Below are 72,089 nucleotides of genomic sequence, written 5' to 3'. Positions count from 1 at the left end.
GGCTTTAAATACAAAAGAGGTAGAGCGAAGACATCCTTCAGCGGAACGCAAGAGTCGGGATGGTGTATAGCGAGAAATTAGGACTGAGATGTAGGGAGGGATATAACAGTGTCTAGCTTTAAAAGTGAGGATGTGTTCATTAATCTGACAAGTTTACATCTCACGTTCTACACTCTGACTCATAGAATATCAAGATCTCCAGCAGCATGCCAAAGGTTTATCAGTCAGGGTATACATAAATAACAGGATGTGTACCATTCATGTGTTGCATGGATTTGTGTTGCTAACGTGTTGCCTTTTTGCATATGCGTCACTCCTTACCTCAATGTTGAGACGCATAATACAGGGAGATTGACCAGAGAGAATGAAAATGAAGTACTAGGTGTCTATATTCTTTGATTATTCACTATGTATGATAAGTAACCAAGCTACTGTACTGCGATCAAAGTAACAATCAGAACTACAAAGGCATTGTTTATTAACTTAATTAACATCACCTGAAAATGTTGTTGTAATTTGTTGTGATCAAAAATAAAATGTTATTGTGAGATAATTTCCATATGCACATGTGCAGCTGGAAAGAAACTGTGATTTTTGTAAGTACCAAAGCAAGCACTTCTCCCTCCCCCCCCCCCCCCGGATTCATTGTGCGCACATCCCACACAACGTTACCATTCATAACATCTGTGTTACAAACCCTTCCCACTCAGTAGCAGCCAATTCCTGAAGCTGTTGAGTGCAGCAGGTTTACAATGAACTTTTCCATAGTTCTTCTAGATACCTTTTCAGTTTATTAGGATACGGTGTCATGCAGTGTAGTTTACATACTATTGCAGCCATTTAGGGCTTTCAAGCTATAGCCCTAGCTGCATCTTTTGGTAACATTTTCTTTTTACAAGTGACTTTCCTTTGCTCATTCTAAACATCACAAAATCTTCCAGCAGTTTCCATTCCAATGTTTAAAAAATAAAAATAAATATGTGTGAGACTCTTCTTATAGACACAGAAGCAAAAATAGAAACCAGTAAGGATACGTTATGCCATTGCAGTATTTTACCTCTGTCTTACTGTACCTAACCTCTTAGGTTTTCCCTATGCCAAGATATCGGACCCTACCACTTCTGCTGCAAGACTGTTTCATGCAACCAGCACTCTCTGGGCTGTTAAAATATACATACATAGTTGGTGCTATATACATACAAATATACATTGAATATACACACACATGCTGCTAACATTTGTTTAATTATTTAGCCTCTTATGTAATAGTCCTTAAGGATGTTAGCAGCATATGTGAGTATATTCAATGTATATTTGTATGTATATAGCACCAACAATGTATGCATCTTTTAACAGCCCAAACATTTAAATCCAAGGAGTTATGATAAATAAGTGCCCAAAAAATACAAAGACACATTATGGTGTCACGCTGGCAAGCGCTTTCACTTTATTCCAGCCCTAATATACCTTCCAAAGTGGAACGGCAACGTGCAGATAAACCATACTGCATATTAAGTGTCTCTCACTTGCTATTCCATTATAAACCAGTCATTCAGTGGATTACAAATCCAAATTCAGCATCATTATAATAATGTGTTGGAACACAATTAAACATACAGTACATGCCTACAGAGAACAGATGTTCACAAATAAGATGAGGAATTCAGTTCACACAATTGTTCTGGCCAGTTGCTTTCCTCCGTAGTCTTTTCCTGTCGGATATATTAGCATACAGACGTGTATTAGTTATACTCATCTATGGGATAAGCACAGTGCATCAGTCAAAGATGGCTAACAGCCTTCCTTTTCCTGTGCAGCTGTTGTTTGCCAAAATGATGATTTAAGTTGATTTGTGTTTTTTTTTTTTTTTATCAATGAGCATCAGACATGGTTATAGTTGCATACTACTTGAAACAATGAGTATGGCACACTTGCTTGAAAATCTGAATAGAAAACATCCTTTTAAAGCAGGTGGAAATTTGAGACGTGTAATCTGGATAAGTGTTGAAATAACAAATTAGCAGAATATTTGTGAAATGTACCCATAAGAAGCAAGAGCTACTTTATGAAATAATAGTTTAAAAAGAATAGAACTATTTTTGGCATATTCATTAAACATGGAATTTGTGTTTTCCCTGTCTCGCAATATGTAGCATTTGGGGAAATGTGCTGTATACTGTAGTGCCGACGAGTATTCTAAAACAAATCTGGGGCAATCACCAACAAGACCCAGGTACATGCTGGGTACATGCTGCAACATTTCAGTGACATTTCTGCAGACAGACTAATGGCCCATCGGATTAACAGAGGGGGTCCCTGGCAGTCACATTCAAACTGAATGGGACTGCCAGGAACCCCTGCTGTGTTACTCCGATGGGTCATTAGTCTCTGCAGAAATGTCACTGAAATGTTGCAGCATGTACCTGGGTCTTGTTGGTGATAGCCCCAGATTTTCCAAGGCAATTTTTAGAATACTCGTCGGCGCACCTGTAGGTCGAAACAGCAGTCTGTGAGTAGGTTTACTGGCTATTCACTTCTTTAAACCAGGCTGTGCTGAGAAGCTGTGTAATGCGGCAGCAATAAGCTTATGGTGGTCCATGTTAAAATTGATTTGAAGCAAAAAGGTGATACTGTGTGCTCATTTGCATGTCATTTCCCAGAATCCTTAGCTGCAACAAATACATCCATTTACACAATAACAAAAGAAAAAATATATATAATATTATTTTTATATAGCAGGTATGTCATCTGTGCCTGTACTTCCCTGCTCTGTCTGTAAGTCCTAATTGCTGCAGGCATGACAGAGTTAATCTGTGGGCTATTGACCCCCCTTGTGCTTCTCCTGGGAGTAACTAGAGGAGGGTTGTGACTCATGGCAAGAGAGAGAGAGATCCTATCGTGATAGGTCTGATGTCATGAGCCGGCCCCTTCTAGAAAGATCTTAGCAGAATGCAACAAAACATACAGACAAGACCACGACTATTCTAAAGCTTGTCTTAAACTAGCCCGGTTACATTCTGGGTATGTGCTGGGTGTAACCTGTCTAGTTTAAGGCAAGTTTAAGGCATTTCTGCATAATGACCCATAGGATTAACACAGCAGGGGTCCCTGGCAGTCCCATTCAGTTTTAATGGGACTGCCAGGGACCCCCGCTGTTAATCTGATGGGCAATTAATCAATGCAGAAATGCTGGGGCTAGTTTAAGGCATTTATGCAGCATGTACCTGGGTGTACCTGGGTCTTTTTGGCGATTGCCACTGGTTTGTGTTAGAATAGTCGCAGTCTCTGCTGTACTGTGTCTTTGGAGCCCTGTTTTCCAGCTAGCAGGACCAGCTCCAGACCTGTAAGTTCCTCCCCATTGCGAGGGCAGGCATGCTCAGCTCAGGTAGCCCTGAGTAACATCATGGACCCGCACCCCAGAATACCAGGGGGTGTGTACCACCGAGAAGCTGTGATCTGCTGCTGTACTGTGTCGCTGTGTGATGAGATGTAGTGGATACAATAAAGAATACCCTTTGACATATACCTGCCTGGATGTCTTCAGTGTGAAAGAAAGGAGGTATGTGTGTGTGTGTGTGTTCCATAGGGAGTCCCCTAATTCTATTCAGGACCCATGGGACTGGAGGCACTGACACCAGTTCTGAGACCATCCTAAAGCCTGTCCTGTCTCCATAACACTGCAGACCGACCTCAGAGCTCCTGTGAACCTAAAAGGTATAGCACCATACACCTAGTAATAGCATATCTCCCCAGAAGGGTCCCTAAATGAGATCGGGTAGGGGAATACATGTGCTACATTTAGATGGTATTTTACTCCCCAAATGTTAAGACAGATCTTCCCAGGGATCACAAATCTCTGTTGGAGAGGATGTGGAGGTGTGGGGGATATGGTGGTTCTGTCTGAAAATACAGAGATTTGGAGTAATGGTGCAGAACCTGATAAGAGAAATTATTAAGATAAGGATCCCTCTGAACCCACTTACACTAGTTCTAGGAAACCTCTGGAAAACTTAAATCGAAATACAAGTAAACTATTGTGGCATATTCTGACCGCGGCAAGACGCTCAAACACATGGGCATGGAGGAAAATCCAACCCCCATCCAGAAGAGAGATTATCCAGGGATTAAATGAGGTTCAAACAATGTAGAGATTAACAGCATTTTTAAGACATACTGTACATTTAGAAACTTACACAAAGTCTGGTAGTCATGGTCCTCAGGGGGAAACCTACGATTAGGACTGGGTAGAGGGTCGAAATCATAATTAGAGATCCAGTTGTTGTATGTTGTGGGTTGATGTGGTTGTTAATGCCTGACTTTTATTCTATAATGCTAATGTTCTATTTTGTGGTACTCCCCTCCCCCCTTTTTAAAATATAAATAAAAAATAAGTTACAAAAAAATATGTAACCGGTTTTATATAGGAAATATAGATACTTTAGGAACCTTGTGACCCTTAACAAAGGATCATCACTATATTCATATTATACAGTAACACATCAACATAACATTCCCCATAAACGCTGCTGCACATATGTATGGCAGTGTCTTGAGGATGAGGCCACCCAATCCTGGGTATCTAGGCCTACAGTATGTGATGGTGCCGGCAAACCGTTTGCTTGTACTCCGCAAATTACTTTGGTACCACTTTTAGGTGCAGCCGTTTAGGGTCCCCTCCGATGGTGCTCGCTCCTCCATGCGGCTTTCTGGTGATGATCTGCTGGGCGCCTGTAAGAGATGTGTGCAGAGGTATGCAATGGAGACCGTTTTTAAGGTGAAATTAAAGTAAGGCTTTAATGCGCCTGTCCCTTTTAACACAGCAAAGCATATGAAAACAACAAATGCCTATCCCTGTTTAAGGGCTAACTTACTTCCCCAGTCCCTTTCTCCAGGGCTGGAGGGATAATCCCATTACCACCCTATTCCACAAAGTCTCAAGAGATACCTTAAAGCAGGTGGCCCTTCATGTCAGTCCTTGGTAGGTTCCTGGGTCCCCTATGTCCAGGAATATAGGTATTTGGGTGTCTTGATCTCAGCAGAGCCTTTCTGCTCAAGACATCTTTCCTCTTGTCAGCACCCTTGTGTACTGAGGAAAAAATCTCCTTCCTGTTTCTGGGAACACGCTTTTTCACAGAGCTGTGATTAGGCAGGTGGAGTGGTTGATTGCACACCTGCAATCAACCAGCACACTGCTGGATTAGAGGCAAGATTCTTAACAGGGATAAGTCCCTGTTACATACCTCCCCTGTTTGTGGGAAGCTCGGGCTTACCACGGACGAAGCCCATCCTTCCACTCTCATCCAAGATATCTCTGTGACTTGAATGAGAGTGGATGGAGGAAGAGAACCCTCAGTCCCGCTGGGATTGGAGCCCTTTCTCCAGTTTATTCGTGTCTCCTCCCGAAGGTGCTTGAGATCATCACTCCTCAGTCGCTCGAGGAGGACTTTTTCCAAGAATAGTCTTTTTACTGTGTGCGCGGTCATGAGATTTCCCTTGCGTCGGGTGCTCCTCTTATTGTAGGCAGACTGTATGGCAACAGTTGCAGAGCGTTTAAAAACAGCCCTTTGAGTTTTCCGCCCTTGAAGCTGTCTTTCTGCACTTTTTCCACTCAATGGAGTTGCTAGTTCAGCTTCTTTGGATTGAGTTGCAATTCCACATCCACTTCCAGAGAATGTCCCATCTTTTCAGCTTCATCAGCTAAGGAATCTTCTGGTTTTGATTCTGCTATATACCTTTTTTTGTTGCCTGTTTGGTGGCTGAAGGTTTAGCTAGTGCTTGTTTAGGTGGTTCAGACTTTGCAACCTTGTTTTTTAGGCGAGCGGTGCTCCCAGCTCTCACTGAACCCTTTTTCCTTCGGGTTTTTGTGGCTGTGGGATACTGATGCTTGGTCAGGGTCAATACTTGTCCTTGTAGTACTGTAATCTCATCCGCGAGAGATCCCTATTTTTTGAGTGCGTCTTGCAAGTCTCTTCTCAGGGAATTTATCTGCACACTTTGCTTTCTCTGAGTTTGTATCAGTGTCTCCTTCATATTCTGGAGCTCTGTAATTAGTGTTGTCAAGGTTGCCGCTGCGTCTGTCTCAAGGGGATGGAACAGACTCTCTGTCTTTCCAACTATTGCTCCAGTTTCTGGGCCTTCTCCCGCTCCCGCTCATACTGTCACCTGATCTCTAAGCTGCGCCTTTAGCGAGGCTCTGGTGACATGCAGCGTGGCCTTTAGCTCCTCATACTGCTCTGTGGGGACGCACAGGGTATTCAGACGTTCCTGCAGCGCTTGTACCTCTTAAGCAGCCTGCAGATTTTCTTCCTGCAGAGTTCGCTGCTTCTCCTCGGTATTCTGGAGGTGTGTATCCAGACCTTGTAGTTGGTTCTGCAGTCGGTGCTCTGCTTCAACCTTTTCACCTTCCAGAAATTTCTTTATTTTTTCCAACTCGTGGAGCTTTTCATTCTTTCCATTGATGTGGTCTGTCAACTCAGAATTTTCTTTTTTTAGTCTTAATTTTTCTCTTTTTTCAGTCTGTAATATTCAGGGCCTCCTTGTAGTCCGCCTTCCATTTTCGCACATCTGCTTGGAGACTGAATGTCTCCTGGCGTGAGACTTCCGTCTCTAGGTTGAGGGTCTGAAGCTCCTTCTGAGAGACTTTGAGATCTATATTAAGATTGACAATAGTTTTTTTTAGAATTGTCCAGCTCCTCAGCGAGACTGTGAAGTTCCTTTTTGGAGACTTACAGTTTTGTGTGGCAGCTGCCGATCTCGTGGTGTGAGGCATGCAGTGCTGTGCGGAGTGTATGAACCTCCTTCTGTCCGGACACTGTTGACCTCTTGTTGTGAGGCATTCAGTTCTAGGCGAAGACTGTGAACCTCTTGCTGAAAGACTGTAATCTCCTTCAGTGCCTCTTCATACTTCCGCTTCAGCTTAGCCATCATTTTATTGGATTGTCTCTGCTTCTCCACCATGGTGGCATTAGTAATGTTTGCAGCATCTAGCTCAGACTTGAGATCGTACAATTCTGTTCCAGATTCAGAGTACATTGCGAGAACAGTCTTCTGTAGCTCAGCATTATCTTCCCTCTCAAGTTTCAATTGTTCCCGGAGGGGATCACAGTCACGCCTGGCAATTTTAAGGGCATTTGCAGGGCTGGTCAAGGTATCGCCACTCATTGGTTCTGGCTCCACTTCCCTGGTATGGTTGGTTGAGGGTTTCTCACTATTAGCACCGGACAGGCACTTCTTTGGGGTACACGACTTCTGCCTTGGGCCCTCTGGATATTCGGTCATCCACGGGACGAATTCCCCATTTTCTCTAGGCTGCAGGGCATCTCTGACCCCCTTTCTCTCCGCGGGATCTGCGGATGTGTCTGTTCCTTCCACGGTAAGTGAAGAACCGCTCTTCTTTTTCCATCTTTTTGTTTTGGATGACTCTGTCCCTTCAGGAATACTGGGGTCTCTGTCTTTATTTGAAACTTCAGCAGCTTCATTGTATACGCCTGGCTTTTCTTGCAGTTGCATTAGCTGACAGAAATATTCGGTGATCTGCTGATCCCGCTCTTTCTCCTGCCGATCATATTCGTCGTCATAGAAAGAGATCTTTTCAGTTCGTACCGAGTTCAGGCACCCCCACCATTCTTGGGGTGTTTTGTGGGTGTGACTCAGTTTGAGTTCCCCATAAGAGATGTCTTCCTCCTCATCGGACTGGAAGGGCCACTCTTCTGTGGGGTAGGGTTCATTACAGGAACGCTGCATCTTGTCCTCCATTTTGGGGCTACCAGGTGTATTTTTCTTCCTGACCTCAGGAGGCGCTATTGCAGCTGTTGCCACTGTTTTTGCTAGAACCCAAAATTGTGGTAGTCCTACAGGTGGGCATATTTTTCTTGTAGAGGTCGTAGCTCTCACAGGCATCTCTGTAGACTTTTTCTTTTTCTTTCCTTTGGTAAGTTTTAAAACATCAGCAGGTACTGTGCATGCATTCACTCATTGTCTGAATAAGGCCTGAAGGGACACTGCTTTGTGTGGTGGGGTTCTTTACACCAGGAACACATTTTCTTCCCTAGTTTTGCAGAGTCTGTATTTGTCTTCAGCTGGCTGGCCATTTTAAATTCCCAGAATCAGTACCTTGAGTCGGTCACCATCTGTAAAAGTTTCCCTGCTTCAGCACAGTCTTGCATTAATATTCATACTTTTCTGCATATACTCCATTCACAGCTGGTTGTCCTATGCGGTGTGGCAGCCTTTACTTCCAGAATCAGTATCGCTCGTGGGTCACTGTATTCACTGCTTCAGCGCAATTTTTTTTAAAAAGAGAACAATAAACAAAGCCTAGCTCCTCTGGAGCGCTAACTCACTTCTTGAACCCTGACTACGGCTGGAAGGCAAAGCCCCTTTTTCAACAACCATATTACACATTATTGTGATAGGCAAGTAAGGTTTACCTGCTTCAGCAATCTCTCTCTCTCTCCCCTCTTGGGATTGGAGAAAAGAGTCCATCTGTGGTCTTGTGGCTTTCTTCAGTGCAGTGTAGATTTCCTGCCTGGATGGGTATCCCTTTAATTCTGGTCTCTGCTGCATGTGATTCTTTGCTTTGTTGCTCAGGCTGTTTGCAGGAACTATGCAGGCAAAAGCACAAAAAAATTCACAGGCAGTCCTCGGGGCCCCTTTGAACTTCAAGGGCCACCTCTCATCCCACTTCTGATACTATATGTAAGAGATGTGTGCAGAGGTATGCAATTGAGACCATTTTTAAGATGAAATTAAAATAAGGTTTTTTTGCGCCTGTCTCTTTTAACACATCAAAACATATGAAAACAACAAACGCCTATCCCTGTTTAAGGGCTAACTTACTTCCCCAGTCCCTTTCTCCAGGGCTGGAGGGATAATCCCATTACCACCCTATTCCCCAAAGTCTCAAGAGATACCTTAAAGCAGGTGGCCCTTCATGTCAGTCTCTGGTAGGTTCCTGGGTCCCCTGTGTCCAGGAATATAGGACTTGGGTGTCTTGATCTCAGCAGAGCCTTTCTGCTCAAGACATCTTTCCTCTTGTCAGCACCCTTGTGTACTGAGGAAAAAATCTCCTTCTTGTTTCTGGGAACACGCTTTTTCACAGAGCTGTGATTAGGCAGGTGGAGTGGTTGATTGCACACCTGCAATCAACCAGCACACTGCTGGATTAGAGGCAAGATTCTTAACAGGGATTAGTCCCTGTTACAGCGCCCCTGAACAATCTGCTGCTCTCCCTTCAGTCAATGCCAGACTGGCCTTGGGTTACACTCAATGAAGCCTGAAGTCATTCAGGGTTGTGCAGATCTCCCTCTTGTAGTTCTGCCCCTGCGTGTCCTGCCAGAGACTCTGAGAGAGTTCCTTCCTTAGTCCTGCCTCTCTGGTGTCTAATCTCATTGGCTGGGGCCCTGTCTATCACGCCACATCCTCTTATACTGGAAGTGGTTTCCTGCAGCAGAACAGCAAGCTGGGAATTTTAGTTTCCTATTGCATCCAAGGGGCAGTGTATGTGTGTCAGCTGCCTGCACTTACTACGGGGATACATGGAGATTTGTCCATTTTAGATATTTTTATTCTCCCTTTAAGTATGATGTGGAATCCCGTTGGATTCAATACTAACCAGGGACTGGAAATGTGGACCAGGGACAGATCAGCTCAGTCACAAAGGTAAGAGCTCATAGGGATGAGAACTTTATTGATAAGTATCTCAAGTCTACACAGTAGTCTAGAGATGACAGGAAGTCCAACAGGGGTTCACTGTCCCAGATGGAAGTGTATTTGGGTGTAATAGGTATAAGCCACCAAACCCTCTTGAAATTTATGTGTTAGGAAATCTAAAACCATTTTGGCAGTAAGCTCTAGCGGGGTTTTTGGTTTATTGGAGCTATGCCAAGACCTGCACTACTGAATAATGCCCAACCATAAAAATTAAAACCAATAAACAATCCCAGTCCAATGACCAATAAAAATAAAAACACTAAAACCTTACACAATAATCTCTGCCCGATGGCACAAACATAAACAAAATAAAAAGCAATCAGAAATGATAAATCCCATGCCCGATGGCACAAAAGAAAAAAAAAAATCAGGTAAAATAGATCCAGTCCCAATGGCCTTCTTCCAATCAGATGGCATCCTGGGGGAAGGTTGATGGATTCTCAACTTGACCCAAAGCAATGGATCCTCTATTGAATGAAGAGCAGTCTCTGGAGAGTAGTACTGTACATCTTTCTTCTTTCTTTTCTTCTTCCAGATGTTTATGCTTGGTCATGTTCCTGTTCAATGAAATGTTCCATGTAATTAATTAACCCCCCTCGCACTCATTAACCCTTCCTGACCTCCTCACACTAACTCCCCCACTCAAAATCATTAACACTCTCTGCACCTCCTCACACTCATTAACCTCCCTCGCTCACACTCATTAACCCTCCCTCACACTCATTAATCCCCCTGCCCCTACTTATAAGGCAGAAGGAATCCAATAGGAAAACCAGAGCACAGCCATCCAAAAATGAACTGGTAAAAACAGATACCAACTACTGTTTTATTAGATTAAAAACAAAAACAAAAAATAACTACATGAAAAAGGTCCTGGCAGATCCTCTAACGCGTTTCACCCACAGGGCGCTTTGTCAAAGAGTGTCACTATTTTTTGTTTTTGTTTTTAATCTAATAGATCAGTAGTTGGTATCTGTTTCTACCAGTTCATTTTTGGATGGCTGTGCTCCGGTTTTCCTATTGGATTCCTTCTTCTTTGAGCATGCGCTTGGATGCACGCTGAATTGGAGTTCTTCACGATCTAATTTTATCCTCCCTACTCCTACCCCTCATACTTTGCTTGCAGCATAGAGGGCTCATACAGACAGAGCTACGTGTTCTCCAGGTGTCTCCACCGGCGGTTCCAGTCACCACGACGACGCTCACATCATAGTGAGGCGGACGCAGACGGAACTACAGCCAGGGGCATTCTGGGATATCCTACAGCCCAGTGAAGAGGTTTACAACGCTGAGACGGCTTCTTCTCAACAGCTGCGGTTACGGTCCGGAGCTGCGTGGCGGATTCTGCCTCTCCCTCCTCTTCCCCCTTAGCGGTTTCTAACGGGCAACAGTGAGTATAACATCTGCAACACGCTGGTGCTAAACGGGTTTAGCTAGTTGCCTCCTTGTTACTATTCACGTTATTCTACACGCTATGATTCCATAGGGGATATGAGGAGTGGCTACTTAAAGAAACATTATTAACATTGTTCTCAGACTATTTTCAAAGACCTCCAAACAACCAAATATGCCTACACATATGTTGTTTCATTGAGCACCGATTTTGTCTAAGGGCTGTGTTAAGTCCTGGAATCTCTTCAATTCTCCTTATAAGGCATACCCCGCATTAACGTACGCAATGAGACCAGAGCATGTATGTAAAGCAAAAATGTACTTAAAGTGAAGCACTACCTTTTTCCCACTTATCGATGCATGTACTGTACTGCAATCGTCATATACGTGCATAACTGATGTAAATAACGCATTTGTAACAGGCTCTATAGTCTCCCCGCTTGCGCACAGCTTCGTTACAGGTAGGGAGCCGGTATTTCTGTTCATGACGTGCTGACAGGTGCATGAGTGAGCTGCTGTTTGCCTATTGGGCGATATGGCCTTACTTGTGAGTGTACTTAAAGTGAGTGTCCTTAAACCGGGGTATGCCTGTACTCACTAATCCCCTCAAAATCCTTCTCCTCCTCACTCATTAAGCCCCCTTTCCCTCACACTCATTAACCCCCCGCCCCATTGCATACTCATTAACCCCCCTCAAACTCATTATCCACCCTGCCCCCTCACACCAACCCACCTTCAAACTCATTAAAACTGCCCCTACTCACACTCATTAACCCCCTTACACTCATTAACCCCTTACCCCTTCTCACACTCATTAACCTCGCTCTCACATTTATTAACCCCCCTAACAATCATTAACCTCCCTTTACACTCATTAACCTCCCTAACCGTTCTCATAACCCTCCTCATACTCATGAAACCCCTCACACTCATTACCCCCCTCACACTCATTATGCCCCTTCACGATCATTAAGCCCCCTGTCCCTCATACTCATTAACCCCCCTCAGACTTTAACCGGCCCTACCCCTCCTTGAACTGAATAACCCCCTCCCCTTCATACACTGAATAACCCCCTCCCCTTCACACATGGAATAACTTTCTATGAATTCATTTTTATCACACAATCTATCTGTATTGTGAAGGGTTATTTCACAATTCACTTATTTATTGACCTTGGAAAATAAACACTGTTCACAATTTTTTTTAATTTTTGTCCTTTGATGAGAGTTTTATATGTAGCCATTTCTGTGCCTCCTTCTGTATTTCTGTATGTGAGATTATATAAGCCCTACTGTGCATGTCGGTTTGTGTCTCCCTGTCTATCAAAATGTATTGTGTGTGTATGGATGTGCCTTTGTGCCTTTTATCTCGGTGATTTGCCTGTCTCTGTATTGTGTGAGGGAACTACTGTACGTTTAGTACACTGATAATTATTTTTATTGTAATATGTGTTTTTTCTTCTCGTCTGCACTGTCTCTAAAAACATAAATTTGACGCGAGGACTTAAAACATCAAGAACGTTAACAACTTAATCTATCACTTTCACAACTCGCCTTATCTCATAGACCCATATCCTTGCTGAATTCATGCATAATTTGGTAATGTTATACCTTTTCCTGTTTGTAACTGTCAAATATCAACTGCAGTACTGCACAAGTATAAATAAAAGCATCCTAAACCAACTTAAATTAGCTTAAGTCCATAGCAATGCACTGTATACAGAACTTACCTATATTAACAGCTATGGAAAATCATTAAAGGAACAATTAATTTAGAATTACATAAATAAATGAGTAAGCTATGCAATTTACTGTAATTGTGGTGCAAACATGTTGTTTACTTACACTATTACTAAAAAAGAGGTTGACCTTAATGTTAGCAGGTTCAAATAGTATTTACTCTCATATTATGTGTCACCTATTAAAGTGAGAAGCAATTGGGTGTGGGAAAAACACCCAAGAAGAAATTATTCATGGAAAACTTTAAAGAGCAATAGGAAATGTAATGGAAATACAACTAGCCTCACATGTGATCAACTCCCTGCTGAGGGCACTTTAGTTTGCTTCCAGTGACAGAAAGGATTTATGCACCTGAAAATGGCATTAAATAGGGGTTGTGTATATCTCATTGAAAACACATAAAGATTGGAGTTCATCAAAGGAATGAAAGGTGGCAAAAGGTATTTCAAATGGGGGGTGTCCAGCTTGGTGGTATTTTTCCTGTTGTTATTCACCAAAGGTTTTACATTCAATTAAGGTTCATTTTCCAATGTGAATTCAGACCAGTTACAACTAGGGATGCCAGGTGTCCGGTTTTTAACTGGACTGTCCTGTATTTGGATACTCTGTCCAGTAAAAAATGAGAGGTACTGTAATACTGGACATGTACTGTATGTGTCCAGTATTTTCCTCCCTGGACATAGTGACCTGACACACCTTTCACTACTAAGTCCAGTATTTTTGGAGAAGCCACCTGGCAACCCTAGTTACAACAGTGCATTCAGCATGCCACGCCATTTACTGACTTACAAGCTTTTTGTTTAGATCTAAAACCAACATTTATGAAATAATAATGGCTATGGGGGGTGCTGGAACAGGAATTGCTGTTGTATTGACCAAACATAAACTTTTAGATTTACATAATGAACAGCAAATAAAATGATTGCACATACTAACCTTGTTCCATTCCAGAAGTTCTGGGTCATTCTAGCATTGAGAATTTGAGGGGGGGGGAAACAAGGGGAATCTAGGCAGCTATCAAGTAAAAATGTTGTGTATGTTAGATGAATATATATATATCTCCACCATAACTTAACTAAGTATGGTAAAACCTATCCCTGCTTCATTTTTGCATAGCCAGTATAACCAACCCCACACTGATGAGACCCATTAAGGTCGAAACGGCTGTCTGTGGGTGGGTTTACTGAGAGAGCTGGGTTTACTCTTTATTGAGAGAGCTAGCAGCCTGATGAGTAGAGCTGATAGATATATAGGTGGATCAAGTACCTCTCATCCTGCTTAAGGGGCCCGCTTTATATATGGAACGTGTTGCAGCATTATCCACTTGCCCTGGACATCTGTTAGGACTGTGGCTTATCCCATTCGTGATCGGAGGTTCCGAAGAACGAAGCACAGCTACTGGATGGTGGTGATTATTCTCACGAAATGCTTTTTTATTCTGTACTTTTGTGAGTGCATTTTTTACCCCCCCTCCTCCCCTTCCCCTCAATAACTTTACGGTTTTACACTATGGGGCGTGCGCTCTCTCCTCTCTCTTTTCTATATATATATATATATATATAAATATATATATATATATATATATATATATATATATATATATATATATATATACAGTGGTTGACAAATCACCAAAAAATCTACTCGCCACACAAAAAAATCTACTCGCCACCTAGTACCAAACGTGTGCTGCTTGGGCCAATATTTACTCGACCAGGGGGTTAAATCCACTCGCCCGGGGCGAGCAAATGTATAGGTTTGTCGAACACTGTATATATATATATTCATATAGCCAGTATAACCAACCCCACACTGATGAGACCCATTAAGGTCGAAACGGCTGTCTGTGGGGGGGGTTTACTGGCTATGCATCTTAACCCTGGCTGTGCTCAAAGCTGTGACCATGCAGCAAGCTTAAGCCTATAGGGAACCATGTTAATGGTTTTGAAGCAAAAGGTGGCATTGTGTGCTCATTTGCATGTCATTTTCCAGAATCCCTTGCTGCAGTGGAAGTGCTGTGTGCTGGGTGATAATGGTGAAAGGTGGGGTTACAGACCTGTCTAAGACATGCAAATGAGCATACAGTAATATTTCCAGTTGCTATATGCTTTGCTGTGGAGGTTTTTTTTTAACTTTTTTTACTCACCATAACGTAAGTATATATATATATATATATATATATATATATATATATATATATATATATATATATATATATTAGTGAATAGATGAGAACAAGGCACTCCGCCAGGTAGATAAAGGTGGGTGCAAATAGGTGATACGATACCGTTTGAGCGAATATCAGAGGCAGCACTCCACGAGGTTGTCAAAAAAGTTTTGTATTTAGTGAGACATAATAATATGAATTTTTGACAACCTTGTGGAGTGCTGCCTCTGATATTCGCTCAAACGGTATTGTATCACATATATATATATATATATATATATATATGTATGTATGTATGTAGCAGGGTTCTCCTGGTGCCTCCTTACCTGCACTACCAAGCGGGGACCCCCGTACCGAGTCAGGGAGCTGCAGGGGCGAGCGTGTCGCCCGGGGGCTCCCGGCGGCATTTGCAACTCGGCGCCGCCATGTTTAATGCGCCCGCGCATGCGTGGGAGCTAGCGCATGTGCAGTATAGCCCCAGGTCTTACGGCAGCCATATTGGTGTTGATCCAAGTGTTTGTGCATGCGCAGGAGCATGCACAGGAGTTAGCGCGACTCTGCAGCCATTACATGTTCATAGGAAAAAAAGAATAAGTGCGCAACCCAAAAAACAACTTAAATGTGTGAAACAACAATATTGTCAACCCCTATATCATATTGGACTGTGCACACAATAATATACACAACCCTAGTTTGTGAAGAAGAAATATAAAGAAAATTATATATTAAACCATACAAAACCGTAGGTAAATTGGCGTATGCTGCTATAATTAAAGAATGGCTCTGCACTCTCACGAACTAGAGATAAGACAAGAAAAACAGCGCAAAACGCAAATGGTGAAGTATATCAAAACGTGTTTAGTATAAAAAGGAGGTAAGTATTCTGCGTACATCAATATAAAAGAACATTCGCGTATACGTGTACAATACACAATTTTACCACACAGCTGGAATCAGGGTGGGCAATAGATGGAGGTCCCTCTAGTAGATAGTCCTCTGCAGTTTCCAGATAACGTCTGGATCTCTCACGAAGACATCAGCTTATGACAAGCATCCAAATCATCTGGAGATCATGTGTAGAGGCACTTAGTTGTCATCTGAGTTCGGACATCACATGCGGCACTGATGTAAAGAGTACTCGGTTGCGTTGAACACACTATGTGTTTAATGAAGGAAAGTCTCTATAGTAATATGCCAGTGCGTAAATAACAAGGCAAACACAGGGAGGTGTTCGCGTCTCAGCCAAGATGGCCGCGACTGGCAGTGACGATTCACCTCTCAGTGTCCGCGCATCCGTGTGACGTCACACGGAAGGCGTAGCTATAGCAGTGAACACCCGAGCGGTGTAGCGTTGGGATAAAGTACACAAAATAGTGCTGGCCAGATAACTACCTTATTGGGCTGTTAAGGAGGCATAAAAGGTACCATAAAATCATAGAATAATCCTACGCGTTTCGTAGCTATGAAATGCTACTTCTTCAGGGATAAAGTTTAGCTACGCCTTCCGTGTGACGTCACACGGATGCGCGGACACTGAGAGGTGAATCGTCACTGCCAGTCGCAGTCATTGTTAGGATGTCATTGTTAGGATGGCTTTTTATATCATTACTAACTGATATACCCGGCGTTGCCCGTGATGTAATGTTCTGTCTCCCCCATCCTCCCTCTCAACTCCCTTCTCCCCCTCTTCACAGCTGTTCAGAGCTGCGACCCCTCCCCCCACTGTTCACAGCTCCGATTTCCCCCCCCCCCCCCATTCAATGCTTTGTTTCCCCTCTCCCCCCCCCCATTCACAGCTCTGTCCCCCCCCCCCCCCCTGTTCACAGCTCCGTGCCCCCTGTGTGTTTGGCAGCTGAGCTGACTGAGGGGGGAAGTGAGTGTGTCAGTCAGTGAGTGTGTGTCAGTCAGTGAGTGTGTGTCAGTCAGTGAGTGTGTGTCAGTCAGTGAGTTTGTGTCAGTCAGGGAGTTTGTGTCAGTCAGTGAGTGTGTCAGTCAGTCAGTCAGTGAGTGTGTCAGTCAGTCAGTGAGTGTGTCAGTCAGTCAGTCAGTGAGTGTGTGTCAGTCAGTCAGTGAGTGTGTGTCAGTCAGTGAGTGTGTGTCAGTCAGTGAGTGTGTGTCAGTCAGTCAGTGAGTGTGTGTGTCAGTCAGTCAGTGAGTGTGTGTGTCAGTCAGTCAGTGAGTGTGTGTGTCAGTCAGTGAGTGTGTGTGTCAGTCAGGGTGTGTCAGTTAGTCAGTGTGTGTCAGTCAGTATGTATTTATGTGTGGGCTTCCCCCCCTTCTCTCCTGACTCCCTCTCTCCCCCCTCTCTCCTGACTCCCTCCCCCCCCTCTCTCCTGACTCCTCCCCCCCCCCCCTGCTGACTGGCGGTGGCGCGCTAGTGTCGGCGGCGAGTGAACAGGTGAGGCGCTGCTGAGAAGGGGGGGTGGGCTCAGAGGCGGCTGCAGTGGTGTTGTCCTTCCCCCTCCCCCCCGCGCGCATCTGTGTCGTCATCGGGTGGGGAGGAGGTGAGGCGCTGCTGAGAGAGGGTGGGGGGTGGTGGGGCAGAGGCGGGTGTCGTCGTCGGCGGTGGTTCCCCCTCCCCTGTGCGGAGCTGTGTCGACGGCGGGTGGGGAGGTGAGGCACTGCTGAGAAACAGTGTGGTGGGGGAGCGGCGGCTGGAGGTGGCGGCGGAGGTTCCCCCCCACCCACCACGCGGAGCTGTGTCGGCGGCGACACTACCCGCATGCTGCTGCTGGCCCGGGGCTCGGGTGAGCCTGGTGGATTCCCTGGGGGGAGGTGAGATGGGTGGGGGGAGCCGGCGGTGAGGTGAGCTGGGTAAAGAGGAGTGTGTGTGTGTGTGTTTCAGTTGGGTGAGGCCGAGGGGGAAGGTGAGCTGCGGGTGAGGAGAAGAAGAGAGTGGCAGTTGGGTGACGTCATAGAGCCACCAATCTGATTGGCCAGAGGCTGAGGACCAATCAGATTCACCACATCTAGCACCAACTTCACAAATTTCAATTTTATATATTAAGATGACATTAAACAAATACTTATCACCAGTTTACAAACCGTTGTTCCAAAAATGTAACAATTTTTTTTTTTACCCCATGTAATATTTAAGGAACACACAGTTGATAAGGGAGGCGTGGTATTACCAAGAACAAGATGTAGATCGCGTCAAGATTATACGATTATAGTTTTTGCAAAAAAATATTATTCTTGAATAATACAAAAATTTAAACAGGAACTGTTTTGGTTTATTTTGTATGTTTTAATTATATCAATTAATAATATCCTTTTTTTTATTACTTTAAAGAGGGCTTATAAAAAAATAAGATGAACATTTTCTAAGCATATTTTATCATTTGATAATACTAAGCCCTTTTTTGGTGTAATGTCTCAAACACAAATATTAACCTTTTACTGTTACACCTACCTGATATAGCAGAGCTAGTTGTTCCCTGAGTAGAATAGTTGTGGGCAAATTATGAAGTTGTAATACTGTAAATCGCCCCAGAACTGCCCCACAGCGTTCAATTTTTTTTTCTATTACCCCCAAAGTTACACCATTTTTGTGTAACGTCCGTTTGGAAATAAGGACTTTGTGTAGTTGTGACTGCTTATGGAGCCCTTATTGGAGAGTTACAGTATACAGTGTTAAAGTCGTGTTATGTTTGGGCTTGAGTTACGGTTGGGCTTATGTTACTGTACTCTTTGTGGGGCAAAATAATAATGAGTTATTTGAATATAAATAAATAGTATAAATAATGGTCTTACAAGTTATTGAATTGAACCAACTAACTGCTTTATATAAATCATTATTTAAATATTAATTAATTTTTTTAACAAAAGTAAATGCAAATACATGTGTTAAAGGATACATTGTTTTGCCCCTAGTGGAGCCTTTAATTTACTAAAAGTACAATAGCTCAAAGTTATAGTTTGTACATGAATTCTCAATAACTGGTCGTTAGTGAAGAAGAATTTTGCTAAGACGAAAGTGCTCCAGACCACTTTTCAAGGGCTTTCATGTTTTAATAAGAGGTATTACTACAGTATCATCAAAATAAATAGGGGTTTTCCAGAACTCCATTCTCAGAAGAGTTCATTTACTCCAATGAACCAATTGTTTTCTAAAAGGGTCTAGTGAGATTTATAATTTAACTGTGATATAAAACTGGAAATACCTCTACAATTGGTTACACCAAATCACACCCTTCTAAGGCTGAGTCCCCGGTGATGGCTGCTGCACGCGCGCCTGGCGTCCTGGCTGTGCGTGCACAGCTTAAAACCGCTATCTGCGGTCTGTAGGGAGTGATGGGAGACATGGGGGGGGGCGTGTCCAAAACAGAGGGGGGGCGCAGCCCAAAGCACTGCGCTCCCATTGGTCCAGCTATCTGCCCCCGTATTGGCTCCCAGCGCACCACGTGACCACATCGCTGCACGGGAACACAATCGTGTTGTCTCCCCTGCTGGCTGACGCGTCACTGCACTGTGTGAGCCAACACGCAAGAGAACACTGGGGCCTGCCTGATTGAAGTTAGTGACTGATGTGCGGCACGCACGCAGCCACGCGCGCCACCGTCACCACCGGGGACCTAGCCTATGAAGGCTAGCGGTAAATAATTACCATTTCTATGGGTTGGTAAAGATGACTTTTTTTTTTTAAGATGAAATTTCTTAAGAATAGATAAAAGAAGAGATGTCACTATATTAGCTATAATGGATAACAATAAGACAAATATAATCTTATTTAACAACAAGTGATAATTATCACTTAGTAGGCTCTAAAAATGCAGTTAATTTAATAATTATTTTAACCAACTTTGTGATGGGAAACAGCTCATTATACATAATCTCACATGGAAAAATAATAAAGCGTTAATAGACTCAACGCAGAATAAGGAATTTCTAATAAAACAGACGAACAAAAGGGGTAGTCTTACAAAATAAGGCTGATTATCTGAAGGAAGCAAGTAGATTACAAGATGAAAAGATTTCCTACACTACACTCCGCTTTGATCCCACTAAAATATTTTTGGATGAATTGAAAATTCTGTTGGATATTGTTCTGCGAAATTAAACTCTGAATCGAAATGAATACAAATGTATTTTCCCCAAGATACATAAACGCCTAATTGATCAACCAGGAAGGAATATACTTTCAGGGATTAAATTGTTGACGTCTAATTTGTCACAATACTATATAATGACTGACTGTTTTTTTAACAGAAATATGTTGTCAAATTGCACTCTTATGTCAAAGCCCCTACATCCATTTAAAAAATATATATTAAGTGGGAAGATGGTTTTAGATGAGTTACGTGACATACAATCATTGCACACCCTTTCAACGCTAGACATGTACAATCTATTGAAATGTTTTTAAACACAAGATTATTGTTTAAAACATTTTACATCATACATATTAGACAGTATTCCTTTTATCACTTTTAACTTCATCCACAATGACATATTTTACCTACAAATATGTGGTGCCATAAGGGGTACTAAATACTCCCCCCCCCCAACTATAAGCATCTTTGCATTTGTATCCATGGCTATCTGAAATAAAAGTTTTATTTGGCAGAACACCTCCTTTTCTTTATAATCTGTGTCCTATTTAAGCGGTACATAGATAATATTTTAATTGTTAATTTTTATTAAGCATAATTATTATTATTATTATTATTAAAAGTATTTTTTATATATTGTTTGTATTTATTTGGTATATGTCACATTGTAAAGTTAGGTTTTATGCTCTCCTTCTCAAGCTTTTCATACCAATATTTCGAACCCTACATTTGTATTCTTATTTAATAACATTTATTTGATAGTGATATATAAGGGCTTGTAGTAGGAGCGATCACCTGCGGAATTGGCCACTATTAGCCACAGATGTGTTTCAGTTTGCAGCTAGCAGCAGAGCAGTAAAACTTGAGCGTTGCGAGATAAGGACGGAACATTTCTTCTGAATGACGAGTCATTTTATACGTGCACTATGACTTATCCTTTTTACAAAGTGCCTTTCCCACAATGATCACATATTTATTTCCTTTCGTAACAATCCAGTTTATCTGATTTTGACCTTTATCTGATTTTAATACACTTTTTTAAAAAAAAAATTACTTTTAAACATTTTACCTTGGAAATTAAAATAAAACATGTTTTACTTTTAGTACAGCTATTTGGGGATTGCTGCAGAATTTTCTTCTCGGTTTTCTGTCAACATGCGGTTCTTTAAATCTGTTGTCCCTGCAATTCTAATCCTCCCGCCTAAAGTTCCAATCCCCACCCCCTGATTGGTCCATGTATCCCCACCCCTGATTTGTCACGGTGCCTCCCCCCCCCCTGGGGTTCAGCGGCAACTCCTCAGTCTTACCGCTGGGCCTTCTGGCAGTCACTGCCCACCCCCCCTCCAGCAGTCACCGCCCAACCCACCCCTCGAGGCAGTCAACCCCCACCCACAGAAATCACCGGCCCCCTTGGCAATCACAATGCCCCCCCCTGCAATCACCTGCACCCCCAACAATCACCTGCCCTCCTTTGCAATCACCTGCCCCCTTTGCAATCACCTGTCCCCTGCTGCAATCACCTGCCCCCTTGCAATCACCTTCCCCCCTGCCACCCCACAATCACCGCCCCCTCCCCTTCTTATATGTATTTGTTTTTTTATATGTATTGTGGTCTTTTTTATATGTATTTTTTCTTATATATGTATTTTTTTTTTTAAATATGTATTGTTTTTTTTTTTATATGCATTGGGGTTTTTTTTAGATGCATTGCTGTCTTTTTTTAGATGCGTTGCAGGGTTTGTATATATTTGGAGGTGTGGGGGTGTATATATTTGGGGATGGGGATTTTTTTTATATGTATTTGGGGGTGGGAAGTTTTTTGCATTGGGGTGTGTTTTTGTTTGGTATATACAGTATTGTGTGAGGTGGGAGGGAATGAGTGAGAGTGGTGTAATTGATGGAGGGGGGCAGAGTGATAGGAGAGAGGGGGTGAGTGAGGAAAAGAGAGAGACACATGGGAGAGAAATACATGTGAGTCAGGGGGCAGGGATTGAGTTATAGTGGGGTAATTGATGGAGGAGGGGAGAGTGAGAGGTGAGACGGAGGCGTGAGAAATACATGGTAAGAGGGAGGGTGTGACAGGGTGAATGAACGTCACCAGCCATATACCTGTCAAAGCTATGTTTAGGCTTGCAGTGCAGCAGTGACGAGGTTAAGTTTCAGTGGAGAAGGGCTGCTTAATTAGTCTGACCCCAGCTGCATAATCAAGGTGTTTTAAAAAACCCCAGGCTGTACACACATGCAAGCTAGCTGGTCAGGAGACAGGACTGAAAGGCTGAAGAGATTACTGCTATAAGGTCTATTTGCAAAGTACATGTTTTATGAACTGTCTGTGTGTCCTGCATGCCGAAGAGAAGCTGCCATGTTTGCTATGCTGAAGAGAAGCTATTTTGTTTTTGTATGCTGAAGAGAAGCTATTTTGTTTTTGTGTGTTGTATTTTTTGTAAGGCTCAATAAATAATACACACGAAAAAAGACATATAGTACATTGTCGGTGCAACAGGAACAGTTCACAGGCATAAATTATGATATCCTATATGTCCCCTTGAAACTGAGCACTTAGTCTTGACCCTGGGAGTATCGTAATAATCCTTGTATTGCTGCTCAAATATAGTGAGCTGAGATAGTAACAATAAGTATATTGACAACCTATGACTCATAAAATAGTGGCCGCCAACATAACAGATTTAAATCATAAAGTGGGATTTATGGATTACTGGGGAGGCACAACCACCCGAAGGTAAAGTGTCCCCTTTTCACCACCACACTCAGATAAGGCCACTTAGAGCATATAGGTAATACAGTCTATCAAAATGCAGGAAAACTCCACAGGAAACTCACTTTTGGTAGAGATGGAGGCTTAATTGAATAGACATCCAAAGTAGGTACACAGGAACTTGTTTGGTGCGTGCATCCAGCTTTATTGAAGATTGATAGCAGGAAAACCACCTCGAACGAGGGAAAAGCGGAGCACTGCGGTGGGGTATAGTGCGGAAGAAAACGGCACACCAATAAATAAAATCTAATTTATAGAGTGACTGCGTGAGACATCCAAAAAACAGGAACAACTAACCACTCTGACGCGTTTCGGGCAAAGGCCTTTGTCAAAGAGTATAACCCCTCATAGGACAGTGTGGACTTAAATACAAAATTTACCTGCTTGACTCCGTCCATAACCGGAAGTGACGTAGTCGGAACTTCAAGAGAGTCTCGCGAGATTAACCGGTGAACCGGAGACTCGAGAAGACAATCAGAGTTCACGCCACAGCGCCATTTAGCCAGGAGGAAGGCAGCCAATTCCGTATTAACAATACACATACACAACACAAACCCCGCAATGGCAACCCAATGAAAATTAAAATCGGAGACTTAACAGCTCATGTCACTCATAATAAGTGTCAATAAAACCCTTAACGAATCCCAAAGTATATTGACAAATAAATGTCCATACAACTAGAGAAAAGTACATTAAAAAAAAAAAGGGAGCCAAAACTGAGCACATATAGAAAAAGATATTACAAACGTATACCTAGTGATAGTAAAAATCTACATAATGAAAAAGAAAAAAGGGGAAGGAACCGTAGTCAATGTGGAGATAGAAAACCACCTAAGGTATTAAAGTCAAACATGTACCTCCTAAAATACGAGTATGAAAAAATATTAATAATGCAGCAACATATCTCTACACACAAAACCGACATAGGGAGTATGTAATTAATAATATATACCATCATTTACATCATACACTAATCTATTTATGGGTTTCTGGGAGGCTTTATTTATTTTTGGGGACAACAATCCATATCGATCGAATATCATCTTTTATCGTTGCTTCATCGATGATTTGATCTTGATTTGGAAAGGTAGCAATATGGAATTGGTTTTGTTTATTGACTACCTTAATAATAATACTTACAATCTCAAATTCACTTTTGAATCTGACAGACACCATATTAATTATCTAGATGTCTGTCTGTATATCGATATGGATGGTAACATTCAAACGGATGTTTACCATAAACTTAACTCTCGTAATTCCTTTCTCCAAGCCAGTAGTGCACATCCAGGACCCTTAATCAAAGGGAATCCTAAGGCACAATTTTTACGTTTACGTAGAGTATGTTCAACTGAGCAAGCCTTTGTAGATAGATCTGTCGATCTTAAGAACAGGTTTATATCTAGGGGCTATAGTGAAGTGAACATTGACTCGGCTTATACTCATGCCTTACATACTGATCGTAATAATCTTTTAAAACCGAATAAGATATCTAGAGATGAATTCTCGAGGGATTCAACACCATTATTCATTTCTACTTATAGTAGACAATCTAAACAAATTCGGAACATGATTCTAAAACATTGAATGTACTAAACCTTGATGCTGAACTTAAGACAATAATTAAGAAACCACCCAAATTTGTCTTTCGAAGGGCCAGAACTCTGGGACATTATTTGTCACCTAGTCTAGTACAGACTCACAACAAGACTAATGTAACAACTAAAATAAGAGGCTTCCAAAAATGTGGAAACTGCAACGTGTCGCTATGCAACTCCACTAAAACAGATAAAAAATGTCTACACTAGAGAGAATCTAAAAATTAAATCTCTTATTACGTGTAATTCCAATTTTGTTGTCTACATGCTTCGATGCGGCTGTGGCAGTAGATATATAGGGAGAACTATACGTCCCTGTAACAGGGGAGTTATCCCTGTTCAGGAAATATGCCTCTAATCCAGCAATGTGGTGGTTAACTGCTGGGAGTCAATTAACAAACACCACCTGCCTGATGGCTTAGAAAAGCCTGTCTTTTGAGACAGGAACAGAGAGACTCCTTAGCTCACACCTGAGCTGAACTTGGAGACACTTGTCTTGAGCCCTCAGAAGAAACAGCAGAGCTGCTTTCAAGACACAGGGGAAACTTCTAAACCTGAATGCTGACAAACCCTGAAGAAAAGGTAGCAACCAGGGACACAGAAGATTTTCCCTCCAAACCACAAGGAACAGATAAGACTTTTATTTACAAGACTTTTTATATCTGTTCATTTCATGCTATGTGTTTGGGGCTGGGAGACATGCTTATCTAAGGGAGTTGTGAACTGCATAGTATTTCACTAGAAATACTCCCAAGTGAATAGAAGCTTTGTTTACCCCTTGTTTGGATGGTTTCCTGATGTTAAGGAAAAGGCGCAATAAAAGGCTTATTTAATTTCACTATAATCAGTCTCCCTTGCATACCTCTGTGAGCGTCCGCCTACATATGGTGTCCGAAGTGGGACGAGAGGTGGTCTTTGAAGTTAAAAAGGACCAGAGATTTTTTCTGTGAATTTTTTTTTATGCTTTTTGCCTACAAACAGTCTGAGCAACTTAAAAATAAAATAAAAATCTCATGCAGCAGAGATCAGAGTTAAAGTGATATACACCACTGCACTGAAACTTACAAAACCACAGATGGACTCTTTCCCCCAATCCCAAGAGGAGAGAGAGACTGCTGAAGCAGTTAAAACCTTATTTGCCTATCACAATAAAGTGTAATATGGTCATTGAAATAGGGGGTTTGCCTTCCAGCCATAGTCAGGGTTCAAGAAGTGAGTTAGCCCTTGAAATGGATAGGCGTTTGTTATTTTCAAATGTTTAGCTGAAGCAGTGAATACAGATGGTGACCCATGAGCGGTACTGATTCTGCAAGTAAAGGCTGCCACACCGCATAGGACTACCAGTTGTGAATGGAGTATATGCAGAAAAATGTGAAAATTGATGCAAGACTGTGTTGAAGCAGGGGAATTTTCAGTAAACAAGTGCTGAGGGTAAAATTGCCTACTAGAAAAAAAGGAATTGCTGAACGGTGTAAAAGGTATCCTAAAGTGTGACGAGTGAATGTCATAATACCCAAAGTTGAGACTGAACTCAAGCAGAAAACCACATTATTTGGCTGAAGCAGAGAGATTGTACCTAGCAAGTAAATGGTGTAAAGCAAATAGACGTTTTTACCTAGCAACTGCACATCTTATATACCCGATGAGAGAAAATGCATGCACAGTACTGCTGATATTGTAAAACTTACCCAAGAAAGAAAAAGTCTACAGAGATGCCTGTGAGAGCTACGACCTCTACAAGCAAAATATGCCCACCTGTAGGACTACCACAATTGGGGGTTCTAGCAAATACAGTGGCAACAGCTGCAATAGCGCCTCCTGAGCTCAGGAAGAAAATTACACCTGATAACCCCAAAATGGAGGACAAGATGCAGCGTTCCTGTAATGAACCCTACCCCACGGAAGAGTGGCCCTTCCAGTCCAATAAAGAGGAAGACATCTCTTACGGGGAACCCGAACCGAGTCACTGCCACAAAACACCCTAAGAATGGTGGGGGTGCCTGAACTCGGCACGAACAGAAAAGACCGCCCTCTATGATGACAAATATGGTCGACAAGAGAAAGAGCGGGAGCAGCAGATCACCCAACATTTCTGTCAGCTAAAGCAACTGCAAGAAAAACCTGGCGTATATAATGAAGCTGCTAAAGTATCAAATATAGAAAGAGACCCCAGTATTCCGGATGGGACGGAGTCATCCAAAACAAAAAAGCAGAAAAAGAAAAAGAAAAGCGGTTCTTCACTTACCGTGGAAGGAACAGACACGTCCGCAGATCCTGTGGAGGAAAAGGGGGACCGAGTTGCCCTGCAGCCTAGAGAAAATGGAGAATTCGTCCCGCGGTTAACCGAATATCCAGAGGGCCCAAAGCAGAAGTTGTGTACCCAAAAGAAGTGTCTGTCCGGTGCCAACAGTGAGGAACCCTCAACCAACCATCCCAGGGAAGTGGAGCCGGAACCAGTGAGTGACGATCCCTTGACCAGCCCCGTAGATGCCCTGAAAAATGTCAGGCATGACTGTGATATGCTCTGTGAACAATTGAAACAAAAGGAAGATGGTTACACAGAGCTACAGAAAAATAACGTGAGGCTACAAAAAGATGTGCTCACAATTTACTCTTTAGCCAGGACAGAATTTGACGATCTCAAGACTGAGCTAGATACTGCAAATGCTACTATTTCCGCCATGGATGAAAATCAGAGCCAATCTGATAAATGGTGGCTACGCTATAGCGGAAGTATGAGGAGGCACTGAAGCAGATGACAGTTTTCCAGCAAGAGGTTCACACTCTTCGCATAGAGCTGAATGCCTCACAACAGGAGGTCAACAGTGTCCGGATAGAGGTGGACGTATCTCAGAAGGAGGTTCAGACACTCCGCAGAGCACTGGATGCCTCACATCATGAGACCAACAGCTGCCGCACAGACCTGGAAGTTTCCAGAAAGGAACTACACAATCTCACTGAGGAGCTGGACATTTCTAAAGAAACGATTGTCAATCTTAATACAGATCTCCAAGTCTCCCAGAAGGAGCTTCAGACCCTCAACCTAGAGAAGGAAGTCTCACGCCAGGAGACTGTCATTCTCAAAGCAGATGTGCGTAAATGGGACTGCAAAGAGGCCCTGAATAGTACAGAGACTGAAAATGGAGAAAATGTAAGATTACAAAGAAAAAACTTAAAACTCAAAGAAGAAAATTTTAATTTGACAAACGACGTCAAGGGAAAAAATGAAAAGCTGCACGAGCTTAAAGACATAAATAGACTTTTGGAAGGTGAGAAGTTTGAAGCAGAGCACCGACTGCAGAACCAACTGCAAGGTCTGCGTACCCACCTCGAGAAGGCTGAGGAGAAACAGCGAACTCTGCAGGAAGACAATCTGCAGGCTGTTAAAGAAATACAAGTTTTGCAGGAACGTCTGATTACCCAGTATGTCCCCGCAAAGCAGCATGAGAAACTGAAGGCTACCCTGAGCGTCACCAAAGCATCGCTAGAGGCCAAGCTTAGAACCCAGATAACCCGGCACAAAAGGGAGCACAAGAAGGTCCAGAAACTAAAACAAGTAACTGTGGCCCGAGCAAAGAAATTCATAGTGCTTCACAATGCAATAAAAATGTGGAAGCAAACTCAGAGAAAGCAAAGCGTGCAGATAAATTCCCTGAGAAGAGACTTGCAAGACGTACTCAATAAACAGGGATCTCTCGTGGATGAGATTACAGTCCTACAAGGACAAGTATTGACCCTGACTAAGCGTCAGTATCCCACGGCCACAAAAACCCATTAAGACAAGGGTACAGTGAGAGCTGGGAATACCGCTCGTCTGAAAGACAAGGTTGCAAAATTTGAACCACCTAAACAAGCACTAGCAAAACCTTCAGCCACCCAACAGGCAACAAAAGAAGGTACACGTGCTGAATCAAAACCAGAAGAATCCTTAGCTGATGAAGCTGAAAAGATGGGATATTCTCTGGAAGTGGGTGTGGAATTGCAACTTAATCTCAAAGAGGCTGAACTAGCAACCCCATTGAGTGGGAAAAGGGCAGAGAGACAGCTAAAGAGCAGAAAACTCAAAGGGCTGTTTTTAAACGCTCTGCAACTGCTGCTATACAGTCTGCCTACAATAAGACAAGCACCCGACACGAGGGAAATCTCATGACCGCGCACGTAGAAAAAAGACTGTACTTAGAAAAGTCCTCCTCGAGTGACTGAGGAGTGCTGATCTCAAGCACCTTCGGGAGGAAACACGAATGAACTGGAGAAAGGGCTCCGATCCCAGCGGGACTGAGGGTTCTCTTCCTCCATCCACTCTCATTCAAGTCACAGAGATATCTAGAATGAGAGTGGAAGGATGGGCTTTGGCCGTGGCAAGCCCAAGCTTCCCACAAACAGGGGAGGTATGTAACAGGGGAGTTATCCCTGTTCAGGAAATATGCCTCTAATCCAGCAGTGTGGTGGTTAACTGCTGGTAGTCAAATAACAAACACCACCTGCCTGATTAGATTGCTTAGAAAAGCCTGTCTTTTGAGACAGGAAGAGAGACTACTTAGCTCACACCTGAGCTGAACTTGGAGACACTTGTCTTGAGCCCTGCCACAAGAAACAGCAGAGCTGCTTTCAAGACACAGGGGAAACTTCTAAACCTGAATGCTGACAAACCCTGAAGAAAAGGTAGCAACCAGGGACAGAGAAGATTTTCCCTGCAAACCACAAGGAACAGATAAGACTTTTATTTACAAGACTTTTTATATCTGTTCATTTCATGCTATGTGTTTGGGGCTGGGAGACATGCTTATCTAAGGGAGTTGTGAACTGCATAGTATTTCACTAGAAATACTCCCAAGTGAATAGAAGCTTTGTTTACCCCTTGTTTGGATGGTTTCCTGATGTTAAGGAAAAGGCGCAATAAAAGGCTTATTTAATTTCACTATAATCAGTCTCCCTTGCATACCTCTGTGAGCGTCCGCTACAGTCCCCTAAAACAAAGGATATCTGAACATCTGAGATCTATTAAACAGAAGGATGACAGATACCCAGTTTCTAGGCATTTCTCTGCTTGTCCCTCTGGTAGTTTAAGTAATTTCACCTTTAGTGCCTTTGAGAACATCAGGTACCTATCAGGGGTGAAAATAGAGAAATCATTCTTAATCGCAGGGAAATGTTCTGGATCTACTCTTTGGGACCACTGTCTCCGCGAGGGATGAACACCGATTGGGAACTGAAACATTTTTTATCTTAATGACCCACGGTGTTCATCCCTCGCTATATATGCTTATGTTCCCTCCTGGTTATTGATGATATGTCTGCATTCATTATTTATACATTACAGATCTGTTTCTTCAGTCTATATTTATATCGTCATATTCTGGTATTTATATAAGGCTGTAGAGTTATTGATATAGGTCATTTAAAACGTAATTTATATGTTTTGTATATTGTAGTTTTATATATGAATAGTTATACTGTTCATAATTAGTGATGCATGTTTTCCTGCATTCAGTCTCATGATGGTATATATTAATTACATACTCCCTATGTCGGTTTTGTGTGGAGAGATATGTTGCTGCATTATTAATATTTTTGCATACTCATATTTTAGGAGGTACATGTTTGACTTTAATACCTTAGGTTGTTATCTATCTCCACATTGACTACGGTTCCTTCCCCTTTTTTCTTTTTCATTATGTATAGTTTTACTATTACTAGGTATACGTTTGTAATATATTTTTCTATATGTGCTCAGTTTTGGCTCTCTTTTCTTTTTGAATGTACTTTTCTCTAGTTGTATGGACATTTATTTGTCAATATACTTTGGGATTCGTTAAGGGTTTTATTGACACTTATTATGAGTGACATGAGTCTCCGATTTTAATTTTCATTGGGTTGCCATTGCGGGGTTTGTGTTGTGTATGTGTATTGTTAATACGGAATTGGCTGCCTTCCCCCTGGCTAGATGGCGCTGTGGCGTGAACTCTGATTGTCTTCTCGAGTTTCCGGTTCACCGGTTAATCTCGCGAGACTCTCTTGAAGTTCCGCCTACGGACGGAGTCAAGCAGGTAAATTTTGTATTTAAGTCCACACTGTCCTATGAGGGGTTATACTCTTTGACAAAGGGCTTTGCCCGAAACGCGTCAGAGTGGTTAGTTGTTCCTGTTTTTTGGATGTCTCACGCAGTCACTCAATAAATTAGATTTTATTTATTGGTGTGCCGTTTTCTTCCACGCTATACCCCACCGCAGTGCTCCACTTTTCCCTCGTTAGAGGTGGTTTCCCTGGCTCAATAAATAAGCCTTATCAAGAGAAGCCCCGTGTGTGGTTGCATGTACCCTGCAACATATGGTGTCAGAAGTGCCGGGATTTTGAGAGGCCCCTGCAGTTGAATGGCCACACACACACAAAAATGAGAAAAATTGAAGAATTTTTAAAAGTTTCTGTGCGAGCAGACCAGACAGCTGGGTCTGTTAATGCAGGAGCAGACCAGACAGCAGGGACTGGTAATGCAGGAGCAGACCAAACAGCAGGGACAGTTAATGTAGGAGCAGGCCCAACTACAAGAAGAGAGAGATGAAAGACTATTGCAGCAGCAAACCCAGCCCCTAACCCAGCAGCAGGCAGCACAGGATGAGCGGATGGCCAGGCTGCTGACCCAATTCCAGGGGTCTGCCAGCCCAGAACTTGTGAACAAAACCCCAGTCCTCCTGAGGAAAATGGCTCCGAACGAGGATCAAGAGGCTTTTCTACTGATGTTTGAAAGGGTTGCCGAAGCTCAGGGCTGGTCTGCAGATCGCTGGGCAACTGCTTTGGCCCCGCTCCTCATAGGAGAAACCCAGGCCTCATATCAGGGCCTCCCAGCAGATCAGGCAATGGACTACCAACAAGTAAAAGCCGCCATACTGGATCGCTTAGGTCTGACCCCAGAGACCTACCGGCAGCAGTTTCGGAACCTGAAGTACACCGCTAAGATGAGACCCCGGGTCCTCGCTCAGCGGTTATTAGACTTGTATACTCGCTGGATACAACCCGAGGAGCGCACTAAGGAGACAATTCTTGAGCAAGTTGTTTTGGAACAATTCCTACAGATAATACCCCCTTCCGCACGCTCATGGGTAAAACGCCATGCTGCTAAAACCCTAGCTTTGGCGGTCCGACTCGTTGAGAACTTCCTTGGGGACGAGGATCAGGCGAGTGCCCTGGACCAGACGGATCCAACTTCACCAGCACTTGCGGACACCCAAAGAGGGAGATCGGAACAACGGGGAAACTACGGCTCCTCCATACGCAACCGCCAAGTGCCACGAAAGGAGCAGTCCTTCCAACAAGGAAGAAAAGGAAGGGCTCCGGCGCAACTGTGCATGACAAAAGTCCAGACTGCTTCCGGATGAATATGACAAAAACTTTATTGGCACATAACACACTTGGGCTACACCACGATCTCCCCCTCTACGCGTTTCACGATCTAGTACAGCGCTTCGTCTTGGAGATGGCCGACTACATCTACATTGCTAGGGAGAATCATAGATCAGCCCAGGACAGTCAGGAGAGACATTACAATCAAAATGCTCGTATGAGAGTGTTTCACCCAGGAGATCAGATGATGTTGTTGTTACCCAGTTGTGAGATCAAACTCCTAGCCAAATGGCAGGGCCCATTCGAAGTACTACACCGCACGGGTGATGTGGATTACGAGATCGCTCAACCAGGGTCCAGGAAGGGTAAACCAATTTACCATGTGAACTTGCTGAAACCCTGGAAGATGCAGCAGTCTCTATTCATCCACACGGTGGAGGAGGAAACGGATCTGGGTCCGCAGCCCCCACGGGAGAACATTGTGGGTGACGATAAAATCCCAATGGGTAGACAATTGTCCTCTGAACAAAAAGGGGACTTGTTAGAAATAATTACACAATTCCATGATGTTTTTTCTGATTTGCCAGGGCAAACTAATCTAGTTTCACATGTGATTGAGACAGCACCTGGGGTAAAAGTACATTCCTGTCCTTATAGGTTGCCTGAAAGTCGTAGGGCCCTGGTAGAGAACGAGGTGCAAGAAATGTTACACTTAGAAGTGATTGAGGAATCATGCAGTGAGTGGTGTAGTCCACTAGTTATGGTCCCTAAACCCGATGGGAAGGTAAGATTTTGTGTGGACCTCCGAAAGGTCAATGCAGTATCCAAGTTTGACGCATATCCGATACCAAGGGTGGACAAGTTAATTGACGCCCTTGGTAACGCGGAATATATATCCACGCTGGACTTAACAAAAGGATACTGGCAAATACCTTTAGAGGAAAAGTCCAAGTGCAAAACAGCCTTTGCCACTCCCATGGGTTTATACCAGTTTGTGACAATGCCATTTGGACTGCATGGAGCCCCAGCCACATTTCAGAGACTCATGGATAAAGTGCTGAGACCCCATAGGGCTTATGCCGCAGCCTACCTAGATGACATTGTCATTTATAGTAAACAATGGCGGGCCCATCTAAATAGGCTGAAAGCGGTCCTCAAATCTCTAAGAGAGCCAGGGCTCACAGCCAACCCTAAGAAATGTGCCTTAGGTAAGGCGGAAACCAAATACTTAGGGTATGTAGTGGGAGGTGGAAAAGTAAGGCCACTAGCCGACAAGGTAGCTGCCCTGAAAGAAGTTCCGACCCCCAAACAAAAACGCAGGTACCCTCTCTGCTGGGTTTAGCAGGGTACTATCGGCGGTTCATCCCCAACTACTTAGAAGTTGCAGCCCCATTAATGGACCTCACAAAAACGTGTGCCCCTACACAAGTGGTATGGTCAATGGAGTGTCAGAGAGCCTTTGAGGACATAAAAAGGTGTCTATCAGAGGGTCCCATCCTTAGAAGTCCAGACTTCAAAGGCCTTTTTTAGTGCAAACCGATGCATCAGAGATAGGGCTAGGGGCAGTGTTGTCACAACAGTTTGAGGGAGTGGAACATCCGATCCTTTTTTCTGAGTAGGAAATTGTTCCCGAAGGAAAAAAACTACTCCGTGATTGAGAAGGAGTGCCTCGCAGTAAAGTGGGCAATCGAGGCTTTGAGGCATTACCTGACAGGAGTCCATTTTACTCTGGTCACGGACCATGCTCCATTGAAGTGGTTAAATAGTATGAAGGACTGTAAATGCTAGATTGACCAGGTGGTATATGGCCTCCAACCCTTCTCATTTGAGATTCAGCACAGGCCTGAAAAAGAGAATGCAAATGCTGACTTCTTTTCTGGAGAAGGGGTGGATGGTCGGGCTTCAGCCGTGCATAGCCCCAGCCACACACTAACAGGGGAGGAATGTGACAGGGTGAATAAATGTCACCAGCCATATACCTGGCAAACCTATGTTTAGGCTTGTAGTGCAGCAGTGACGAGGTTAAGTTTCAGTGGAGAAGGGCTGCTTAATTAGTCTGACCCAAGTGCATAATCAAGGTGTTTTAAAACCCTCAGGCTGTACACACATGCAAGCTAGCTGGTCAGGAGACAGGACTAAAAGGCTGAAGAGATTACTGCTATAAGGTCTGTTTGCAAAGTACATGTTTTATGAACTGTCTGTGTGTCCTGCATGCTGAATTGAAGCTGCCTTGTTTGCTATGCTGAAGAGAAGCTATTTTGTTTGCTATGCTGAAGAGAAGCTATTTTGTTTTTGTATGCTGAAGAGAAGCTATTTTGTTTTTCTGTGTTGTATTTTTTGTGAGGCTCAATAAATAAGCCTTATCAAGAGATCCCGCGTGTGTGGTTGCATTTACCCTGCAACAGAGGGAAATAGGGGAGGCCCGTGAGGTGTGAAATGGGTGGGGGGGGCTCATGAGGAGTGAAATGGGGCTCGCAACACTGCTGATGGGGGTTACAGACCTTGTGCCCTCCCCTTCTGGAGTCTCAGAGAGGAAGTGCCAAAATATAGAGAGTTCTCTTCCGCCCCGCCTAGGGAGAGGAAGTGTGTGCTGCTCCTCCCGGCTGGGAGTGAAACATGCCAGTCAGTCCCTCCTGGGCTGGCTGGTAAGAAAGAGATCAGAGGCATCAAGACTACCAGAGAGCCCAGCACCATCCAGAGGCTTGGGACCCTCTGACATCCAACTGCATCTGCTGTATTCCATCTGCAGTGACTGCTCAAATAAAGCCCTTTGTTTTACATACCCTTGCCTGAGTCTACAGTCTATTGGGCAGGGGTATGAAATAAGTCTGTTCTGGTGGGGATTGTCTCTGGAAATCCTGGAGCCCACCACAACTGGAAGCGCTGACACCCATGAGTGAAGCCTAAAGATCACCAAAAGCCTGTCCTGTTCCCCACACCATCGTGGACCACTCAGCTCTCCTGGACCCTCACAGGTATGACCGCACCACAAACAGCAGTAACCAGTAGCACATCTTCCAGAGAGGGGGGGAAACTGTATTACATATATTTATTACAAACTTTTCATTAAAATGTATTAAATATTAATGGAAAATAACATTTCTTAAATCGAGTTTTGGGAAGAACTCACCCACAACCCCACACACCTGACGGGGACTCACGCTCACTGCACACAGCCCCCTGCAAGGGTTCAATCTCACTGCACACACACCCCTGCAATGGGGCCTGGTTGCGCCGGGGAAGCCGGTGTGCTGAGGGGAGGGGGACGCGGGGGGTGGGGGAGGGGGAGGGTGGGGGAGGGTGGGCGGGAGCCTGCTAAGAGGGGGGGGGGAGTTGTGAGGGAAAGAGCTGCTATACACACACCCTGACGTTTATTTGTACAGTCGCAATCAGGCTTTATTATTGTGCTTAATGTGAGAAGGGTACCTTACTGTCATTCATAAATTTTAATATAATAAAAGTATTTCTATGAGGGCAGACTAGCTAAATTAGATTTATTCACATTAGAAAAGAGGCATCAAATAGAGGAGATATGATAAATAGGTAAACATAGGAAGAATATTGACCCAGGGAGAAATCCGATTGCCAATTCTTGGAGTCAGGAAGGAATTTATTTTTCCCTTTATGAGAGATCATTGGATAATATGTCACTGGGGTTTTTTGTTTGCTTTCCTCTGGATCAATATACTATAAGCACGGATATAGGATAAAGTATCGGTCATCTAAATTTGGCATAGGTTAAACTTGATGTGCTATATGCATGTAATTTTCCAACCTCATCTACTATGTTACTATGAGATAAGGACTAATTGTAGTAAAGTATAAATGTAATACAATAAATAAACTGTTATCTAAAGCTAATGTTGTCATTATTTCTTATTTGGAATTTATTTAAAAAAATGTAAGTTGGGGTGGGGCTGGGCTAGGTGACTAGTAGCTTTTTTGGTTGGGCGAGTAGCTTTTTGGGTAATTTGTCAAGCCCTGTATGTCTATCTATCTATTTCACAAAAGACAGACAGAAATCCCATAAGCACTCAAAATTAATCTCAATCAACAAAGTAAAAAAGCATGAAAAGTCTGGATCAAAGAACAAATGGATTTTAATAGTACAACACAAAAAAAATAATAATAATAATAACAATTTAAAAAACATAAAGAAAACAGACTGCTATGTCAGCCTCCAAGGCACAAAATATAAATAAAGAGAACAAAAATGTTAAAACCTATTCTACCTGCAGTAAACAATATGAGCCACTAACATATATAAACACAAGGGGAGACAAAAAGGAAACCTCCTCCAACATCCCTTAGTGAAAAAGTAGACTCAATATACTGAACCAAAAACTCCTACTAATAAAGGCTAATGCTAAATAAAATTACCCTATAGTCAAATAATCCCTGAAAGGTTGACCTGCAAAGATACAGCGAAACAAACCCATAGGATATACAGCAAAAAATATAAGCATAAATCAAGGGTTGAAATGGGTCAAAAAAAGGTACAAAAAATAATGATAATGTACCCACTGCAGAAAGTAAGGAAAAATAACCAGACTATATCAAAGAGATGTGCTTGTGTGTAACAAATACTGCCCTATTAATGTCACCATATCTGACTAGGCATACACACAGGGAAATCTACTTATAAAAACGTGGTATAATAACCACAAGGAAAACAGGTGATACTCAGCTGATGTAGATAGCATAATCAGGAATCCAAGATGATATCTGGTCCCTGCTAAATAGTAAAATCATTCGCCGGTCATATGAGGAGAATTAACCTGCTTCCACGTAGTCCGAAATGTATCATGGCAAAAACATGCTCAAAAAAATTATAAAAATGTCCTTGGAAGTATCACACGCGTCCGAAACACTCAACGCGTTTTGCCCATAGGGTGGGCTTCTTCCCCGAGTGAATAAATTGTGATACAAGTGAGGCTTGTTAAATAGAATAATTGGAAACAGCCGCTATCGCCGCCCTCCCCGCATCAACCAATCGGACAACACAGGAGGGATCACATGATGAGTATGACGGCTTACTCAGCCCAGTTGATACCAGCAAAAAACAAGACTAAATTAGTGGGGAAATGAAGTAAGGAAAACCACCGCTGATACAATTATGCATACGCAGATCTAACTTCGTAGTGCTGCAGTATTCCCCAATCTTGCTTCTGACATCATCGGCAGAGGACCAAATAGCTTTGTAATATGTCCAAAATGTTGCAATACTAGTTGCAGCTGAGACGTCCGATTACTCTGCTATTATATCAAGATAATTGGATAGTAGTGTAGAAGTATACTAATTTTAGATTATATTGAGCAGGATAGCTTGCAGGATTATTGTAGACCAAAGACATTTATATTCCCGAAACATAAAAAAAGGAAAAGAAAATATTATGTTAGCACCAAATCACAGTTATATTGATATAATAATAATTATGTTTAAAACAATAAATAGTAAAAAGAAAAAGAGACAAATACCAAGGGAACAAAAATGAGTGATAAAACTCTTAGAGGAACATTGCAAAACCCAATGAGTCAATAAGCCCAAAGGGTTGCATGGTGTTTAGCTGCACTATCCAGCGGCATTCCTTTTTGGAGCAGAACTTTCTCCAAATCTCCACCTCTGATTCCCAAAGATGCTTTGTCTATTGCAAAGGCAGACATAAGGGTATTGTTTGCATCATGTTTATTAAGAAAATGCCTTGCAACAGAGGTGATTTTTTTTTTTAAAGAGTCCAAGTCTCTCTGAGCAAACTTAAGAATCCTAGAGTGTTCCAGTGCTCTTTGTTTAACTTCTCTAGTTGTCATTCCAATATATATAAGCTTGCAGGGGCATATTAAATAGTATATTACCCCCTTGGACTTACAGGTCAAAAACTAACCAATCTTATAGTCTCTGGTCACATCGCTGGTACTAAAGGAGTCCGTTTGTTGCATAAACCGGCATGCTGAGCAAATGCTACATTTATAAAACCCTTTTTTTTGTCTATATGTAGACAAAAAAGTAGGATTTATATGTGGAACATAATGACTACGTACTAACCGATCCCGAAGGTTCGGACTACGCCTACTTGTTAGGTTGACCTTATCTCCTAGTATTAGTTTTAACTCATTATCTGTACATCGTATTGGCCAATGTTTTTGTAGAAAGTTCAGACCAACGGTCATTATATGTGCCAATAAATCTTATCTTTGAGTCAGCATTTCTAGTTTTTGGCTGTAATAATGTTGAGCGGTTGCTCCTCACACTACGATTGTAACCTTTAGTAATAATGCTATTACTATATCCCTTTTTTTTAAACGTTCCTTCATCTCAATTGCTCTTAGTTTAAATCATCTGTTGAGCAATTACGTTTAAGTCGAATATTACATGAAGATAAGGATCGGCAAGAGAGTGCGACAGGGAGACACCATATCACCAAAGCTTTTCCCAGCAACAATTGAAGAATTATTCAAGACTTTGCATTGGGAGAAAAAAGGAATCATAATCAACGGTGAATACTCGTCACCTATGATTTGCAGATGACATTGTTATTTTTGCTACAAATGCAGTAGACCTCCAACAACAAAACAGAGAACTCGCCATAGCAAGTAGGAAAGTGGGCCTCCATATGAGTCTCAGCAAGACCAAAGTGATGTTCCACAAATGTATCAACTCTGCAAAGATCAAAATAAATGGAATAAAACGAGAAGTCAAAACTGTGGGGGTTATGCACTAAGCAATGATAAGTGCTTTTAAGTGAGATAAAAAGCCCTTAAAGCGTGATACTGCCTGCTGTGAGATTCACAAAGCAGTGATAAATGCTTTTAAGTAGCCATTATAGCACGATACTGCACTGTTATCACTGCTTTGTGAATCTCACAGTAGGCAGTATCACGCTATAAAGGCAGTTATCTCACTTAAAAGCACTTATCACTGCTTAGTGCATAACCCCTTATGTCTTCTTTGGCCGGCAAGTATCAATGGAGTGGAGCAAGTGAGAATAAACAGCAGGAGTTGCTGTCTAAACACTGTGCTGCAGGCTTTGGGCCTTTGTAAATACAATTAAAATTTAATTAAAACAGCTGGAAAAGAAAAGAGGAGCAATCCAAGCGGGCAATTTTTTTTGAAAATGTTCTTTTAACATAGGATTGAAGCAGTTTGTATGGCCAATCCTGTCACCAGCAGCATGCTCTTTACATGGAGAATATATATTTGTTTTAAACTAGGGTCAAATACTGCATGAATATTTCCACAAAAAAGACAGCACTCCCAGAAAGATGGGGTACAACAACAAGAGCAACACCTATTTCACACCACCAGAGTGCCACGGTAAACTAAACAGCTGCATAGCTACATGGACAGCTTCAGATTGCGAGTTTCCTCACTAGCATCATGGGGTATCCTGGCGGCCATTTTTAAATTCTCCCGCGTCACGGCCCATGTGATCGGGGTATTTAAACAAACCAGAGGGATACTGGCACCCCATAACGGGGCCTGTAACTCGGGTAGCAGGGGGTTCCTGGACCTGATATCAATGCAGTTCAGCTCCGGAGAACCCCTGCTACAATACTGTATTAATAAAATAAAAGCCCTGCAATCGCCTGTTAGAGGCGCGCAGGCAGAGTGACTGATTCAGTCTATCTCTTACTGCGTGTCTCTTAGGCTAGGTCCCCAGTGCAGCCGGCGCCTCCCACCAGCTCCTTACCTCTTCCTAGCTATCCCCTGTCCCTCCGCGCTCCCAGGCTCACTGTGGGCTGTGACGCATTAGCCAGCAGGGGCTACAACAGGTTTGTAATCCTGTGCGGCAACGCGTCACGTGGTGCGCCAGGGAGAAAATCAGAGAGGTGCTGGAATTCCTAGAAACGGGTGGGGGGTAGAGGGATTCCCCGGCTGGTGTATACTGTAGGTGAATGCTTGGTTTGCGGGGCTTCCTGGCGCCAGCCAGCCACCCCCCAAGTAATCCTAGACCAGCACTATGTGTGATCGGTGTGTCCTGTGGCAGGGAGCGCTGCTCCGCTTCCCCCCCGCAAGACTAGAAACCTCTGCAGATCGCGGTGAAGTGCCATGCACGCGCCGCCAGGACACAAGTCGGGTGCGCCGGCGCATGCAACGGGGCCTTAGCCTTAGAGACAGGAGCAGCAAGATTGCAAGGACCCTTGCAGTGTTAATCCGATGGGCCATTAAGTCTGGTGCTGGAATCTCGCGGCCCGGGAGAGTTTGCCGTGAGGCTACCGCAAGGCAAGCGGGAGAGAACAGACTACATAATCTGCCTTAGATAGTTATCTGGATTTTTAGATCTTTGTTTAACACATGGAATCTCTGTAAATCAGTATTGCTGACCTGAGGAGGAGAGAGACCTCTTGAAAGCTTGTCCTATATCTATTGTTAGTCCAAATAAAAAAAGGTATCTCCTGATACTGAAATACTGAGCAACTTTCTACAACTTTAACCAAAAAAAAAAAAGCAAGGTTTACCAAGGCCACTAAGTATAAAACAGCTATCAACATCTATCTTCAAGAATGCATTAGAGAAGCCATTTATAGCATATAACACAATAGCAGTTATTTACTAATGTCTCCTGGCTGCAAAACCACTGCAAAAGAATTGCATCAGATTTATCAAAGGGATAACACCAATTGCTTTCAATGGGCTTCCTTTACTTAATATGTACCATTTTTTGCATTGTTTTTTTTACCCAGTTTTACAGCTGAGACTTAAGTAAATAGACCTCAATAACGGTATTTAAAGATGCAGTTCCCTTTGCATGTTTAATTTGTATTTATTCACAATACTGTACATTAGGATGTCTGTTTGTACCTGTCTATTTTTTTTCTGCTCACTGATTTTTTTTTTTTTTTAAACGGCATTCTTAAAAAAATTCACTCAAACCATAATTATTAATATGGGTGCTAATCTCCTCTAATTTAGTGACATTAGTGCTGTCTGGTGGAGTGGAGCATGTGAGAATAAACAGCAGGAGTTGTTGTCTAAACACAGTGCTGCAGGCTTTGGGCCTTTGTAAATACAATTAAAATTTAATTAAAACAGCTGGTAAAGAAAAGAGGAGCAATCTAAGCGGGCAATTTATTTGAAAATATTCTTTTAACATAGGATTGAAGCAGGGAATCTCCGGAGCTGAAGCCTGTTCATTTCCGCTCCAGGGACCCCATGCTTCAGGAAATGCTGACCTCCTTAGGGGGTGCCGTTATCTATCTGCTTTTTAAAGCACCCGCGTCACGTGGGTCAATAGGAAGCCACACCCGATGACGTCACGGCTTCCTATTGACACGCAAGGCGCGGGAGCTTTGTCATTACGTGATCCCTGCTAGCCGAGCGGAGTGGCTACCAGCACCCTTTACGAAGGTAAGTATCTCTGGAAGCAATCCAATCCTATGTGTAGCAGAGTACCCTCCCTTGCCTCCTCCCTGACAGTGGTCCCGTCGCTCAGGAGGTTCGGGAGATGTTGCGGCAGCCATCTTGTGGTTGGCGCTGCATGTATTGTGGGACTGTGTGTGTGTGTGTGTTGCGGCTGCTATCTTGTGGATGGCGCCGCCGGAAGGGGAGTGGCTACAAAACCAAGATGTCCTCAGTGGGACTGAAGACAGCAAGGCAGTTCTGACAGAGCCGGCGAAGGGAGAGGTAGTCCAGGGAGCTAGTCAAGCCCCCTGGACTAGGCCAGACCCGTTCCCCGTAGGCCCCAGCTAGCTTCTCTTACACTGTAGTGGAGTGTTTTAGGGCCTGCCATAGCTCAGGGATTCCCAGTTTGTATTAGGCATCGCCAGAGAGGGACCCGGCGCTGGGAAGGAGGATTCCCCAGCGGAAGGATCACCGCGAGGCATGACGGACCGTGAGGCGAGAGGGGATTGTGTCGGAGGCCCTGCATCGTGGGAGCTCGCTTGCAGTCTGTCTACAAATCCCCTGGTGTACTCGAGTAGCCAGGAAAGTACCACGTGCACCAACACTTCACGGGAGAGTAGTGCTGCCCTCACATATACTTGGGTGGGATTGTGTAACAAGTGCTCACCAGAAACAGGACGGGACCGCAGGGCTGAGGTGGGGATGTTAAAATGCGCGACTAACAACCGCGTCTGGATTGCAGAGCCGTAGTCATGTAGCTGGGCCAGGGTAGGAGAGGTCAGGATAGTCGTAATACTCGCCGTGGTCTAGGATAGGAGAAGTCGGATTGTCGTTATGCATAGCCGGGGTCAAGGAGTAGAGAGGTCGGAATGGTTGTGTGTGTAGCCGAGGTCCAGGGGTCAGAGAAGGTAGAGGTCCGGGTACAAGCTGAGGTCAAAGGTACAAAAGATCTAGGCAGAATGCACAGAACAAAAGCAGGGCAGCAGGATGCTTGAGGCAAGCTCTAGTACACAAACACAAGTTTATGCTCAGCCAATTTGCCTAGGGGCTGCCTGAGCATATAAAGCACAGAGAGCCAATGGGAAGGCTGCAGGCAGTGAGTCATCACACATAGACTGTGTACTGATAGGCAGGGGCCGTGTGTATCCCAGCTGTGGAGTAATGAAAGGAGTTAGCATTAACCCCTCAAGTGTTTCTGGTCATGCAATGCCGACGTGTATTGGAGAAAGGAGCGTCCTCCGTTGCGTCACAGCAGGCAGTGCGGGGGCAGAGCCTAGGCCCTGTTCCGGCAGGAGTACTGTGGCGCCCATGCGAGGGGCGTCCACCAATGCGTCACGGGGACGGGACCGTGGTCCAATCATCACAGATTGTTCTGCCACCGGGTTCTAGGTGCCCAGGGCACCCTCAGTACTTTGGGGGATAACTACCACTATTATTGTTATTATTTGTGGTTACTGTATTGTGCATATTGTGTTTGTTAGGATTGCTATGGGACCATAGTAAAGTGTGTTGCATATACATTTGTTTGGATTGTGTTAATTTAGGGAATACCATAATGGGTATACTGGTTCCCGGGAGGGCCTATCCCGCCAACGCTGGGACCCTCATGGGTGGAGGCGCTGCACCAGCCACCCCAGGCTCCCCAAGCGCGGAGGCTCAGGCCTCTTGTAGCCTCACAGGTTAGCACATAACACCCGTATCAGCCAAATCTCCCTTAGGAGGAGGGAAAGGGTGTTACATATGTTAAAAAACGCCCGCTTAGATTGCCTCTTTAAAGGGCATCATGGAACTCACTTTCACAATTGGTCTGATTGGGGGGAAACTGCAGCTTCAAGTGTTTTAACAACGAATTTTGGTAGGCATTGGCCATCACAAATGTAACCAATATGCAATACTGGAGCTGTAAACAGCAAAACAAGGTCAATGTTTCAATGCCACTTAAATGCATGTTCTACAATGACAAATGACATGGTCAGAACTCACTAGCTGCCGAATTCACAAGCCTGACTGCTTTCAATAGCAAGTATCAATGACAGATGGCAAATATACTCTAAAGGGAACCCTGTTAAACATTAACAAAGCAAATACTTCACACCCTCACTCACAAATGTGGCTGTACCAAGCTCACTAAAGTAAATATAACTCATATATTGCTGACAATTACTACAAAGAACCTGCTAAAGGCTGGACTTCTATTGTGCTTTAAAGGACATCAGCTTCATCACACAAGTTCACCTTTGAGAAAGAGCCCACCGATAGGAGAAAATCATTCGAGGTTTGAAATCATGGATACTGTTTAATATGTGTTGAACATTTTTTCTTCAAAGCCCACTGTGAACAGATAGAGAAAGGGAGACACCTAGTGGATGATTTTGCAAAACCATTTACTTTCAGAATACTACAAGAGCTACCGTATATACTGTACACTGGTGTGATATAAACAAACTGTGGCTCCTATCCTACTGACAAACTTTCCCCACACCTTTTCCATCCAGTGCAATAAGTAATATTCTTTGAAAAACAAACTTGTCTTAATAATGTCTCCCCCAGTATTATACTGTATGTAACCCTGTCTCCGCCCCCCCCCCTCCCCCCAATCTCACATAGGGCCCCTTAGGGGAAATACTACTCTGGTTACATCCTACAGTGTGGTGCAGACCTGCTGGCAAACAGTAGCCCTGAGTTTCCTACATGGTGGTAGGGGATAACAGGACAGGCTTCTGGGGTGTGGACCGAGTTGTACTTAAGATGACAGCGCCTCCATCTCGTGCAGCCCCAGAGATGTGGGGAGAAATCTCTGCAGGAGAATTGACTCTTCCTCTCCCTGATAAGACTTCCAATCTCAGGCCAGAAGATATTAAAACAGATGGTCTTTATTTGCAAGCTCCAGCAACACTTCATTCACACAACATACACCGCAGGCGATAGCTTAGGCGTTCCCCATCAGGATGACCCTGGACAATCACTGTGGGTGCAGGGCCCCCACAGCTGTCCCTGCTCTTCCCTTACTCCCTGGTGGAGTAAGGGGAATAGCCTCCCACCTCTCCCAGAGGGAGGGCCTCAAGCCTGTCAGAGCCCTGACAGCTTGGTTGGGTAGACTATCCTCTCTCAAGAGGGGAGAGGAACTGGCTAAATCAGGAAGTGCAACTCACTAAATCAGTTCCAGGGAGAACCACCCTCTGCCACTGATTGGACAGCAGGCCTGATTACCCACCTTCTCTGACTCACTGAGCTGCATGTGTGGGGAAAACCCATGGTTATTCTTGGCAAACCTGCCCTTACAGGTATTACTGCACAGGAGGAGGACAGAATAATAGCCCAAAACCTATCAGGGCTACATGTACAAGAAACACAGTGAATCAGCACTCATATAAATAATAAAAAGAGGTTGAAATAAAACTTAGAGTTTTTGTCGTTTGCTTACAGCATCCAAGAAAATCAATCTAATTAGTCTAACATATTCAATTAATGTTTCTTTAGATACAGTATTAGCAAAAAGAGTGACGTTGCAGGGTCCCCTGACTACTTCCTCAGGCGAACTACAGCAAAGTGCCACCAAACGTAAATATCCCTATAACCCAGCTCACCTGTGGCCGCGGTGTGCACTGTGTCAGCTGGCCCCATTACTGTGCTGATATGTCAGTTCCGGTGACACTTAATATCACTCCCGGTTGCTAATATACAAGGGATGGAACGCATAGCTACCATGCTTTGACACAATAAAGGTGCTGGCTGGTGCAGTGCCCGCCAGGGACACAGGTGAGCTGGATTACAGGGGTATTTAACTTTAGTGGCACTTTGCTTTAGTTAAGCCTGAGAACCCTGAAACATTGCTTTTTTTGCTAACACTACGTAACTGAAAAAACAGTAATTTAATACAGTATGTTGGACTAATGGGATTGATTTTTTTGGATGCTGTAAGAAGGTAACAGCATTAAATATATCAATCACTGAAAGCCAACTACAAGGTCTCAATTTTTTTCCCACAACTTTTTTATATTATTTATATGAATGCTGATCTACTGTGTTTCTTGTGTAACCCTCCCTGCCCCTGGGGAGTTTACATCAATGTCTCATTAATTGGCTTACGCAGTGTTGATTACCTTGTCACGGTGCTGAATTCGTGCAAGCTGGGCATTAGTATTGCATTGATGAGCACTGTGAATCTTATTCATACAAACCGCAGCTTTATTAATCACCATCGATGAGCAAGTCTCATTGACAACGTATACATCACTTTGTGTATGGTCTCATCACTGTTATCTGTTTGTGCTATCTGTATCCTCTTCCCTAGCTGCCCCAATCTCTGCCCGCTAGGTAGGTGCTGAAGCTTTACTGCTTATCTTACCTAAGGCCGTGTCCAGTATGATTGCTCGAGCGCCGTGAGAGCCTCATTGTGCGAACCGCTCCTGTGACCCAGCCATCGCGCTACAAATACAAATATATTTGTCTCCTCAAGCTGCTCCCCGTTAAATGCTCACGTGCACTATACTGTACATGTTCATATTGCCACGACGTGATTCATCACGCAGTGCTCGTACAATCATACTGGATGTGGCCTAAGTGATCCCTCTGCTGTATAGCGTCAATGGTGGTCCATCTCTTCTGGGCCCCTGCCGGGCCTTTGTCTACTGTCAGTATCCCCCTCTCGGGTACTGAATACGATCTCATGACCTTCTGGGTGAGAGTCAGCTATGGATCCCTGATTGGGCTGATCCAGCTATGCCTCGGGGGTGCGACTTGGGTAGCCCTTTCAAGGCATAGACTTCCTCTATTTGAATCATGAGAGTAGTCTGGAACCATTCCTGGGGATGCTATCTATGTAGAGCATTGTCCCCAACTATAGCACAATAAAGGGGGATCTTTACCTTATATTCTAGACTTGGCTATATTACAACCAATATACACTGTTCACAGTGAGGTCCCTCGCCTTCAACCCCTCCAGGGATCTGACCTTCTAGGAACCTCTTCCATATATATATATCCATATCCATATCTATATCTCTCTATCCTGCAATAACATCACTATCACTAGGCAGAAGAGGGCGGGGCTATGATTCTGTCTAGCTACCCAGCACCATGTGATGGGGATGGGGCGTTGCTGTGTGTGGGCCCAAACAATTAAGCCCTTAAGACCATAGTAATCACAAAGGGAGTTACACTTGTATGTGTATGGATGCCTATTGGAGGAGGCATAGGATCAGAGCACCAGCTGGCAAACAACGAATAGATTGAAGATGTATTTGGTGAGTGCCAGCTCTTCTCTTTTTCCCCCAGTATTATCTCTGTTTTTTCCAGTGTTTCCTTCAATACAACCCATACATCCTACCAACCATACTAATACTTCTATGCATTAGGAAAAATGCATTTACAGTCACTTCATTACCTTAGCAGCTAAATTTATTTTTTGGGGCACAGAATTGGTACTGCAGGCAAGTGGGGACACCCGGACACCTGCGGGGACCACCCGAGGGCCACCGCCGGCCTATAGTATAATTCCTGTGCGTCCAAAAACAATTAAGCTATGTTATGTATGTTAGAGGGGTGTAGGGGTTGTTGGGGGCACAGGGGGTGGGTGTGTTGTATATTGCAATGTTTATTGGGGGCAATTGTCCCCAATAAACATGCTATTGTGCCTTAAACCCTTAATTGCCTTAGCGGATAGGTAATGAAGCTGCTTTAATGTATTTTTTATTAATAGTGTGCGAGAACAGGGGTGTCCTGAGCTGAACTGCTTTGATTTCTGGCTCAGGGACCCCTGCTTCCCGAGTTACAGGCCCCGGTAAGGGGCATCGGATGCCAGTGTCGCTGCCATTTTTATTGAGTCCACGTCGCGTGACGTGTGACATGAAATAATGGAGGAGATACCGGCACCCCATATCTGGGCCTGTAACTCGGGAAGCAGGGGGTCCCCTGGGCTGAAATCAATGCGGTTCAGCTCAGGAGACCCCCTGCTCCCGCACAATATTAATAAAAATTACATTAATGCAGCTTCATTACCATAGCGGATAGACGCTACTGTAATGAATTATTGTTTACTAATATGTGTTTTGAGATTTGTGTAGATGTGCAGGGGGTCTCCTGAGCTGAACCGCATTGGTTTCAGCCTCGGGGACCCCCTACTTCATGAGATACAGGCCCCGTTATGGGGTGCAGGTATCGCTCTGCAGAATTTAAATGTCCCGGTCACGTGTTCGGGACATCTCCACGCAGAGGGATACTGGCACCCCATAAGGGGCCTGTATTTCATGAAGTAGGGTGTCCACGGACCTGAAACCAATGCGGTTCTGCTCCGGAGACCCTCTGCTCATCTACACTAGTAATAAACATTTTATTTTAAAATATTTTTTTCTGACAAGATGTGTACAGAGAAAGTGGCGGATATCTCTGCTACAAACAGATCTTGCCAGGGAAACCCTTCTTGGCAGGCAGGTCGTCTCGCCACAGGCAACTCGCCATGCTTGCTCAGGTTGCTCTCACTGATATTCAGGCATTTCTGCATACCGTGAGAGCAACTAGCCAAAAATATGGCAAGTTCAAAGCCCTGCCGAAAATGCGTTTTCGCCGCCTACAGCATAGGCCCCTTTCTCCATAACCCCCCCTTGAAACTCATAGCCTAGCAATCTCTGCTTGCTGGCACACCTGGAAAGGTAGAAACACAACAATTCTTTATTGTCGCACATTTTTACAGAATGCATTAACAAACACTGGGCTCAAGAGCTGACACTCCGGAAACCAAATACATGGATCAGAGGTAACAAAATGGGCTTAATCTTTATTAGTAAGCCTGGTTACCGCCTCACCGTCACACTCTTCCCCCCTCCCCCATGTTTCTCTCTCACCACCTCCCCCAATGTGTCTCCCTCCCCCAGTAACAACACACACGTTACTTTACTTTCTCAGTGATACCACACTGCAGCTAGGGAGAGGAGGAGGACGATCCTTTGAGGGTGGACCTTAACCATGATGTATTCGGTTTTCCGTGCAAAATGACTGTGAACAAGTACATCACGTAGGTTCTGAGATCTTCTGCTGGTAATACTGGGACTATCATTTAGAACTCTAGCTAGGTCATCGTCACATTTTAAGACATGCCAGAGTTTAAGAAAGATGGAATTGATCTGTTGCCAATGGCAATTATTATAATTACATCATGGTTAAGGTCCACCCTCAATGGATCCTTTAGATGCAACAAGTGCAAGGCCTGTACACATGCTACCAACAAAAGAGTTCTCTAACAGCGAACATACTGGGTCATTTTCTATTAAACATTACATTAACTAAAGAACAACGAATGTAATATATCTTATTACTTGTAAGTGCAGACTTATGTATGTAATCAAGACAATAGGGGAGCTGAGGAGACATGTTATTCAGCATATCAACTCTATTCTCAATGAACAAGACACCCCAGTATCCCACCATGTCATTCAACAATAAAATAAAAAATGTTGCCTTTTTTTTTTAAAGTACACTTGTTGTGACGTATGTATTGACCAGGAACTATTGTCGTTATCAGTTTCCTGACTTGGGGGACAACAGCATCAGATTTATCTAATGGAATACTCTACCATGCCTGGAATGTGTGTGTTTTTGTTGCAGTATTTATTGCACTAGTGTTGATGCTGGGAATATGAGATAAAGAGCCCCCTGGTGGATGCTACAGTTATATCTGGGTCTTGTGTGTTTATACTGTAGCACTTTAAAGCAGCAGTCCAAGCTACCGTTTTTTCTTTACATTTTTCCCCCTTTAATATGTGCAATACAATCCCCACACAATGATAAGTAATTAGCTAAGTTGCTGATTGATTTGTTCTACTGTAATCGATCGGCAAAGATTCGGCTCGGGGGTTCACTAAATGACTGCAGAGGGGGTATTCTGCGGTCTGTGTGACTTTGGAAATGGTTGTTATAGAAACAGAAACAGGCTTGTTACATTATAAAGCAACGTATTCTCCTTCCAAGAAGGAAAAAAATGCAGCACTCCAGAGGACTAATATTGGATTTATTTAAAGTGAAATCAGATCGATTGTTACATTATAATACATAAAAAATGTCATTCAGAGTTGTTTTAAAAACAAATGCTACAAGTATTTTCTCATAGTACAGAACTGATTTTTTTTTTTTTTGAAACACCGAAGAAAGTGACAAAAGTCACAGCAGTCTCCTATTTGTTGCACTCAAGGAAATGGTCAGAATTAATGTCATAAAGATATAATATCCACAGGAGGAACTTTATACGTCCCAATAGATGTATAAATAAGTACATAAGGATACAATATCCACTAGAAGGCTAGTATGTCCAAAATGATAAGGTATAGTCCAAATGAAAAGACCATGCTACACGGAAAAGACAGCTACACGGTTAACTATCTAATAGCCCACAATGTGGCAAAGACATCCACTGATAAAATACAAAAAATAAAAAACTTTTATTTAAAAACTCCCTCCTACTGTCTCTGTACGTTCTCCCTACCTACCAATTAGACTGTAAGCTCCTCGGGGCAGGGACTCCTCTTCCTTAATGTTACTTTTGTCTGAAGCACTTATTCCCATGATCTGTTATTTATATTATCTGTTATTTATTTGATTACCACATGTATTACTACTGTGAAGCGCTATGTACACTAATGGCGCTATATAAATAAAGACATACAATACAATACAATACAATTTATTACTGCCCCCTTAGAAAATCCCACACACACCCCTGGGGGGCGGGCCCCCCAGTTTGTGCACTGCTGCCTTAAGGGCCATATTTACTTAATAGGATTAACCCATAAAGCCCCTTACAGCCCATTCAGTTGTCTCAAATGCCAATTTGTTTTCTCTTACTGTACCTCAATTAATACACAAATATTTCTACATTTTGACTGGAATAATTTATTTATTGGTTCACAAAAAAATGTCTTGACTATTTCAACTATTGTTCAATACAACTGAATGTATAACATATTTAATTTTCTGCAAGACTAATATTTGGACAAAAGATGGTGAAGCGGCGCCAATCCTATTGAGCAAAATTCTATAAAATGCAATAAAATACTTATAGTCCCGCAGCCAGAGTCCCAGGAGGTTATTCAAACTCCTCCTCACATGAAACGTTCTAAAAGATATAGAAGTCCTCCAGCGCGTGGTCTTATTGCCTCTTTCTCCGTGATATGTAAAAGAAAGACAAAGAACACACCACAAACAAGTGGTATAATACACGTCGACAGTACTAATAATGTCTGTAGAGAAGTGGGAATAGAGAATTTAACACTTGCCTGTGCTTTTGTTCCCGTAGCGTACACTCCTCTATATCCTTCCTGCAGTCACCTTAAAGGATGAAAATGGAGAGAGGCATAGCATAATACTGTTTATTGAGAAAGTTAAAAAATATAGGTAAAATAGCACTCACAAACGGCCAAACACACAGAGTGTGATTGATTCAGCAGCTGTTAGTGTCTTGGAGCAGTATCTCTGTACATGGATATACCAGCAGTCACCCGTTTTGCCCTTTGTTGTCAGCCAGGTCCCACGGCAATTGGAGGCTTTTCCAGACTTGTGCACAGTCTGGTCTGTTCCTCTCTGTCCGCGTCTCCGCACAGCGCATGCGCCGGTCTCTCCGCTGATTCTCGAAGATGATTGGGCTGTCCGCAATCCCCAGAGGTATGGTGGCTTCAAGTGGTCAAAAAGGCATCTATCCGTCAAACGCGTTTCGCCAGGCTTGGCTTCTTCAGTGACTAATATTTGTCATTTGTAATTCTCAACTTGTGCAGTTTTTGTTGCTTTTACTTTTCAGTTGATTGGATAACCTTATGGTATTGCATACGGTACCAGTCAAGATACTCCAAGTCAACTGTGTGATGTCCCTCTTTGTGAAAACACAGATACCCAGCAAGCGCTAATTTTTTTTTACCACATAATATATATATATATATATATGTGTGTGTGTGTGTGTCAATTGGGTGCCACTGGCTAAATATATATAACGAAAAACAAAGAAGCCCAAAAAACAAAAATCCCGTCAGGTCATTTATAAATAACATGGCACTGTCTGACTGACACACACATGCACACGCAGACTGACTCGTGCGCACACACTGTCTGATGCGCACGCACACATACTGACTGACACACACACACTGACTGACGCACACACACACTGACTGACGCACGCACACAGTGATGCACACACAGTAACACACACAAGGAATTCACAGTTAATATAAATATAGAAGTGCAAATAGCTAAAACACGCGTTCTAAGTTAAACTTCTTTGTGTTTTGGCACTGAAATTGTGTTTTGATTTTTAATTTAAAACATCACCATCACAAATACAATTTATGTGACAAAACAGTGACAAAAGACAAAGAAGTTTCACTTAAAATGCGCGTGCTCGGCACACACTTTGTTTTTTTACATTTTATAAATTGGCAACATGTTTAAGTTGTTTATTTGGGAATTTACATCTCACTTAGGTATAAATGCTCAAAAGGTTGCTAATTTATTAACGTTCCGTTATCTCAATTTAACGTATATCCATATCCGTAACGCATATCCCCAAAGGTGCTTAGCGCAACGATGCTCAATTCCTGACATTTTCTTTAAGAATAACAAATCATTAAATTTGAACGGACCTTAGTCTTACTCATATGCAAATCATCTGGTAATGAGCAGTTTACCTAACAGCGGAGATCCTCAGTCCTGCACTAATGTTAGCTTATGATAATAAGGCTCCGATATTCTGCACCTTCCAAATGCTGCCGTTACTCACATCCAGACACTGATTATCATTGAGTTATTTCTTCGAGTAGCCTAAAAGCAATGCAATGTGTATATGCATACAGTATCTCTACCCTCAGTCATTTTCTACTCTATACAATAGAGCTACATAGCCTTAAACAAGCCAGCTCACTACAAATTCCTGCTGCCCCATCCTCAGTTGTATGGTGTTTGGCCAGCAGAAGGACTGTACATAACATTTCTTTTGTGCACGTGCTTACAGAAAGACCTGAATCTCTCTGGTGGTATGGACTTTGATCCCTATCAGCGACCGTTGTTTTACCCAGTCTGTGGTTATTATCATTGGGTCCTGTGAGGGGCTCCTCCTCCTAATATGCTGGGATCCCTCTCAGGTGGAGGCACTACACCGAGAGTATTGTATTGTTATGTCACCCCAGACTCCCTGTGGCGGAGGCTTGGGAACTCCGCTAGCCAGCAGGTAAAGGCAGCATCGATAGCATATTAACGGTGTACACCCTCAATCTCACTTAGGGGGGGGGGGGGGGGTACGAGGGCTACATATATATTTTAGTGCATTGATTCAGGTATGTATTAGCTTTCCTGTATTTATTGTTATTGATTGGAGTTTTTTTATTTTATTTATTTCATATTTTGTATCTTTTTGATTGTGAAAAATGTTTTGACCCTACTGTAGTTGTCAATGTGTAACACACAGTTTATTTTAATATTTTTCTGACAGACCTATTCATACAGCAGACATCCATACACTAGCTGACTGACTCATACAGACTGTAGAAACAGACTCTCGCTCCATTCAACCCCCTCACTCTGAGCTAAAGAGAAGATCAGTGCTACCGGGTCATTTCAAACATCATCTCATTACTTGGAAAGTCATCATAGATAATACTGGGGACTGAGAACACATTTCCTCATCAACAATATACAGAGCAATTATACCAAGATCTCATATTGTACACAAAAATACTTATAGCCGACTACCTGCTCAGACCATGGACAATCGTGCTTCTGTTTATTGACTGGTGTTATTCAGCGTCCCCAGTCAGCGTTTTCCTGGTGCGTGCTTCAAAGAGAATCACAGAGTAAAAGTTCTGTTAGAAGCCCGTTTATTACTGTATATAAAAATGTATGAATGAGAACGTATATCAAGACAATTGAATGAGACTATGTTGTAAGATTTAGAATTCATATGTAAGCGAAAAGAGTTGAGTTGCAGTAAAGCATTTAATGCATAACAGATGTTGGAGGTTGGCTTTGCTATGCCATTTCAAGGCCTAGCCTGAATCTTAACATGAGTAAAGTTTCGTTGTTAGGAACACACAAGGAGAAAGGGGGCGGAGTTAGTGATCAATAAATACAGGTGTACTCTGATCAACTCCCTCTCTCAGCGAGACTCCCTCTCTACCCAAGACCACTCTCTGCAAGTAACATCAACAGCATGTGAGAGGCAAGGGTTCTTTGTCTTTGTTCTATCATCACCATCTGAGAAAGCACGTTATCATTGGTTGAACTTTCATCTGTAAGTAACACTGTAAGAAGAAACTAGAACTTTGTCTGCTCAACAACAATCTTCTGACGTATTGGAATCTTTATGAACAAGGAATAAGTGAAATTCTTCTTTTTTTTTTTTTTTTCAACTTCAAATTTTTATTGAATTTTTTCATATCAAATAAAACATTGCATATTTAGAACTTTCAAACGATGAATAAAAAAATATTCTTAACAAAATTGTAACATGTTATCTGTTTGTAAACAAGCAAAAAAAAAAACAAAAGACACAAAAAAAAGGGGGTGGGTAGGAGGGGGATAAGAGGTGTGAGAACTCTGCTTCTGTTATTTTACTATTACTCCTATGGGAACTTTCTTCAATTCTTGTGTAGATGACTAACGTTCTTATTATTTTTCTATTATTTCTTATATTTCTGGTTAGTCTTATTAAAAGGTGACTTCAAAAGAGAACGCATTTATCTCTATCATTGCCAGATTGTGGTTTTCTCTACTCCTGGGATGTCTGTCTGGGCCAACCACGGCGTCCAGACTTTTATCAATTTGGCGCCAGTGTCATTAACTAAACTCGTTAATTCTTCCATCTGGCAAATATACCACATTCTATTCCTAATTTGGGGGATATTTGGAATCTCTGCTTGTTTCCACAGTGGCGCGATCTCGCACCTCGTGGCTGTTGCTCACAAGTTCCCAGCGGGATTGCACTTTAGTAAAACATGAAGGTACCAAGTTCAGATATAAAGTTAAAAATGTATTACAATAACACGTCAAAAAAAGTTACTAGGATCTCCTATGCATTTCTCATCATTCGGTGCTTTCCTCACTCTCCTTATTCCACTCCCACTCCTGCTCACTCTGTGTCCTGCCCGCAGGGTGCAGTTAGTCTGATCCCTATGAATCAGATGGGACCTGTCAGTGACTCCCCAGTTGCTCTCCAGGTGTCTCGACACTGACTGGGAGAAAGAGAGCTTGCTGGGAAGTCACTGACCTGCCTGTCTTATTAATACAGATCAGAGCGACCAAGCTCCGCTCTGTGGGCAGGACACAAGATGAGGAGGAGGTTTGACCAGAAGGCATTGTCTAATGGCCGGCTGCCCTAAGTGGCTACTAAATTTGCTTATATGGTAGAGCCGGCTAAGGTAGGGGCAGTAAGTGAATTTACTTTTGCTTTTAAATATGCCCGAGTGCTGGATATATATCAGTTTCAACCAAGTTCTGGCAAAGATTCCTAAGAAGGCTTAAACTTCCACATGTTTTTGAAAATTGAATGTGAACTGCACTTCATACCAGGCCCCTGCACCACACTCTCGTTTTACTAAACAGCCGCAACATAGTATTGACCCGAGTCACATAGAAACGGGTACAGGATTCATTTACAGAGGGTATCCAGTGTACTGGTGGTAGGATAGGATTGTACCTTTGCAACACAGTAGTACATGTAAAGTGTTTGTAGTGTAAGAAACATACTGCTAGTACAGTTTTATTAACGAAGGTGAACCAAGAGCATATTGCTTCATAATTATAGTATTTTTATGCAAATTAGGAGCATTTTGACTGCCTTCTAAAAAAGAAACATGTGACTGCAGCAAGGCCTACATCATAACATAGTGTTACCATTTCTAATTAGTATACAATGATATTTTTCATTTTAGATTGACATTGTTTGCTATGACATTGTTTGCTATGTATCTGCATCACAATGTATCATACATTGCTTAGCCGTGTCTCGGATAATAAAGTATGTTTTCTTTTTTTCTTTATCAAAGTCTCTGAAGTTTCTGACTCCAATACATTTGTATTACGTTTAGCTGCAGTTTAATGTTAATTATATCCGATTTTTATTTTTCAAATACAGTAGAGTAGGCCTACTCTAGCACCATAAAAAGCGTACTAGGACTTCCGGTGGAGACGCGTTGTTTTATTTAACACTTTTTATTAATACGATTTCACTGAGATTTAGAGAGCTTGCAGGAAACAGAAAATGTTTTCTCCTAAGGCTAAGGCCCCGCTCCGTCCGTCAGCGCTCCCGCACTGCAGACAGGCGGGGCGCTGACACACACAGACCGCGATATGCGGTCTGTAGGGAGCGGGAGGTGGGCGGGAGTGGGAGGTTTGAGCGGGAGGGGGGGCGTGGCTTGAGCGGAGGGACCCGCTACTCTCCCCCCCCTCCCTCCCTCCACGGGCTCGGGCTGGCACTCATACACACACGCAGACACACACACATACACACACACACTCAGGCACACAGACACACACACAGACAGGCACTCACGCTGCTTTCCCCCCACACTCCTCCCCGCTTCCCGAAGCCTCTCCTCCTCCCGAAGCCTCCCCTCCTCATTGGCTCACAGCCACACCACGTGACGCGTCAACACTAGGGATCACCATTCTCTTGAATCCCGTAGTGGCTGACGCGTCACAGCGTGTAGTGAGCTGTGCAGCCAGGGGGGACCGGGTCCGGCTCGGGAGGATTCCCCTGCTGGTGGGGAACTCGCGTGTGGCCGCCCGCGCTGCCGGGCGCACCGGGTCCCAGGCCTTAGACTGTGCTTATAGTGCAGGTGATGGCGATGCAACGTCGCCCGAAAACAAATGTATTGCCACCGTCGTGCGTGCTTAAAGTAAGCGCGACGTGACGGAGCGACGGCAGCGATGCGAAATTTGGAAGCCGGTCAATTATTTTTTTTCACAGGCTGTCGCTCCATATGACAGCCTCTGAACCAATCAATGACTTGGTCACCCGCGACGTCGCCACAAAGCGAATTACAACTTTCGCTAGCGGTGACGGGTGACATCACCCGTCGCGTCGCGCGCACTATAAGAGCGGCCTTAATCGACAGTCTCCAGGGAATTGAATTGTAGGAATGTTGTTACCTCAGTTATAGCTGTGCCATGAAGTGTGAACGACCAGGATAAGTGTAGGTACTCTATTTTAACCCAATTTGTCTGACTTTAAGGGGGACCCCTGGAAGAAACATTACATTTGTCCAAGATTTTGCAAGCTATCAACTGTACATTATTTTCAAAATAGGAGTTACGTGTGTGTTTATAATGCAAGAACAGGGTGCGATTGGCTAGAGACTGGCATGTTAGCAACTTTATTCCATTTGTGCCTTGACTTGCATGTCTGTGGATTTGGGCCTAGATAATTAAAGTCCATTAGAGCCCGAGAAGGTAGAAGGGGGATGTGATTCAGAGCTGCAATGCAGGCAGGAAAAGGACGTTTACGGAGAAGGAAAAACTTGTTCCCCATAATCATAGATCTTAGCCTAATGGTTATCAGCTTCAGTTACATGCTTGCTAATTAAAACTAATTGCTCAGTAGTGGTGGGAATAGATGGATAATAGTCACTTTGCAAGCGTTTTGTGCTCAAGAAGAGCCCAGGATCCGTGCCCTGCCATTCTCTCATACATCAATGTTACAATTGCTACTGTCCCTTGCTGCTCTCACTGCAGTGTTCCCCAAGCCCCCTCTTACTATTTAGAAAGTCCATTCAAAACCCTACGAATGTAAATGAAGCCTTTCAGTACACTTCACCTTGTCAAGTGCACATTTTTCTTCATGGCCATGCACTGTAAACCTACTGCACTTACATTGATTCATAGGGTTTAAGTCTCACAAAATACCCACTAAAGGATTTTAAAATCTGGGCTTCTATTCCATAAGTGCTCTTACCTTGGCATTGTATGGTCATGCTAATCGAGTCCTGCATACATGGTTAGGTTAATGTTTAAATGTAACCATGTGTACTAAGGCTCTATTACTCCAAAATGTTATTTAGAAAACAAAGGAAAGGAAAGAACTCTTTCAACCCCTTTTATTTGTTCAATAATTTCTTCTTTAGATCTTGTGTATATATTTAAACGGCAGACATCTTATAAATCCCTCACAAATGAAGCAATCATTATTGCAGTGCTATACGACATTGAAGGAAGGTGGATAAACGACATGATATTTGTGTGTTATAGACTCACCGTGTTCAGGAAAAAAGGGACCCTTTTTATTTTTCGTCATATCTTGAAGAACAAAATCACTACATTTTCATGAACATTGGAGCAATTCTAGATCTTTCACCGTAGATTACATTGAAGAGTTATTTGATCATTGAATAAATATTTTTGGGAATTGGTAATAGCATGATGAACTCATCAAGTGCATAGATACAAAATGGTGTTTTTACGAAGAAGATAACCACCGTAAAGATAAAGTGCTTGAGACAGAGCAAGAATTTTGGTTCAAAACGCTTACGATTCCTGAGCGTTGGATGCTCGCTAGGAGGTTCCGAAAACTAATTCGTAAAACAATGACTCGTTCAGGAATGGGAGCAGCTGGATCAACGATCATGCCCCGTCAATCTCAGTATTAATGCTGTGGTGGTTAATTTAACTACCAACACATTAAACAGTGATTGGGGAAGAGCGCGGAGCCTCTGTAAGCGCGGGGGGCGGCCAAGTGCAGTCGCATTGATGGCGGCACCATCACATTGGCCCTGGGTAAGAGTACCTAGGGCTAGATTCACTAAGCTCTGTTAACCTATTTAATGTGCAGTTAACGCAAATTAATCAGAATGCAATATTTACTAAAGCAAATAATTTGACGTTAACCATGATCTACTCCCGTAGAAAGCATGGCAGTCATTTGTAATGGCTGTTATTCTATGTAATATGCAAATGAGCCTATTGCAGCCTAAATAATATTAATCCCATAAATTACTAAACTCTGTTAAGGTTAACACAGGAAATAAGGCTAAATTAGTCATACCCAACTCTGGTGTTACTTCCATCCAGACACTAAAATAGGACTGATGCTGGAGAGAAATAATAGAAGAAAGATTGAAATAATTTGAATATAGTTTCCATATTTAAATTGACATATTTCCCAGGTATCTCAGGTGCGTTCTTCAATCTCTCTCTCATTATTTGTTAGGCGTGTAATATAGTGCGCGCGCGCGTCAATTAGAATTGGCTGTGTCCAGGCCTGGTGTTCTATACTTCAGCTGCGCAAGCGCATGGCAGTGAGCGGTGGCGCGCCAGATCATAGCAAATACATGAAAATTTATATTTTCGCGTTGCTGCCGCGCCACGTGACGCTTTCAAGCCAATCACAGCGCGGCTATCGCTGTGATGACTTTAGCCACGCCCCCTAGCCGCGCACGCCACCACTTACAACATATAAACGAAACGCGCGCGCCACGTGCATGCACAACACCGGGCCCGCACACGCGCACCAGTCCCTACTATATTACATGCCTTATGCTGAAATACTGTAGCGTGATGTTGATTTAATGCTAATAAGCATGTGCAGCCAGGTCCCCCCCTCTGTGTGTGGGACCCCCTCCAGGTACTCACGGCGGCGGTCGGGAGTAGAGCGGCCGGTCGTGGGGGAGGTGCGCGCCGTGCACGTGTCTTACGGTGCGTGGGAGGGGTGTCCGGAGGGTGCCGGGAGCTGTGCGTGGGAAGGCGCATCGTTGGGGACTCTCGGCGGCTCCGGCGAGGGGTGCCGCCATCTTCTTTGTGCTTGCGCATGCACAATGGGTCCCTGCAGCCGGTGGCCATTACGGAGGTTGGCGCATGCGCAAGGGAATTGCGCGCGAGGCGGCCAATGGGAGAATAGCTCCCAAGAAGAATACAGCCCCCAGGGTACACAGGGGCAGGGTCAGGTGACGCCAGGGAGCCTATAGGGTTGCCAGAACCCCCTGCTCAGGAAAATATACATTTTGCGCGCTGTGAGGAGTACGCCAGTCGGCGCCAGGAGAGTCTAGGGGAAGGAGGTGAGGGTGCAGGGGTCAGTGACCCACTGCACTAGGCCAGCAGCCCCCTAGGCCCCAGTTAGCCCCTGAGCCACTCAGTAAGTTTGTGGTGCTTCAGGGACTAGGTTAGGGACCCTGCCCCATTAGCATATACAGTGCCAGTTAGGGACACAGCGGACGCTGCGCTTCCCACCAAGAGACTTGGTATCAAGCCTACTCCGCAGAGAGAGGGAACTGTACCTAGGGTGGATGGCCCTGACCAATCATCCCACTAGAGGAACCGGACGCCAGGAGGTCGTCGGATCCTTTTTGAAGATCCTTTGAACGCCCAGGTGCCGTCGCACTGGGCAGGTATTGTTACACACGTGCACCACCTACAGAGTATTCACACATAGTGGCAGCGCTGACCACGGGACAAGGGTTATTCTGTGGACACGGTGTGGGGGAACACGGTGGTGGGTAAGGGGCATAAACTCATAAGTGGGAGTGAATGACATTGGGACCTATAGAGTATAAGAGTTATATATATGCATGTTCAGTAAAGGTTATTCTTGCTTATTCATACCAATTGTGTGTTATTGGGTTGTGTCCTGTGAGGGCCCCTTCCCGCCCTGTCGGGATCCCTCTCAGGTGGAGGCGTTGCACCATGAGAAAGCGAGTCTATATGTACCCCAGGCTCCCCGAGCGGAGGCTTAGGCTCCTGAGGGCCACACAGGTAATATACAGCATTAGTGGCGTCTGTATTCACAGGGAATACACGTTACACATGTTTTGCATATAATTTCATTACTGAACAAGGTGTTAACTCAGGAACAATACTGCCTGTTCCTGTTTTAGATAACGTCACATTAGTTGTTGTTATTTGATGGAGTTTATGGTATCTAGTCCAAAGAATCTGAATTGAATAAGTACCATGTTTCAAACACTAGATGGCTCTATAATGACACATTCCCTCATCCACAATCCATTCACTGAGGAAATTGTAGCCAGGAATATCTTCAGATCAGTGCTCGACCTACAAAAATTAAACTTTGTATTGAAAATAAATCAATATTTAAGAAAATGGGGGAAAAGAGCGTTATAAAAAAAATCACTGGGCCTTTTAAATCGACAGTTTTTTTAGTGTTGCTATCACGGTATTCAGAAAGCCTCGATTACCTGTGATAGCAAAATGCCCAAAACGGGCGATTTCTTTCAGCTGCAGAGAGAGCCGCCTCTCCCTGCGCAAATCTCGTCCGAAATTAATGTTTTTTAATAAAAATGTTAATACTAGTGTAGATGAGCAGGGGGTCTCCGGAGCAGAACCGCGTTGATTTCAGGTCCGGGGACCCCCGAGATACAGGCCCCGTTATGGGGTGCCAGGATCTCCTATGCATGTAAATGTCTCACGCCACATGACCGTGGGATTTCAATCCATAGGAGATACCGGCACCCAATAACGGGGCCTGTATCTCGGGAAATCAACAAGGTATATGCTAGAACCTTAGATGGTAGTCCAACATATGAGCAGACTTCACTTGCAGTGTTCATAGCTCTCACAGGCGTCTCTGTAGACTTTATTTTTGTTAGCGGCCATTTAAAAAACCCTTGGTATTTCTTTTCTTCCCACACGTGGTGGGTAGACTTTGGTCACGGTCAGTACCTTGTGAGAGCCCCTATATGTCACTGTCCCCTCAGTCAGACTGATGCTGTGGCTTTCTCCAGTGCATTGTAGCTTTCCAGCCTGGATGTCTAGAACTTTAATTCTGGTCACTTGTGCACGTTGTTCTTTTATTCTTGGTTTTGTTGCTCAACCTCTTGCAGGAACTGTAGGCAAACGAAAGCACAGCAAATTTTCCTGGATGGTCTCTGGGGCACCTTTGAAATTCAAGGGCCACCTCTAATCCTACTTTGTCCACCATATGTAGGAGACTATTGCAGACGTAGAACCAGGGAGACATAGATTTGGGTAAATTACTGTAAACATTGGCTTTTATTTAGCCCGTATCTTCAAACAATACAGCTTTAAGGCAGCATATAAAATAAACAAAACAGCCTATCCCTTTGTAAGGACAAACAAAAACAAAACAAGGGCAAATATCCCTTATATATTGGAAATAATTAAAAAAATCTAAATAAGTGATGGGAAATAAAAAATTAATTTATAGTCCATGGAGATAGTGCTACTCTTTAAATAGCGTCTATCCAAGTCTAAAGCCTCGGCCATAGTGGAAACGTGCGTGCGCATTGGCGCAGCGCACACTCACCTGCAGCAGGAATGATTTCCTGTCCTGCAGGCAGAGGCAACAGGGAGGCGTATCGGGAGCGTGTCCGGGGGGTGCTACCGTGACGTCACCGAGCTGGTTCGCCCTCATTCAGTGAACCATTCATGTGACCTGGCCGTCACACGGGAAATTCAAACTTGCTAGTCGCGTGAAGCCCCGGTCTCCCCATTGCGCATGTGAATGCGCTCGTGCACTATACACAAATACATTGGTGTCCTAGTGTTTGTTTTCAGAGCGAGCGACGTCGCTCGTGCTGTCTCCTGCACTATGGCCGCAGCCTTAGGCAGAATAACGAAACAGGATCCAGAGAGCAAATAAATCCAAGGGCATATAAAATGAAAAAAGTGAAAATATAGTGTGATATTGTATGGACAACTAGTGAAAGCAGAAATGGATAGTAGGTATCTCACTCACGTGTAACGTGAGGGATTCAAGCGGTGTGGTTATCAGGAGTGACCAACTCATATGAACATCTTGGCGCCCTCGTCAGTCATCCAACAGAGTATGAAGATGAAGGGGGGATACCCATATCTAACAAGAAAGGCAAATATAGTGGAGGTTGCTTTATGATATAAAAATGAATACGGTAACACACTGTGTAAGATTACAGTTAGGTATGATTTAACTATCATATTGTTATTTGCAGGGTTCTTTTCCTCTCCTGTCTTCTCTTCTTTAACTTGAAACCCGTATTTAGGATCTGCATGGAAGTAACACCACATTTCCGTAAGACCGGTTTAACACGAGGCAGTGCTAACTTCCCATGGCGTTAAACCTTTGTTAGTGAGATCACTAGCAGCCTTTGTTTTTGCATCTATTTGGCATTGTGGGTTCGCGTTAACCTCAAAGAACAAAACATCCGTGACTGATTTTGATAATATGACGTTAGGATCCCCGACAATGGAGCTTTGTGGATCTGGACCTTAAGGTTTTATAGCTTTTTTTTAATTTATATTTTGGATTGTTACTCTGATAAACAGGCTTATTAACCCCTGTGAAGTATGTACTGTGACATTCATGAGGGCCGCACCTTTGACACTTTGCTTAGGTTTTTCACCATCCCGAGTTTCAAAATAAAGTCTGTTGTGTTGTTAATTGTATTTGCTCTGTTGTTTAGTGTATTTCCATATACTAAGCCTATGTAAACAGTAAACATATGGATTATTTAATAGGAAAACAGTGTCTTGAGTTCAAGAGAGGGTAGAATTGAAGGTTGCATGCTTACTCGAATGAGTTCCTTAAAGTTCAGCTGCCTCTCATTTCCTGTTTTCCTTCACTAAGAAACCCCTCTTCTCATCCTTGACAAGCAAAGATGAATCCTCCTTTCCCATTAACACAATAAGAGAGGTGAAGTGACAATATCAAATACTTTATAAGGTAGCGGCAACAAAGCCACTGAGATGCTAATTTCAATAAAAACATGTACTAAAATGTAGGTTCTACGTATGTTTCATATAATATTACTGAACATACCAAATTGTGTATTGTAAGACATGGAATAATGTTTACACGCACATACACTATTCATAGGTTATATCAATATAGTCAAGTACTATATTGGTATTTACTACAAATGTACTATAGTACAATAATAATTTTGGAATAAATATAAATCCATGTATATAGAGACGGGATTTGCAATGTGGGTGTGTTTCCTGGCCTTGAAGCCAACATCCTGCTCAGCTGCGATCTGGACAAGTTTGTCAGTGGATATCAAGAGCTTGCAGCAGCTCCAATCGCTGCTGTACCCCACCTCTCAAGCCCTGGGGATGTTAGCTCTGCTATGTGGGATTTCAAGTCCGACTACCCCCCCCCCCCCACCCTGGATCCAATCCACTGCTGTCCAGAGGACCTCCTCTCCTTCCCTCCCCCTTCCTCCGGAACTTCCCTGCCCGAATTAGCCAAGGTGTCACCCGGGCCCGTCAGCAATGTCAGAAGATATCGGGTGCCGTAAGGACCAGGGGAGCACCCTACTTGGAGGACTTTCTGCACTGCTACAAGATATCCTGGGAAGAGGAGGACTCTGGAGTCCCAGTTGGTCTCGATCTGGTGGGCCAACCTGGAATGGTTCTTGCCCAAGAGCTCTCGGTTTAGAGGGGGAGGCGCGATGGAAAGGGGCCCAGGACCAACATAATAAAGGTTAAGTCTATGTCCTGGTTCCTGCCACTGTCTGTCCTTTCCTCTGGTTAATCTGGCCACCAGACCACGGAGCTACACCGTTATAATATCCCCGGAAGTCCCCTGCATACTGTGTAACTGTAATCCTTTTATTCCTGTGTGCATAAATGTGCCTAAAGCATAAACATTTTTATTGTGCACACTGTAAAGCAGGTGTGGCACACTTTTTCCTCTGTGCCTCCCGTCTGCTCTCCCCCCTGCTCGAACCCCCCATCCTTATCTTGTTCTAGCAAATACCCTCTTCACCCAAACCTTCTACCACCAACAACCCCCCCCCCCCAACCATCACCACACAGGATTGGGCAAAAGCCCTATTAGGCAAATATGACTGGTAGCGCTTTTGTCCATTCAAAAATACTTTACTGCAAATTACAAAAAAATTCAATACAAATTACAATATTTTAAAAAAAATAGCCATTTAATCCATTGATTATCACTGTGGGGCACAGAGAGCCACATTGCCAACCAATGAGCCTTCCAACTAGAAATTCAAAAACTAGTGAAAGAACTACGGGAGAACTGTCTCGCATGGAAGAATGAAAAACAGACATCGAGACAAGGGTCGCAGAGCTCGAAGATGTGCAAGATTCTGTGGTACAAGATATGACCACCATGAAAGACCATTTTGTGGTTCCGACCAAGACTCAGGAGGACCAAGATGATCACTTCCACAGCAAAAACATCCGGGTGTGAAGCATAACTGAAGAGGTCGACGATCTGAAGAAATTTTTACAGCGCCTGCTCCTTGATCTGTGCCCGGACATGACGAATTCCCAACAAAGACAGACCAAGATATGAAATTCTGCATTTCCACTTTTATAGATCTCAAGGGAGCTATCATGCTGGCTGCTAGACATCGGGTGACAATGAAATTTGAAACCTTAAAGCAACAACTGGTATGGACCTTAGGTGGGTGTTTATGGACCTGAGGGAGAAGGAAGTATGAGCTTGGGGGGGAATAGGTAGAGGCCTGGGTTTAGAAGGACAAAACCAGAGGGAGTGGGGGGTTGATACCTGCTGCCCTTGATGATTCAGGGGGCTCACGGAGGTGCCTGTCAGAAGGGCCTCCCTTCCACCGGTCTCCAGAATGCTTCCTCTGATGGGCACCTCCACTGACACCCTCCAGCAGGCCCCCTCTATGGATCTGGCACTACATGTATGCATAGTCGGCAGGGGTGCCGTGCTCCTTGACTCACCAGGCTTAGGAAAGGAGTCCTGGCTGTCCCTCCCCCCTCCCTATCAGCAGCCCTGGGTGAAGGTGTTCATCTGTTGCAGCGGTTAAGTTTCGGTTAAGGGTAGGGACCTTAAGCCATACCAGGCATGTGCAACTGGCATGAGTGTCCTTTCAAAAGTGTGGTATATCTTTGGGGCCATCAGGTCTGGGAGGCAGATAGCAAAACCAGGTTTGATGTGTTGGTGGTGAGGCAAACTGGCTGAGTCCTTTAAGACCCAATTGCCTATTAATGTTTGTTAAGTGTTACCTAATAAAGCTATGACTGTTTTTCTCACACAGGTCTGATGTTGGGTATTTTTATTCAAGGGTTGTTGGGTGGAAGGAGACAGATTGAGGCATTGGTAAGTCAAAGCATCTCTAAGAACTTGCATGCCATCTTCTATCTATAAATCTGATATCCGTACCTCTTCTGATCAGAATCGCCATATCCTGTTGTATCTGGGTAAATACTTATGACCTCAGAGCCTGTGATATTGCTCCCCCAGCCCCATCCCAAAGCACACACACAAAAGTCTGGAGATACAATGGCCACATCTTTTATTAAAATACAGCAAAACAGGAGTGCTAATTCTGCCAGAGTGCTCCACCCACTGGTAACGCCATTGGTGCTCAAATCATGGCCCACAAACCCCTCAAGCCAGGCTCCGCCTGTAGGCCCAGCCTCTTAGTTGACTCATCATCAGCTGCAAGGTGGGCCCCAGGTACCTAAAGCACAATGAGCCCTGCCGACTCACCAATGCCACCACCAGGCATTACTGTACCACTGAGTCCCTTCTGGCAAAGTTTGCCTGCATTTACCCCCCAACCAGCAACCACCAACCAAGCTAATTAACACCCTTAAACTAGCCCAAACCACCAGACCCGCCGAGACCTTCCAACCCCAATGTGAAGGAACATTGACCGAGTCAAAATCTGTGAGAACCCACAAACGGACCTACATTAACGCACAAATGGATCTACATTAACTACATTAAGCCACAGGACCTGTTACACATATAGGGGAAGCTAAGCCCCCTTTTACCCTCATAGGACCCCCTGGGTGACTCTCCATTGTAAACGTATCAATGTTTCTTTGGTGAAAAAAAAACAGTTGCAATTCTGGGGCATGAAAATGCATCAGATGTTGCAATTTAAAGGATTTATCCCTACAATACATTAGATCAGGGGTGGTCAACTCCAGTCCTCAAGCCCCCTCCCCCCCTCCCACCCCAACAGGTAAGATTTTCAGGATATCCCTGCTTCAGCACAGGTGGCTCAATCAGTCCCTGCTTCAGCACAGGTGGCTCAGAGGCTCAGTCTTCAACTGAGCCTCTGATTGAGATACCTGTGCTGAAGCTGGGATATCCTGAAAACCTGACCTGTTGGGGGGGAGCTTGAGGACTGGAGTTGAGCATCCTGTATTAGAGAGCGTGTATCACTAGTCTCCTGGCTGCAAAAGCAGAGAAAAAATACCACCAGATGTACTGTATTGTCATCACTGGGGGTTTTTCTTGGGTAAATCTGGTACTGTTATATGCATAGTTTTGCAGTCTGGAGGCTGATGAATATGTGTCATAATGCTGCAGTTTTACACAAAAGAATCATTGACACCTGAATCTGTTCATTTTTGTCATAGGTGATTAAATGGTCAGCAATTGCCTTGCTGTAAACCTGGGGCAAGATTGCAGATCAGATTAACGCTTTCTCCGCCAAATGGATCTGCAAACGTACTTGTTGCGGGACCATCTGGCAGAGGAAGGGTTAAAAGGAATAAATCCCGTTTTTTCCTTTTTTTGTGTGTATTTGATCAATCGGACCCTTTTTTTTTCCTACCTTTATTTTGCAGCAGTTGCATCTGAGAGATTTTGCCAAACAACCCTCTCTAAAGAAATATGTGAATCCTTTTCAATGAACATAGTTTGATACCCATGTTTATTTTTATTCACAGCCTTTCTTTCCGCTACCATTGTTGACATTGATACCAAGCAACTAATAGTATCTTTTGTTCAACAACTCCCTTTATTTTCTTTTGATTGCTTCTTTATCTTTGGAGGGGAAAAAAGAAGTACTAAAAGGTTGCATAATCCCTCAACCTTTCTTCCCACTGTCCTCAATGACAAGTTGCTGTCCAATTCCACGGATTCTGTAATTACAAGCTAATATCCATGAAATTGGGACTTTAAGGGCCACTAAGACGTGTCCTCACACTTGGCTGGACAAACACAACGAGAAGTGCTTTTTATGCCGGGCTTGTTTTCCTACAGAAAGATGATCCTTAAAGTAACATCAGTAAACACAAATAACACCCATCCAAACAAATAACAATATTTGTTTTTCAAAGGGGTCTCTTAACAAATGAGGGGACGACCATTGACTTTATAGCGTGAGCTGTGTTCCATGTTTTTCAAAGGCGTTTTCTCATCATTTAACCTTTCCATGCAGCAGGAAAGGAATTTCTGTCCTTCTTTTTTTTATACGCAGGTTATATAATCCTCCCCTCCCCTTTAGACTCATTTATTAGTTATTGTTGGGTTTAGTGTTTTGTCTGCATTATCAATAAGGATGGCACAAACAAATGGGAATCTGTAAAAAAACAAAAACATCTTCGGACTATACTGTACGTGGTTAAAACTCTTCTTAGACTAGTTGCTATGGTTTAATGTTTTGCAACACTATAAAAGCTATCTGTTTCCTGGTAACCAAGGGGTAAGGCTTCTAGATTTCCAAAAGTAAAAAGCAGGGCACATAAAAAAATGATTTCTAAAACAAACAACATCACTTAAAAATAAATATTATAATGGTTTTTGTCTAATGGCGTCCCCAATTATGCAGCATTATTGATTTATGTATCTCTCTCTCTTCTCCCCTCTTTCCTTTTCCATTCTCCCTCTCTATCTTCTCCCTCCCTTCTCTTCCCCCCCTTCTCTTCTCCCCCCTCTCCCCCTGTCCATCTCTCCCCTGTTCCTCCCTTCTCTTCTCTCCCCCTCTTCCCCTCTTCTCTCCTGTCCCTCCCTCCCTTCTCTCTCCCCTATTCCCCACACACACACACACACACATACCCACACAAACGCTTACACACCCACATACAAAAGCACTTACACACAAACTCTCATACACTTATTCACATACACACTTACACACACTTACCTTATCCGTGACAGCACACTGCAGCCAGGGAAAGAAGCTGCGTGAGCAGCACAGCACCACCTAATGGCCCAGAACAGATATTGCACTGCACAAACCCTGCTACTGCTCCGGCAAAACCGGGACATTAGAGAGATTGGCGGGACACCGGGACATTAGAGAGGTTGGCGGGACACCGGGACAGTCTCTTAAAAACTAGGGCGTTCCGGCTAAACCGGGACATCTGGCCACCCTATCAAGGAGGCCTCCAGAAAGAGTTAGCTGTTTTTGCCATTTGCATCCCTACCCCTGGATTTACCAGATGGACATGAGGTTTAGATTGGTTTCCCAAGATCTATCCAAGCATAGTATAACCTATTTGAAAATGCCATTCAAATTTATTTACCCCTTACTTAAAGGAGCAATCCAAGCCGTTGTTTGCATGTTTTTTGTGTGTTTTTCAAGCAGGGGCTCTCTGGAGCTGAACCACATTATTTTCAGCTCTGGAGACCCCCTGCTTCCTGAAATACTTACCTCAAAAGGGGTGCCGATATCTCTGCAGTTTTCAGCTTCCACGTCACATGGACTGATAGGAAACAAAACCTGATGACGTCCCACCTTCCTAGGGCCGGGGAGCTTTAAAAAGCAGCCATATAGTTAACACTGGAGTGGCTACTGACACTCCCTACAGAGGTAAGTAGTCTATGTATCAAGGTAAATTTGGAGCAAAACCGGGGCATTTTAACCTTGTACCTATGTATAATTTTGTTACAATTTTGTTCCGTCTGCCTTAGCTTTTTCCATGGGGAGCAGGGCCACCAACAAGTTGGGACAGCTGGGACTACAGTCTTGGGCCCCGTTAGTCAAGGGGCCTGGCACCCCTGCCAGTGACCCTACATTGTATGGTCGGCACCTCCTCCCCTTTAGGCCCCTGCCCTTCTATGGGCCTTCGGCATGCACATCCGTCGGCAAGCCCATGTGGTGCCTCTGTGCACTATGCTCCCTGCCCCAAAGCCCATTACCTCATTTTACCCCCCACACACACACAGACCCATCACCTCCTTATAACCCCTCCCCCCCCTGCTCTCTCTCACACACACACACACACACACACAAAACCACACAGGCCCATTACCTCCTTATAACTAACCCCCCAGGCCCATTACCTCCTTATAACTAACCCCCCAGGCCCATTACCTCCTGACACCACCCCCTTCCAAGCTCTTACTTCCTTATAGGCCCATTGCCTTTTTATACTCCCCCCCCCCATATCTCCGTATACACCCTCCCACCTCCACCTCACACCCTTTCCCATACCCCCACCCGCAAACCATCTCCCACCCGCTCCTGCTCTTCTCTGAGCAGCACTCTCAGCAGCAGATATAACTCGCCTGGAAAAGTCTTTTCCGGGATGCAATCATCATGTCGCCGGCAACTCGCCCGTTTTGTGAATTTTGCTATCACAGGTAATCAACGCTTTCTGAATACCGTGATAGCAACGCTACACAACAACGGCGATGTAAATGGCCCAGCGATTTTTTTATGAACCTTTAGTGCATAATAGCTCCCAAAGTCTCATTAAAGTCATTGAGGCTTTCTGTGCGCTATCGCATTGTATAGAATAAAACCCATAGTGGGCATTTTACCTGTTCATATCGGCAATTCAAACATTTTACTCTAATGTTTGAGAAACCGAAGCAAGTTGTGACAACTTATGTGAGACACATAGATGTCTTCTCTATGGCGCACATGTATCAAGCGCAGGTACGGGTTATCGCACCCGATCCCACATTAACTCCTATTAAAGTCAATTGGAGTTGTCGCCAGAATGTGTGTGATAACCCACAACAGCGTTTGATGCATGTGCTCCTGTTTACTGTCTGATTAATGTCAGTCACTTCCAATTGAAGACCCCTCCCTTCATTAGCACCTTGGTGCAAAATTGACAGGATCTGTACTTCCAGTCAACAAATTGCTTGTCCATCAATAAGCAAAACTGATGGTGTGTGTTCTAATTAAAATGAATCTTCCTTAGCTCATTTAAACACAGACCGTTAATAAATTAGATGCAATTCAGTCCATATCCTGCAGCAAAAAAAAGGCCTGCTTCTATCTAATCACCTAGTCATCACAGATCCTCAATAAAAATACCACTTGTGATGCATTTGCGTGTCCCAGACAGGTCTGCAACCCTCTCTTTCCCTATTATCGCTTGGCAAATAATGCTTCCACTGCAGCCAAGGATTCTGGGTAATAACATGCCAATGAGCACAGTGTCTCTCTATTTGCTTCTTTCCATTTTAACATGGACCCCGTAAACATATGCTTGCCGTATTACACAGCTTTTCAGCCACAGCCTGGGATAAAGAAGTGCATACTGTTCTACTCACAGACAGCTGTTTCTACCTTTTGAGTCTCATCAGTGCGAGGTTGGTTGCTGGCTATGCAACGTGAAGCTGGTACGTGGGTATAGCCAGACATTAAAAAGTTATGGAGGGTAAAAGATCAGAAGAAACTTCTAAGCACTGAAGGGCAAAAATAAACGGAATGTTATTCAACACAATAGTGGCTGTTGACCACCCAAAATAATAATTCATATTGAAAATGTAATCTACACAGATTTGTTTCAAAGTCCTCACATGAATAACTTTTGTTTGCTTCTAACTGGCTCCTTTTGTTATATGTAAAATATATGAACACATTTCATGGACCAACATTAAGACCCACGTTAACTAAGTTGTGCTCTACCACAAGACACATTTTGGCTTTGGAAGACACTTTTCTGCACATTCATTTGAATGGACAGGAAGTTATCTTCCAACGCTCCTTTTATGGCATAAGCATCACCTAGTAAATATGGGCCTAAATGTAATGAGTTTGGAAGGGCAAACCAATGTCTGCCTCGTAATCGTGGCTCTGTGCATCTATAAATCCCTACAGGCTGAAATCTCAAAAGGTACTATCTTTTTCTGAATCCGATACATAAAAACATTCACGTTTGATACCAGCTTGTGGATTTTTCATGCAATTCATGCAAAAAAAACCGACAGAAATATTTCCACACTTTTTGACCTTACCGCCAGTTTTGTACATACACGTACATCTTTTCAGAAGGTTTTAGCCCATAATAAACAGTGGCGTAAAATTGGGAGCTTAGAATTCAAGTGCAGATAGACTAATAATTATGTCTGTATTTGATATGTCTCAACCCTCCAAATACCACTTTCCATGAAAATTAAGGTGCATTTATTCATACACAAATTATGTGCAGAGTATAGAAATTCAGTTAATGCAAAACAACTGCAGCTTACAGTTGTTGAGAATGGAGGGAATATATCTTAAGTTTTGCTTGTTTTGTAGGTAGATGTAGTTAATGCCTTGCCCAAAGGTGCCCTTTGGTACCCTCTTAGTTCATGGATTCTTGTACAGTATGTATGTTATTGAGCATGGAAGCCAGGAAGTCTGGTTAATGAACCTTAGGCTGTTACTGAAAGGTGGGCAGTAGTAGTAATGGTTGTAGTGGTAGCTATTAAAAACTAATAAAACATGTTTGAAGATGACCCCAATTAACACTGATGTACACATTCAGCTCAGATGCAATATCAAGTATCTGCTACAACACCCTTTAGAGCACCAAGCTCTGTTTTCCAAAGGACTTCAGTAAGTGTTTTGTTTTCACAAGAAACAACCAGATGCCAGACTACTATAGATATGTGGTCTCTTGAGGTTCAAAACCTGTTTCATTGGGAATATTTAAAAAAAAAATCTTGAAAGAGGTAATGAGTGATACCCACCATGTCTACAAGTTATAACTATAATTTATTTTAGAAATTAGTTTTAATACAATAATTGATTTTTTATCTTTAAGTAAAGAGGGGATATATTTTTTACAATAGTCTCTTATTCCACAGTATAAAGTATATTAAAAGAGCAAGCAACTATTCCTGCAAAATGTGACTCAATAATGGATAATTATATCAGTACAGTAGTTAGCATGCGTATATTTAAATAAAATGAACAGTAATTTTTTTTTCAGATTGACCAATGTTTATTTTTTATTCACAGTGCTGTAGAACTCAATCCTTATTTAAAACATCTACTAATCAGCACCAACTGGTTGTGGTTTTCAACATCTTAAACAGTCGGTCAGGTGTGAAAAAAATTATGAATCTACCATGTCTTCTTCTATTTTCCTTTTA

This window comes from Ascaphus truei, chromosome 1 (assembly GCF_040206685.1).
Source record: "Ascaphus truei isolate aAscTru1 chromosome 1, aAscTru1.hap1, whole genome shotgun sequence".
Taxonomy (NCBI): domain Eukaryota; kingdom Metazoa; phylum Chordata; class Amphibia; order Anura; family Ascaphidae; genus Ascaphus; species Ascaphus truei.
This window is presented reverse-complemented; position numbering follows the sequence as displayed.